Raw genomic sequence first — 60,911 nt, forward strand, 5'->3', positions numbered from 1 at the left:
TCTAGTGTTTTTATGACTTCAAAGTGACCCATAAGCCCTCCACAGTGTGTTTCCCTTACAAATACTTCACGTAAAGAGTAATTAGGGATACACAACTTATATTCCTTAAAGAAACCCATCTTGAATATTAAACCTCTCAAAACGACCCAACTTACAATCTGCAAAAATTTTGCCAAAATCAACATCATTAGCAAAAAGTCCCTTGATTTGATCAAAACCCATCAATTTAGAAGTCATAATAGTAACTAAGACATACCTTCTTAAAAGTGCATCAGCAACAACATTCTCTTTCTCTTGTTTGTAAGAAATTACATAAGGAAAAGTTTCAATAAATTCAACCCACTTAGCATGCCTCCAACTAAGCTTACCTTGACTCTTCAAGTACTTCAAGGATTCATGGTCAGTTTTAATGACAAACTCTCTTGGCCACAAGTAATGTTGTCATGTGGCTAAAGTCATTACCAAAGTATATAGCTCTTTGTCATAAGTGGAATAGTCAATGTGGCTCCACTCAACTTCTCACTAAAGTAGGCAATAGGTTTAGAATCTTGTATCAAAACAACACTTATTCCTTTGCCAGAAGCATCACATTCAATTTCAAAAAATTTAGAGAAATTAGGCAATTGTAACAAAGGAGTAGAACATAACTTTTCTTTCAACAAGTTAAAAGAATCATCTTGTTCTTTTCCCCATGTAAAAATCATTTTTAATAACTTCAATTAAAGGAGAAGAAATGGTGCTAAAGTCTTTCACAAACATCCTAAAAAAACTAGCAAGTCCATGAAAACTCCTAACTTTAGTTACACTCTTAGGTTTAGTTCATTCCTTTATTACTTTTATTTTCTCTTCATCAACCTCAACTCCTTTAGAACTAACTACAAAACCCAAGAAAATCAAACGATCCATATAAAAAGTACACTTTTTAAGATTAGCAAATACAATTTGCTTTCTAAGAACTTCAAAAACTAGTTTTAGGTATTCTACATGCTCCTCTAAAGTATTAGAAAAGATCAAGATATCATCAAAGTACACTACAACAAATTTTCCATGAAAATCCTTAAAGATATGATTCATTAATCTCATAAAAGTGCTAGGTGCATTAGTCAAGCCAAATGGCATAACTAACCACTCATAAAGCCCATATTTGGTCTTAAAAGCAGTTTTCCATTCATCTCTAGGATTCATTCTAATCTGATGGTAATCACTTTTTAGATCAATTTTAGAAACGATTTTGGATTGATGTAATTGATCCAACATGTCATCAAGACGAGGAATAGGATGGCGATACTTTACGGTTATCTTGTTGATTGCTCTACAATCCATGCACATCCTCCAAGTTCCATATTTTTTGGGTAGCAATAGGACAAGAATAGATCAAGGGCTCATGCTCTCTCTCACAAAGTCTTTCTCAAGTAACTCCTCAACTTGCCTTTGAAGCTCTTTTGTCTCTTTTGGATTACTCATATAAGAAAGCCTATTTGGGATTTATGATCCATGCACAAAATCAATTTGATGCTCAATGCCACGTAAAGGTGGCAATCCATTAGGAATATCTTCAAAAAATATATCTTCAAAACCATGCAAAAGAGAAGAAATACTACTTGGCAAAGAAGAAGTTAGTAACCCATAATTAATCAAAGCTTCTTTGTAAGTAAGTAGTATTATGGGCAACTGATAACTAGGAATTTTAATACATTTTATACTCCTTCTTGCTTAAGTTTTGATTAGAAATGTGTACAAAATAGTCCCAAAGGCTCACAAGTTGTGCTTGATTGCAGGTTTGATCAATAAGGTGACAAGATGTCAAAGATCAGCTTAAAAGGAGTGAAACTTGCACAAGTACCACGACAAGACAAATCTCAAGCAAAACAAGGCCAATGTGGCCGCACACCATTCTGTGCGGTTCGCACAAGTGAGGTTCAGAGAGTATACAACTCAGCCAAAACAGGCAATGGCATAGGATTTACTGTGGTCCGCATTGGAGTCACTGCGGCCGCACTCGATTTAGTGCGATCCACAGAACCAAGAATCAGAGAAGTGTCAGTTTGGAGTTTGAAGCCCAATGCGGTCCGCCCTCCATTTCATGCGGACCGCACTAAAAGCCACCGCGGCCGCACTTCATTCTGTACGGTCCGCATTGCCCGAGTTCAGAGAGCTAGATTTTAAGTTAAGAGCCTTAGTGCGGCCGCACGTAATTTTGTGCGGTCCGTACTAGCCCCGCAGGGGTATTTTTGTCCAGATTTTTTAGCTTAGTATAAATAGCTTCTTTTCCCATTTTTAGGTTATCAGATAATTTTTGTACTAAGCTGCCCTCGTGACTTCCATTTCTTTAGCTATTTTGGGCAATTTTAGCTTCATTTCTACATTGAATCTTCTAGTTTATCTTAGCAATTAATTAATATGAGTTTTTCTTCATCTATTTCTTTATTTTCTTCTCTAATTATGAGTAGTTAGACCCATAAGTTAGGGTTGTGGCTCAACCCTAGTATGGGTAATTGATAGGTCTTGTGTTTTGATGCTTGATTGTCTATGGGTGTTTGATATTTGGACTAATTTCATGTTTAATTTCTGAATTAGTGGTTGCAAACACTAGTTTGTGTTTAGTTGACTTTGGCTCTTCTTGAGGAAGAGAGTCTAAGTCTCTGAAATTGGTCCAACAAGGAATTTGGGTGTACTCAAGAGATTGATAGCCCCAATTAAAGGGTTAAAACTAGAAATAGTAATACCCGACTTGAACCTTGATTGCTTGTGCAAATTTGCATACCCAATTGGTCTTGAGAAAATCAATTCGGGGAAAATTACTCGAACCACCGAGAGGTGTAGAGTGGGTAGAATCGTTCAACGGTTATATCATAATCCCCAAATGTGACAATCATGTCTTAGACTCAAGTACCCGTCAATTGACCACCTAGGCGAAAGTCACTACCCTAGTGTCTTTTAACCATTTGAGCAATTCGCAATAGTGTACTCTTAGATTATTCTAGTTTAATTGTGCATTGTAGTTTATATAATTAGAAGTAAATCAAAACCCAAAAATGTTTAGAAGTACAATCTGGAACACATACACAACTCCACTTTAGATAGACACCCGACTCCAACTTCTAGCTCCCTGTGGAAATCGATCCCGACCTTAATCAGGTAAAAGCTACTTCGACCCTCTCTCGCTACTCAATAGTAGTGCAGGGTTGGCCTCGATCAACTTTTTGGTGTCGTTGCCGGGGAGCTAACGGTTTTGGTTATTTATCTAAATAATTTTGTGTATTGTTCTTCTTTCCTTCTTTGTTACTAATTTGTGTGTGTCACAACTTCAGGTACCAAATGGCAGCAAACAACACCAATGACCCTCTTGGAAATGTGATTGCGGGGGAGGAGGTAGATGACGTCGAAGATGATGAGGTGCCTCTTGTACCTCAAGGACAACGTAGAGGCCGCTAGGCCAATACTAATGCAAATGACAATATTCCAGACCCTCCTCTGCCACCTCCAAGAGTGGCTCCTAGAGTGCTTCCGAACCAAGGCTATGCAAGTGCTATTGTCCCACCCCGAATTCGGGCGGGCAATTTTTAAATAACCAATGTGATGCTGACTTTGCTAGAGCACCGTGGGTATTTCACGGGCGCTGCAATTCAAAATGCTTACAAACATCTCAAGGGGTTTGTGGATACATGTTGGGGGAGTAAGCAAACTAACGTGTCTGAGGATGCTCTCCGGTTGAGACTTTTGCCATTTTTACTTAGAGGGAAAGCACTTGATTGGCTTGAGCGACTTCCCAACCATTCCATCACTACTTGGGATGAGTTGGCGGATAAGTTCATTGCAAAAATTTTCTCACCGGGGCATATGGATGCATTGAGAGATGAGATCTTGGCGTTCAAGCAAGAGCCCACGGAACCTTTGCATGAGATTTGGGAGCGTTATAGAACAATAGTGAAGTAATGCCACAACAATGATATGACCGAGGTGATGATCCAATAGACTTTCTACCGGGGTATTAACACTACAAACTAGTGCATAGTGAACCAACTTGTTGGGGGCAACTTCATGAAAGTCTTATGATGAGGCTTGTGGCTTTCTTGACGAGATGGCTGACACTTCTTCCGCTTGGCAAAGTAGAGCCAATGTTCCCCAGGGTGACCCCACAATTATTCATTTGCACAAGGAATTGCATGATCATGGGCAGGCTATAGCTGAGGTTGACAACCACGATGAACCAACTAGCGAAGGCACAGTTGCAACAAGTTCAAAATCCTCGCCTAGTGAATCTATGGAGGGTGTCAATATTCTTGTCAACAAAAGAAGACAAAGCGGGCAACAAAACCAAGGGAATTCGGAGCAATTTGACAATGATTGTAGTGGATTCCAAAATGATGGTTATGACGAACAAAATGAGAAGGTGCAATATGTGAATAATTATCAAGGCCAAAGGGGCAATTCTTCCAACCAACAACAATGGAGACCCCAAGGCAACTGGGGCAATCAATAACAAGGCAATGGTAATTGGGGGAACAACAACCAAAACAACAACTGGGGCAATCTGAACAACAATCAAAACAACCAAGGAAATTGGAATGGTAATAACAACAATTGGGGTGGTAATAACAATCAAGGTGGATGGAACAATGGAAACTAAGGAAACAGGGGGCAAGGCTTTCAAAGGCCCCCAATGTACCAACAACCGACAATTCACCCCCATTTCCATCTCAAAGTCCTAGTTTTTCTAGCAATGATATGGGTATAATTGAAAGGATGTTCGAACAGATGATGAAGAAGAATGTGGAATCGGATGCTCAGTTGGCTTCCCACAACACCTCTATCAGAAACTTGGAGGTGCAGTTAGGACAAATCTCATGGTTTTTAAATACTCGCCCTAAGGGTGCTCTACCAAGTGATACGGTAGTGAACCCAAAGGGCGGAAACAATCATGTGATGGCGGTAACTACAAGGAGTGGACGAGGCGGTGATGTGAATGCCTCCAAACAAAAGCAAATATTTTGAGTGATGATGTTGAGTTGCAAGAAGATGAAGTTCCTTTGGTGGTTGAAAATGTGATTGATGAAAATGTGAATGAAGAAGTGAGGATTGATATTCAAGATGTCGAGGTGGAAACTCAAAATTATGTGAACCCGTCTAGGGAACAAATAATAGACATGCCGGAGCCGGTTGTGCCTAAAGCCAAGACTCCTTTTCCAAGTCCACCTCCACCTTATCCTCAAAGACTTGCGAAGCAGAAAAATGAGAATCAGTTTAAAAAGTTCATTGACATGATGAAGAGCTTATCCATCAATGTGCCTTTGGTGGAGGCTCTTGAACAAATGTCGGCCTATTCTAAATTCATGAAGGACTTGGTTACAAAGAAGCGTTCTATGTATTATGAAACTATAAAGATGACTCACCAAGTTAGTTATATAGTGCATTCAATGGCCCCGAAGCTTGAAGATCCCGGTGCTTTCACCATTCCTTGCACCATTGGGAGTGCGAATTTTGCTAAGGCTCTATGTGATTTGGGGCTAGTATCAATTGATGCTCTATTCCGTTTTCAAGACTTTGGGTATTGGGTAGCCGAGGCCGACTTCCATGAGATTACAAATGGCAGATAGAACGATGAAGAGATCATTGGGTATTATTGATGATGTGCTTGTCTGGGTGGAAAAATTTATCTTGCCAGGTGACTTTGTGATCTTTGATTGTGAGGTGTATTATGAAGTTCCTATCATTTTGGGGAGACCTTTCCTTGCTACGGGGAAGGCCTTAGTTGATGTGGAAGCAGGGGAACTCACCTTCCGGGTGGGTGATGAAAAAGTGATCTTTCATGTTTGCAAATCAATGAAGCAGCCCAACATTACGGAGGTGTCCTCTTTTGTGGACCTCGTCACAGCAGTAATAGTTGATGACACCAAGGCAATGATTAATGTGGAGGATCCATTGGAGGTCGTATTGCTGAATCTTGATGTCAATGATGATGAGGGCCGAGTGGAGTGCGTGAACGCTTTACATGGAATGGGCTCTTACTCTTATGAGCCTAGGAAATTATCTTTGGACTTTGAAAATAGGAAGACTCCACCAACAAAACCTTCAATTGAGGAGCCTCTAGTGTTAAGTTGAAACCACTGCCTCCACACATCAGGTATGAGTTCTTAGGCTCAAATTCTACTTTGCCAGTTATTCTTTCCTCTTTTCTTACTAACATGCAGGTTGATGCCATATTGGCGGTGCTTCAAAAGCAGAAAAAGGCAATTGGATGGACTTTAGCTGATATTAGGAAGATAAGCCTCGCATTCTGTATGCACAAGAATCTTTTGGAAGATGATGCAAAGCCCTCCTTGGAACATCAAAGGAGGTTGACAGAGGCAATGCAAGAAGTTGTGAAAAAGTAGGTGATCAAGTGGTTGGATGTCGGGGTTGTGTATCCCATCTCTGATAGCTCTTGGACTTCACCGGTGCAATGTGTACCGAAGAAGGATGGCATGATCGTGGTTGCAAATTCACAAAATAAGTTGATCCCTACCAGAACCGTCACCGGTTGGAGGGTATGCATGGATTACTGCAAGTTGAATAAAGTGACCCGCAAGGATCATTTTCCTTTGCCTTTTCTTGATCAGATATTAGACCGACTTGCTGGGAGTGCCTTTTACTATATCTTGGATGGGTATTCTGGGTACAACCAAATCTTGATTGCTCCGAAAGATCAGGAGAAGACCACATTCACTTATACATATAGCACCTTTGCTTTCTCTAGGATGCCTCTTGGGTTGTGTAATGCACCGGCTACATTTCAGTGGTGTATGATGGCAATTTTCACCGATATGGTGGAAGACATTTTGGAGGTGTTCATGGACGATTTTAGTGTTGTGGGGGACTCATTTGATGAGTGCTTGAAAAATCTTGATAGAGTTTTGGCCCGTTGTGAAGAAATCAATCTTGTTCTCAATTGGGAGAAATGCCACTTTATGGTGGAAGAGGGCATAGTTCTTGGGCATAAAATTTCAAAGCATGGGATTGAGCCAGACAAAGAAAAAATTGATGTGATTTCAAGGCTCCCTTCCCCTACATCTGTCAAGGGAGTTCGAAGTTTTCTAGGACATGCGGGGTTCTACCGAAGATTTATCAAAGACTTTTCAAAGGTAGTGTATCCCCTGTGCAAGTTGTTGGAAAAAGACGCTAAGTTCGTGTTTGATAAAAAATGTATGCAAGCCTTTGAACTTCTCAAGCATAAGTTGACCACCACTCCTATCATTACTGCACCTAATTGGAGCTTACCCTTTGAGCTCATGTGTGATGCGAGCGATGTTGCGATTGGGGCGGTTTTGGGTCAAACAGTGAACAAAATATTTCATCCGGTGTACTATGCGAGCAAGACAATGAATGATGCTCAAGTGAACTACACGGTGACCGAGAAAGAACTTTTGGCTATTGTATTCGCAATGGAAAATTTTCGGTCGTATCTCATGGGTGCTAAGGTTATTATTCATACCGACCATGCCGCACTCTCGTACTTGATGACGAAGAAGGATTCCAAAGCTAGACTGATACGATGAGTTTTGTTACTTCAAGAGTTTGATTTGGAGATTGTGGACCGGAATGGTAGTGAGAACCAAGTGGCGGACCATTTTCCCGCTTGGAGGAGGAGGGGAGGCCTCGTGATGGCCTAGAGATCAATGATTCATTTCCCGATGAACAACTCCTTTCGGTGTCGATGAATGGTATGCCATGGTTTGAAGATGTTTCTAATTTCCTTATGAATGGTATAATCCTGTATGAGCTCTCTTCTAACCAAAGGAAGAAGCTCAAGTGGGATAGTTTGGATTTCTATTGGGATGAGCCGTACTTGTTCAAGATTTGCACGGATGGTGTGATCCGAAGGAGTGTCCCGGAGGAAGAGCAATTGAGTATCTTGGAGGCTTGTCATTCCTCTCTCTATGGTGGCCATCATGGCAGGGCGAGGACGGCTTCCAAAGTTCTTAGTTGCGGGTTTTATTGTCCAACTTTGTATAAAGATGCAAGTGAACTTGTGAAGAGGTGTGACAAATGTCAAAGAGCGGGCAGAATTTCGAAGAAAGATGAGATGCCTCTCAATAACATCCTTGAGGTTGATATTTTTGATGTATGGGGCATTGAATTTATGGACCATTTTGTTAGCTCGTGTGGGAACACATATATTCTTGTGGCGGTGGACTATGTTTCAAAGTGGGTTGAAGTCGTGGCTTTGCCCAACAATGAGGCCCAAAGTATTGTTGCATTTCTCAAGAAGAACATCTTTACAAGGTTTGGTACTCATCGTGCAATCATAAGTGATCGAGGGTCTCATTTTTGCAATAGAGATTTTGACACTTTGCTTGCAAAGTATGGTGTCAATCACAAAGTTTCTACTCCCTATCATCCTCAAGTAAGTGGTCAAGTTGAAGTCTCTAACAGGGAAATCAAAAGCATATTGTCAAAAACGATCAATGCAAATAGGACCGATTGGTCAAAGAAGTTGGATAATGCTCTATGGGCTTATAGGACTGCTTACAAGTCTCAGATTGGTATGTCTCTGTATCGGTTGGTATTTGGGAAAGCTTGCCATCTACCAATTGTGTTAGAGCACAAGGCCATGTGGGCTTTGAGGAAGCTAAATCTTGAATGGGATGTTGCAGCCAATCATCGTGTGGAGCAGTTGAATGAACTTGATAAATTTTGATTCCATGACTACTCCAGTTCTTCCTTGTACAAGGACAAGATGAAGTACCTTCATGATAAATATGCTCGTAGCAAGGAGTTCAAAGTGGGTGATTTGGTTCTCTTGTTCAATTCTCGGTTACGTCTGTTTTCAGGAAAGCTTAAGTCAAAATGGAGTGGACCTTTTGAAGTGGTGTGTGTGACCCCGTTTGGTGCACTTGATTTAAAGAACAAATATGGGGAAGTTTTCAGAGCGAATGGGCATAGGGTCAAGCACTACTTGAGAAAAATTGATGACAGCCACGTGGTGGCGCTTCTTTACCTCAAATGATGTGATGGTAACCTGCGTTGTGCTACGACATTAAATCAGGCGCTTCTTGGGAGGCAACCCATGTGTTTTTCTTCATGTTTTTCTTTATTTTTCATTGTAGGATAGGATTTATTTTTGCACTGACCGGTTGTGAGATGTTACAGGATTGTGTTGATGCAGTGCAGGACACAGTGAAAAAATTATCAAGTCTCTGAAGTTTTCAATACGGACTGCACTACATTGTGTGCGGCCGCAAAGAACTCAGCGAGGAGGGCACAAAAATAAGTGCGGCCGCATTGCATTTTGTGCGGTCCGCGGTGGTCCACTGCGGCCGCTGTGCATTTAGTGCGGACCGTAGTGGCTGCCTTGGTCTGTACCTCATGACTTTAAGCAATGCAGACCGCATTGCCATTTTGTGCGGTCCGCATTGGGGTGGTAAGCTGGGCCCCAGGTCCTTTCCTATAAATAGGGTCTGAGGCCCTCTTTTTACACTTTTCGACCTTTTGCTCTCAAAACCGTAAAAAGATCATTGTTCATCACAAGAATTGCATGATTTTTTCTGTAAAATCTTGATTAATCATCAGCATCTCACATCTGGTAAACTTTTACTTCTTGTTAGTTGTTTAAGTTTATTATTTTCATTTAATTTTTGTCTTCTTAGCTTCCCTTCTATTCTTCCCGTACTTCATTTGATTTGGTAAAATTAGGTTAGTTAATTTCTTGATTAAAGTAGAATTAGGTAGTGAATAACACTAGGCAAACACATAGGAACCTTTCATAGGTGTAAAATTGGACTTAAAATCAAAATACATTGAACCCTAAGTAGTGCTGCTTCTGGGCACTCAGTGCGGACCACGGTCAATTCTGTGTGGTCCATTGCCCTTGTGCGGTCCGCAATAGAATTTTGTGTGGACCGCATTGCTGAAAGTCTTGAAACCTGATCATTGAGGACGGCGTCCGCATTGCATTTTGTGCGGTCCGCGGTGCCTCAATGAGGACCGAAATGCCATTTTGTGCGGTCCGCGGAGCAATTGTTCAGAGAGTGGGTAGTCTGAACCCCACCTCTGTGCGAACTGCATTGGCATTTTGTGCAGTCCACGCTGACCTCTATGCGGCCGTACTACATTTTATGCGGTTTGCACTGTGTAATATCTGCAACTGTCTGAAACCTTTTCTTTTCTGTAACTTTGATCTTAATTACTTCTACTGATATTAACAAGCCTAATGGATGTTGTTTGTAGATAATGGTGAAACAATGAGGCAAGGGTTCTAAACAAGCTGGTCGAGGTGAATCCTCCCGGGGAGGGAAATAAAAAATGATAAGACTGACTCCTCAAGCCTGGCAAAACATTAAAAACATGAGGAAGATCATTAAAGCTACAGATAGGGCCATTGACCAGTCTGGGAGTGAATACGAGCCCTCCAGGGATATATCTTCAGACTCAATCCTAGAGTACGTCCCTGACTGGCCGAAGAGAAATAGACTAAGAGACACTCCTCCACCTTCCCCCGTTACCCAAGCGTCAGTAAATGTATCTTCTGGGTCGTCTGAGTGCTCAGCTGAAGGCAGTAGGGATGAATACTCCACCTCTCCCACAGCTTCATTATCCGGAGAGGGTGCAGTATGAGAAGAAGAGGTAGTAGGAGAAGGGGGTGAGCCCCAGGTTGGCGGGGTAGAACAAACTAGAAACCCGGCGGTGTGGCAAGACCGTTTTGTGAGCGAGGTACCCTACCATAAATTCAAAGAATGGTGGCCTGTGAAGAAATTAATTCCGGAGAGAAGTTTTGTAGATAGAGACCTTTTGCCTCACAACCTCAATGTGAGAAGGCAGTTTAGAGAGAGAGTGGGTTGGGAGTATTTCTTAAACAACTGTGAGGATGCAAACGAGCACCTGGTCAAGGAATTCTACACCAATGTTGCCCACATCAAGAAGGGCACCAAAGCGACCAAGGTGCGCAATTTAAAATTGTTGGTCGATGGGAAAACCATAAATGACTACTTGGGGTTTGATGAGGAGGATGAGTCGTTGTATTTGGCGAAGATAGAATTAGGTGAGGAGGTCCGTCCCTGGTTGGCATAGTATCTAGAAATCCTAGGTACCACCCCCGATTGGTTGAATGCGGGCGTAACGATTTTGAGAATAAGTTTGAACTTCGAGACCAAGGGGTGGGAAACATTTGTATGCAGCAGATTGGACCCCACTACTCATGACAACTCCCTCCCTCTTCACCTGGCAGTTTTGGTAGCATCGATCATGACGAGGTACCTGATTAATGTCGGGAAGGTGATGTCTCGGGTAATTACATAGGTAGGCAGTGAAGGTGACAGAAACTACCCCTTCCCCAGCTTCTTAACCATGTACTTCACGGACTTAAAGGTAGAAAAGTGGTTGTTTGATATCAAAGTGAAATCAAAGTCCCCATTCTCATGGTACAACATGCAAGGGGATGACAACCCAAAAAGCAAGAATTTCAAGGGTGCAGACGATGATTCCCCGAGAATTTCAAGGCTCTCAAGGAGCTTGTTAAGGAGCACAAGAAGTTGAGGAAGATGCGGGCTTCCAAGGAGTCCGTGAAGGAGTTGAGGGTTGAGGTTGACAGGTTGAAGGCAGATCAGCTGCCTTTGGATTTATTGCTACAGAACCTTGTGCCTGCAGCCCATCCCAAGAGGAAGAGGATGATTCCCCGAGCAGACGATGCAGTCATCCAGTTGGCAAACCCACTGGAGACCTCCTCCAGTCAGCCATAGGATGCACCTCAGGAGCTTGTCCAAGTCCAGGCCTAGGTCCCAGCAGCAGAGCAGCAGGCTATAGGGAACCAATCTGAGTTTCCCGAGCATATTGAGGACCCAGGGACCACTCAGGAGCCCATGCAGACAGACAGGCCATAGGGAGTCTCTATATCCTTTTCCCTTTTATTTTTTGTTCTTATTTGGTTTAATTGGCATTGAGGACAATGCCAGCTTTCATTTGAGGGGGTAGGCCCTACATTGATTTGTTGGATGATTATATATATTTGACAGTTTTTATGTTTTCTTAATTTTTTTTCATCTTTGGTATGTATATAATTTTAGTACTTCATTACATTTTTCGTACTTTTGATTTTGGGTCTGTATATAAAGTTTATGTTACATTGTATATATTCATCCCCTCTATTGTATATTCGATTAAATCCCCTCTTGTAAATATTCATTTCACTTTCCGCATTTTTCTTTTCTGTAGCTTCTTATTCATGTTCGTAGCTTCTTGTTTTGAACATTTGCAATAAGTTTTTGGTTTTCTTAATGCCACGATTCTTTTCAAAGGTGGAGTTCGTGTGAACCGGGTGGCTTTCCCTAATGATGGATGGCATGATAGCCTTTTTAAGGGTTTGAGTCCGTTTTTCTTTTTGTTTTTAGTAGTTAGTGATAAGTGTGCCTCAAGCAAAGCTTCAGTTGGTCCTAGCACATTTGCCTTTGATCTCATGGTCAAAAATAAATTGTTGTGTTTAGGATGATGAAAGTCGTGACCTTGAGACTTTTGTGTTGACCAATAATCATCAAGTGGTTTTTTGGTACCACTGTGTGCTCAAATCTTATCTAAGGTTGTTGTGGTCCCCCGACTCTATGTCTATAGTGATCTCATAGCTTGTGTGGTGAGAAACTGCATTACAAGTCCAAGTCCCGAGCCATTGTCTAGAACTTACCCTGAATGTTTGTTGAGGCAAAATTCTAAGTAAATTTTGACTTGAGACATGATTATAGGCTCTCCTTGGTCTAAATGATAGCTTGAACACTTCCATAACTTACCAATGATAAGATCCCTAGTCAACCTTTTTGAGCCTTAGACCTTTTTCCTTCAAAGAACCATGATACAAACCTTTACCTGTTTTAAAAGATACCTTCTCTTGGCACCCGATCTTTCCTTTAGCACAAAGTATAAGTTTGGGGGGAGAGATGAGGATTGCAACAAAGTGGTAAAAAGGTACAAACATGAAGAAAAGGAAAGGCAATGAAAAAGAAAGAAAAGCAAAAAGACAAAAAGAATGTTCAATGTGTAAGAGAATAAGAAGGGATTCAAGAAAAAACAAAGAATGAAAGGTGTGTAAAGTTGAGAAAGGAGAAAAGAATTGAAATGAACAAAAAAGAGTGACAGTGTGTCTCTTTAAACCCTTAGAAAGAAGTTAAAAGACTCAAAAAGTCAAGTGAATGTATGCTAAAATGAAACTTAAGGGAAGATGGAACCTACTTAGACAAAACATTACCTACCCCGAACCAAAAGCCTTCACTATGTCCCCACAAAAGCCCTTTATGATCTTGAGTTGAATGAAGCTTACATTAGTGGTAACTCACATAAGGGGCAAGCATATGGTACTTGGAGCCGGACTTGTGACTTTTCCTTGAGAGAGATGAGTGATTTTCCATTAACTTCATTTTGAGTGCCATTATTCTAAAGGTGAGGTTTGCTTAGGGAGAGTTGAGGATGTGTGAGTTTGGGTTTCATAATGACCAAAGTAATAGAAAGAGTTCTTTGATGTGTTGAGTCAACTCTTGATAGCTCTTATGTCGCACTTAATCCATGGTGTTTAAAAGGGTAAATTTTGTTAATGATCCATTTGTATTGAGGGCAATTGTTAGTCCCAATTGAGGCTAGATGAGGTCACTTTAGGACAACTGAATTTTCTTGGATTTTCTTTTAAGGGATGGATCTTATTTTGTTTGCTTGAGGACAAGCAAAAGCTTAAGTTTGGGGGAGTTGATAACTAGGGATTTTGATACATTTTATACTCCTTCTTGCTTAAGTTTTGATTAGAAATGTGTACAAAATAGTTCCAAAGACTCACAAGTTGTGCTTGATTGCAGCAGGTTTGATCAACAAGGTGACAAGATGTCAAAGATTAGCTCAAAAAGGAGTGAAACTTGCACAAGTACCAAGACAAGACAAAGCTCAGGCAAAACAAGGCCAATGCGGCCGCACACCATTCTGTGCGGTCCGCACAAGTGAGGTTCAGAGAGTATGCAACTCAGGCAAAACAGGCAATGCAGCCACATGGGATTTATTGCGATCCGCATTAGAGTTACTACTGCCGCACTCAATTTAGTGCGGTCCGTAGAGCCAAGAATCAGAGAAGTGTTAGTTTGGAGTTTGAAGCTCAATGCGGTCCGCGCCCATTTCATGCGGACTGCACTAGAAGCCACCGCGGCCGCACTCCATTCTGTGCAGTCCGCATTGCCCGAGTTCAGAGAGCTAGATTTTAAGTCAAGAGCCTTAGTGCGGCCGCACGTGATTTTGTGTGATCCGCACTAGCCCTGCAGGGGTATTTTTGTCCAGATTTTTCAACTTAGTATAAATAGTTTCTTTTCTCATTTTTAGGTTATCAGATAGTTTTTGTACTGAGCTGTGCTCGTGACTTCCGTTTCTTTAGCTATTTTGGGCAATTTTGGCTTTATTTCAACATTGAATCTTCTAGTTTATCTTAGAAATTAATTAATATGAGTTTTTCTTCATCTATTTCTTTATTTTCTTCTCTAATTATGAGTAGCTAGACCCATAAGTTAGGGTTGTGGCTCAACCCTACTGTGAGTAATTGATGGGTCTTGTGTTTTGATGCTTGATTGTCCATGGATGTTTGATATTTGGACTAATTTCATGTTTAATTGCTAAATTAGTGGTTGCAAACATTAGTTTGTATTTAGTTGACTTTGGCTCTTCTTGAGGAAGAGAGTCTAAGTCTCTGAAATTGGTCCAACAAGGAATTGGGGCGTACTCAAGAGATTGATAGCCCCAATTAAAGGGTTAAACCTAGAGATAGTAATACCCGACTTGAACCTTGATTGCTTGTGCAAATTTGCATCCCAATTGATCTTGAAAAAGTCAATTCAGACAAAATCACTCGAACCACCGAGCGGTGTAGAGTGGGTAGAATCGTGCAACGGTTATATCATAATCCCCAAATGTGACAATCATGTCTTAGACTCAAGTACCAGTCAATTGACCATCTAGGCAAAAGTCATACTCTAGTGTCTTTTAACCACTTGAACAACTCGCAATAGTTTACTCTTAGATTATTGTAGTTTAATTATGCATTATAGTTTATATAATTAGAAGTAAATCAATACCCAAAAATGTTTAGAAGTGCAATCTGGAACACATGCACAACTCCACTTTAGACAGACACCCGACTCCAACTTCTAGCTCCCTATGGAAATCAATTCCGACCTTAATTAGGTAAAAGCTGCTTCGACTCTCTCTCGCTACTCAATAGTAGTGCAGGGTTGGCCTCGATCAGCAACCCCTATTTTCTTGCATTTAAACACTCTTTGGCTTTATATAGAAACTCTCTTTTTCCTTTCATTAGCCTCTTTCTCCTCACCAAGACTTTCTATTTTTTCACTCAAACCCTTTTTTATATCTTCTCTCAAATTGCTGCCCTCTCTCTCTTTCTCTCGACCATCTCTCTTTTTTCTAACTCTTGGCCTCATTTCTTTTCTTTTCCCTCAAGCTCACTTTTTATCCCTCCTCTTGGTTTTTCCATTGTTTCTCTTAATCTCTTCTTATCTTCAAATACTTGAGAAGGAGATAAAGGTGCAAGAGTAAATTTCCTGCTATTAAGCTCAAGAGAATATCTATTCTTCCTTCCATCATGAAAAACATTCCTATCATACTGCCAAGGATGACCCAGTAAGATATGACAAGCTTGCATAGGGATTATGTCATAAAGAATATCATCCTCATATCTACCAACATTGAATGAAATCATGCATTATTTGTTTACCTTTAGTTAACCACTATCATTTAGCCATTGGAGTCTATGGGGGGTAGGGTGTTTCATGCATATAATTCCTAGTTTTTCCACAAAGTATGAACTCACCACATTAGCACAACTACCACTATCAATGATCATAGAACACATTTTTCCCTTTATCCCATACCTAGTATGAAATATATTCTCCATTTGTTCTTTATCTTCACTCACACCTCTCTCCTTTTCCTCATATTTATTAATCTTGTATTCTCCACTCATAATCTTCCTAACAACCCCAATCATACCAGTATGAGGCAACTCTACATCGTCTTCATCACTCACATCTCCCTCTTCTTCTTTTCCCTCACTTTTTTCACTCTCATATCCCCCATCTTCTCTAAGAATGATGTTTCTTCTACTTGGACATTCATGCATCATATGTCCCCTTCCTTTACATTTATGACATTGAATAGAACTGGAAGGTGTAGAAGGTTTAGGGTTAAAGGTTTTACCTCTCTCGTTGTTCTCAAATTTGCCTTTACCCTTGTCTTCTTGAGGTTTAGAAGAACTATGCATCTCTTGATTCAGCCATGACTTCTTGGAGATGGTGTTTGACCGACCTTTACATGAGCTAGTTTGCTTTCTTTTATTTTGCTTTTCTACCTTTACAGACAAATCAGCTAACTCATCTATTGTTACATATTGTTGTAATTCTACTACATCAGCTATTTCCTTATTTAAACCATTTAAAAACCTAGCCATTCTAGCCTCTTCTTCCTCCATATAGTTAGCTTGGATCATAGCCATATCCATAGCCTTAAAGTATTCATCCACAAACATGGACCCTTGCTTCAATATTTGAAGATGTTGTTGTAGCTCTCTTTGAAAGTGTGATGGCACAAATCTCTTCCTCATCACCCTCTTCATCTCAGCCCAAGTAGCAATTAGTACTTGTCCTTCTTGCAATTTATCCCTAGAAAGCTTTTTCCACCAAATAGCAGCATAGTCAGAAAACTCAACAACAACAAGCTTACCTTCAGAGTAGTTGTGACAGTCAAAAGATGGCTTCAACTTTTCTCTCTCAATCAAGATATAAGTTTGGATCCTTTGTTCCCTTGAAAGATGGCATCTTCATCTTTATACTACTTATATTGTCATCTTCTACTCTACCTCTTTGTCCCCTCCTATCTCTTCTCACCCTATCAAAATCAATATCATTAAAGCCATCTATAGGGTTTTCTTGATTTACAATAGGAGCAAGGGGTACATTTCTCCTAGCTTGGGGCCTAACATTATTTCCCCTCCTAAGTTCCGCTATTGTATCATTTTGCTCAGAAATGGTGTCCCTCATTTCTTGAAATTGTAAATTCTACCTTTCGAATTGTTGATGCATGGATTGCAAGGTAAAATCATGTCTTGCTTTGATTTCGGTTTCTTGGAGAACCCTTTGTTCATCATCACTATCTGTACGCGACATCTTAAAAAAATAATTAAATTATATCCCACAAATTGGCTTTTCCCTCCATTGTTCTCACACACACTTACCTTTTTCCTCTCGAAATAACCTTTGAACAAAATACTTTGTAGATTTATAGTTAAACCCAACTCGTATGAAGTTCTTAGTAGTAAAATATAAATTTTTGGGGAATGAATGAAAAAAGAACCAAATCCTAGAATTAGTAGGCTCAGTTGAAACAAGACACGAACAAAAAGGAAAGGACTATATATTTAGATCAGAAAGAGAAAGAAAAATTGAAATTTTTTTCTTATCTTTGAAATCTAAGATCCCCTTCTTGTTTTCATTGTTAATTTTTGGAAACACATCAAATACAAAAGAAATTTCTTGGAGAGCAAGCAATTCTTTTCTTCTTTTTTTTAACTGATTTTTGGTTTTTATTAAATTTTTTTCAAGTTACTATTCACCATGCTACAGTAACGGTTTTTTTTTTTTGGCTCTTAGTATTCAAAAAATCCCAAGAATTATCAAGAACGAAATCTTGATAGAACCGCTCTGATATTACTTGATAACAGCAAAGTCGGGAATACAAACTAAAGTAAGAATTTAAGAAGTAAATGTGGAAGCAATAACAATAAGAAATTGAACGACTAGAATTAAAGTGCAGAAATAAAGGATATGGGGAAAATCAGGGAAAGAATTCCAAGAACTTCCAAGAACGCAAGTTCTATAGCCTTGACAAGATCCAAGCAACAACATTTTGATTTATTGAAGAAATCAAACGCTTTTACTTAAGAACAAATCAAAAATAATAGATTCGAATCTTGACCGCTTTACGAGTAACTTGAGACAATAATTAATAACTAGTATTAATTGCCTTCTAAGAATACCACAAACGAATCAATGATATCACAATAAAGAAGTTATCTTACTACCTTAAACTATGAACTAGTAAAGGTTGAAAGACAAATCTCAAAGCATAAGTAACAAAGGTTCAAAAGAACTCTCAAAGTATAATATTATTAATCAATAATGAAGTACCATAACGAATGAAAAGAACTCCTATTTATAGGAGTAAAAAGTCCTTAAAACTAGGTAGGGTGGCTGTCAAGGCAAACCCTAACTTGGAGGCTAAGCTAAATACTAGAAAACCTAATAAAAACTAATAAAAATAAGAGGGTGGGCGGCCAAATCCCTTTAGGGCAGATTTGGGCCTTAAAACTACTAGTTTGGGGCATTGGTTTGGACTTCAATTAGGCTCCTTTTGAAATACCCCCTTTTGGACCTCTTTTAAGCTCATTTTAAGCTCCTCTGGGTTCCCTTTTAGTGGACTTCAAGGGCTGATGTTGGGACCCAATCTACCTCCTCTTAGACTTTAATTTGGGCCACCAAATAATTATAAAACTTAAATAATTCATCTCCTTTGAGCTTTCTTTTCGCTTATGCATACTTATGCAGCAACTGATTTGCCACGTTTTTTAGGCTTATTATCTCGATGTTCCTTCTAGCTCTATCTATCCTCTCTCTCTCTCTCTTCCCCCTTCCCTTCGCTCTCTGTCTTTCCTACTTGTGTGTATCATCTAGCGTCTAGACTACGCAATCATTAAGAGGATGAAAAATAGGCAAAATAATTTTCATCATCTTCCTTTTGTGCTCTTTCGTTGCGCTTGGATTGGCTCTATTTCCTTCTCCATTGCTCATTACCATTGATTTGTCTGTTCAATGGCCAGCGTGTTGGGTTGGCAACCGATGATGGGGACTAGGGCTCTTTGTTTCTAGTTTGCGGTGTATTATTAATTGCTTTTTAACCGACGATTTACATGAGTCATAATATATCATACGGGGCTAGTCATGCCCGAGAACTGGCGAGCGAAGTGCAAATACTCAAAACGACTGGTCGGATCGTTACAGTACTATAATTCTTAATAGTTAAAAATTCGAAATAAAAAAATTATTTGCATAAAATATCGTCAAACAAAATATTGTTTGACTCCCTAAATAAATTATTTGCATAAAATATAGTCAAACAAAATATTGTTTGACTCCCTAAATAAAAGGTTCATTCTTTTTACAACAGAGGGAGTAATAGTATCAACAATCCACAAACACTTAGATGTGATTTCTCTAATGGCCTAGCATGGCGTGACAATATGTAAATTAAAGTAGAATACAAGTATTGGGCTAGTAGAGAAATGTGGAAAATGAGGAATTACTAAAGTAGACTATGATTGATCAAGTTGAATTATATAGTAAATAATTGATCTTAGAGGATTTTGCTTTAATACGCGATGTAAGCTTTTGAAAAAGATGTACCACTTTTAATTGGGAAACTTACACAAATATCTCAAATAAATTTGAACTTACCAAACCTCTAGCCATTAATCATAGATTTACTAAACTAGCCAACAAAAATTGAAAAACCAATAATAGGGTTCTTTCTCTCAAAGAATCACATGCAAAAATCACCTTCCATATTTTTAAGCGTGATTAGCAACACTAGATACAAGATGGAAAGGAAATTTTATGGATGAGATAGCAAATAAGATGATGAAATACAAAAAATATATACAATATTTCAAAAATCTAAACAAAAAGGAACTTTTTCAATGGGTATAGTTGAAATTCATTTGAAAATATATAGATAAGTCAATACAAAATTTGAAGATTGGAGGTGATTTGGACTAGTTTTGTATCAAAATTCGTAATTAAATTGAGTTTAAAAAAGTCTTATGTGCCACATGTATCAAACATGTATCACGCATGTATCTCACACACATGTATATATGGATATACATGTGATCACAATAGATACAAATATGATACATATGTGATACACAAATGATACACAGTGTGATACACATATCATTTTTTTCATGTTCAATTTTTACAGAATTTTCAATTCAAACCACCTCAAAACTTCACCAAATCATCCCAAAACTGAAATTCAAGCTCCTTAAGTTGTGCCCAATCTATTCTAATAACATCCACTCAAAACAAAGCAAAAATTTTGATATTTTTTTGCTACAAATAGCTAATTGGCTAATTTGACTAATATTAATAATATTTTATTAATTGGCCAATTTTTATAATGAATTACCTATAAATGGACAAAAAGATGAACCACTTTGAATTTGAATAAGTCCATAGCAAACTAGCTCTCTCAAGAACGTACCCAAATAATAATTTACATGTTTAAATTTTGGGGCTGACTTAATACAATCTATATTTATTTTGAAGGTATATTTTAGACAAGAGAGGTTGTTCTGATGATAAGCAACCTTCGCTTCACTGGATTGTTATTGTTATTGTTTTCGACTAGCAAAGAAAACCTGTAGTAGTAGCAAAGTTTACAGCCGAAGTTAAAGGGATAGGGTTACGAATTATCCATTCTCAATACACGTGGCGCCATTCAAATGGGACACCATATCTCTAGAAATATATCCAGTTGCCAACGTGTCATGTTGGAATCCATGCAAAAAGATTCAAAAATCCAAACGTATTCACAGTCAGATAATTTAGTAAACCACATAATTAATTAGATACAGACAGCTTTCCTAGTTTGGACAGAAAACTATGGCGTCTTTGGCAACTCTTACTGTAGTTCAGCCCACCACCACAATCAAGGGCCTAGCTGGTAGCTCCATTGCTGGAACAAAGCTTCATGTTAAATCATCTCGCCTCAATTTGAAGCCCTCTAAATCCAGGTAATCTACTAGCTATTAACGACCTCCAAATAAGGATCTCGGATTTTTAAGTCATTGAATACGGAGTGCCACATTTCCAAAACATTACAGTGTGTATTTAATTTAATTTTTTTCAATTTCCTTAGTTTCTTCGGGTGTTTACTTTTTTTATTTTTTGAGTCTCCTCGATGAAAATTCTACTTCCACCACCGGTTCAAACTATATGTACATATGAAAGAAAGAAGAAAAATTAAAATGTATGTATATAATAACTAGATCACAATCATTCTGAACTATTGATTCTAAATCATGGATTCGCCTTTGTTAAGGGTAGTTTTTGGTATGTCAACCCGGATTTAGTTTGGTTAAAGTGGCAAAGTTTAGAGATTGAATCAGTTCAGCTAATTAGGGTCTTAAGAAATGTCATTCTATTCATCTGAGGCGTTTAAGACAGATACTAAAGATTAAAGTGATGGACTAGCATGTTGTTGTTGTGCTTCTTTTTTGACTGATTATATGTTTGTGTAGGGCTGGTGCTGTGGTTGCAAAATATGGTGACAAGAGTGTATATTTTGACTTGGAGGATTTGGGCAACACCACTGGTCAGTGGGACTTGTATGGATCAGATGCACCTTCACCCTACAACTCCCTTCAGGTATTATTTGCCTTTCTTCCCGTATAAACATCCCACATTCTCTATTAAAATGTTCCATATTGATTTACTTCTCACATACTGAGTTATAACTGTCCCTCCTATTGCTTTTGTATTTTGTAGAGCAAGTTCTTTGAGACATTTGCTGCTCCTTTCACAAAGAGAGGTCTGTTGCTCAAGTTCTTGATTTTGGGAGGTGGCTCAACTCTCGCTTACTTCAGTTCAACTGCATCAGGGGATATCCTACCAATCAAGAAAGGGCCTCAACTTCCACCAAAGCTCGGGCCACGTGGCAAGATCTAATTGCTTTTCCATCCAAATTTCTTGACCTTCATTTCGTAATTGATGTACTATCTATCACAGCTTGTAAGTATAAATTGAAGCCTTTCTCAGACCTCTTTTCAACAAGTAAATCTTCTAGCAAATTTGATGCATTGCTTTCTGACTTTGTATGATATTTTATTCATCTTTAACTCAATGGTTCACCAATAAAGGAAATGCTACTGCAAATTATATGGACTCCAAATATGTATTACAGACTTTCTATCCAATAAATCTGAAGACCAAAGGCCATACAACTTAGGATAGGACTATTTGAAAAATGTCCAAAAATTCTCATTGTTCTTTAACGAGGTAACGTCTTGTACAGAGTAAATCACTTCAAAAGAAGTGCCACAGACCCAGTAGGTCTACTAACTTTTCCCTACTTACAAAAAGGAATGGCTTAGTTAAATCCTAGATGGTTGTGATCCATCTCAACATGTACATTGAGGCTGAGCTCTCACAGTTCAATGAGTTAATTAATATTCTGCAGTGCCATCAGTTAGTGGCGGGCTGTTGGACTTCTACACATACCTAAGTTCTCTAGGTAAGAAAATCTCTTGTTGGTGACTATGTTAGGAGGTTTGCATAGAAACTTCGGATCAACATCTTTAGTTGAGTCCTCCTTCAAATCTTTCTTTGTGTTGTTATCTTCTTGGTCCACTGTCCAACCAATGAAGTCCAATAGTGTTTTCCCTACTTCTTCTGTATCTGGTAGTGATCTCTTTACTTCTCCATTGGAAGGATTTTGGACCGTAGCATCTGATTGTAGAACGTCTTCAATTCGCGACATGATGGTGAATGCCCTGCTTTCTATTATTCTTGAATAACTTTCTAAAACAGCTTGCCCCAGATCCTGCAAAATCAAGAAAATTGTTTCATTATTTATGTAGAAGTCCAAGAACTAGATCCTCTATAATATTGAAGTTCTTTGTTTAGCCATGTGTAGCCAAAATAGAAACTATGAAACAAGACGAGGAACAACGAATAGAATATGGATAATCTCAAAAAATCTAGATTCTCTTGAATATGAAAATTTGAAAGTAAATGTTGCAACATGCAGCTTCTTACTCTGTTGTATTGGATTTTACTAATGTCTAATGTTGACTGAGGAATTCCAGGGAAACGCTGCTTAAGAATCAGCAGGACAAGCTCAGCTCTTTCTTCGAATATTTCTCTCTTCTCAAAGCTAACAGCTGAACCCCAGGCTGATTTCCCATCTTTAGCATTCATCTTTCTTCTCCAAATAACTACAGAAGCCTCAATCCTGTTCTTGAGATCTACAATTTTATGCTCCGAAGACAAGTCCATAGTTGTGAAGAAGTAATCCGGATCAAAGTACTCGTCAGTGATGCTTTTGTATATTGAATCTCCTAGGCTTGCTCTCCCTTTCTAAACACAGTAAGAGAAGAAATGTTATTCAAGATCACAAGCTTGAAGTAAGTTTAAAAAAGGATAATTATATTTTTGGGCCGCCCAAAAAAATAATAGCCGGCAAATGTATATGTTTTGCATATTAAGTATAAATATACATATAATATACATAATCAACAACAACAACAACAAACCCAGTGTAATCCTACAAGTGGGGTCTGGGGAGGGTGGTGTGTACGCCGACCTTACCTCTACCTTTAAGAAGGCAGAGAGGCTATTTCCGTAGACCATCAGCTCAATAATATACATAAGGGCAGCCCGATGCACTAAGCTCCTACTATGCGCGGGATCCGGGGAAGGACCGGACCACAGGGGTCTATAGTATGCAGGCTTACCTTGCATTTCTGCAAGAGGCTGTTTCAACGGCTTGAACCTGTGACCTCCTAGTCACATAGCAGCAACTTTACCAGATACGCCAAGGCTCCCCTTCGGCTCAATAATATATATAATCAGTGTATATGTTTGTTTACTTGGGCTACCTCCCGTAATTATTTTCAACAGCGGTGCTAAAATTCAAGGAAAAAAAAAAACTTAAAAAGAGTGAGATTCAGGATCTATTTCCTTTCTTATACCTTAGGTAGGGATTCTATATAACTTTCTGGGATCTCCATTTCTGACAGGACTTGTGCATTTATAGCCATGGCTGCTTTATGAACTTGATTTACTGAATCCTTCTGAAATTGCAGCCATTTCCTCATAGGATCAGATAAGCCGTTAGGAGGAACCTTAGGAGTCGGTATCCACCATTTGTCATCATTCCTGCTGTTTTTTCCATCCTCTGATTGATCATCTTTTGATACATAGGAGAACTCATTTTGATCCTTAAAGCTATCTAAGCAATCCTGTTGATTATTAAACAAGACATAAACATCAATGAGGAAACAATTCTACAATGACACAAGGAAAATGAAAAACAAAAGAACTTCATATTTCTTACAATAAGCATTGCATCTAGCTTGCGTAGTGCTGGTATGTTCATTTGAAGATCGGATCGCTGCTTTGTTACCATAACCTGTAAATAAATGAATGTATGATTCTTCTTGTTTTTAGGTAGATATATGGAATATACAACAAAGAGTTCGAGCGACAGAGGTATACCTCCATGTTTGTTCCATCTTTTGATTTTTGATTACAAGGAACAAATTCAACAATGTGATCTGTGACTGATAAAAGCCAACCAATTTCTTTTCTCCATTTGGCTTTTGTCTCGGCGGGCATTGGCTCTAATCTCTTCAGTTCTCCAAAAACGGAAGCTGCATTTTGTGAAAAAGAAAGAAAAATATAGAAAAAAAAGAATACTTATATACAAGAAATCTTCATATAATCTTTCTAAAAAATTAACATGCCAGACATTGATAAGAAAAGTTGAGTTTTTTTTCTCTGATCTTGTGAAATTCACAAGCAGTTGAATTAAGACTTTGTAGTTATACTCATCTGCCGTTAAAGTTTTGACCTCGTTAAGAAAAGTCTTGAGAAAATAGCCTCCGGTCATATGGTGATCGCCAACATTTGTCACAAAACCTGACAGATCACCAGGATTTTCCTAACGATCACCATAATTAAGGGAAATTTTGCAATCGCCATGAGCGCTTCCTAAAATTCTGGCCCGAGGCTATTTTCCCAAAAAAAAATTAACGAAGTCAAAATTTAAACGGTGGTCCTAAAATAGTCCATCTAGCGTAATTTCTTGAATATTTTTTGTTAATGAGGCCATTGAGTCAGATTACCTGCTAGGTTTGTGATTGAATTTGACAAAGCCAGCGCAGAAGAGACACCCTTTCCTCCACCAGACATATCCTCGCCAAGGAGCAACTTTGCAAACTTTTCCTTCATTAGCTCCATATCTAAAATAGAAGCCAAAGAGTTACATGTGTCAACAATGTGGTAAAAGCATATAATATGGACAAACCCCCAAAGGAGAAATGGAACATTTTGTTTGCTTTTGGCAGATCATGTTAAACGCTACAACAATAACAAACCCAGTGAAATCCTATAAGTAGGGTTTGGAAAGGATAATGCGTACTCAGATCTTATCCCTACCTTGGCTAGGTAGAGAGGCTATTTACGAAAGACCCTCGACTCGAGGGTAATCATATTAAATGCTACAGACATGTTAAAATATTTGAGGCTCTCAAACATTTCACCAGGTTTTGTCCATAACTTAAGGCCAAAAATGGAGACATAGAGGAAGGAGTGGCTAGAAATACAAATTCCTTTGAAAACCAGCCACAATCAATGACCTTAGGAGCTTTAACAATTAGCCAAGTTTTTCATATTTGTGTTTCCTGAAGAAAGAACAAAATCAAGAATCAAAAAGGAGAGGAAAATAATTTACCTGAAGGCTGGTTCTGTTGGGCACGAGGGCTAGACTCGACACCTGAATCATTAGCCATACGAGACTTGAAAGTCTCATTACGTTTAAGCGCCCTGCACCCAGCCATTGAATTGTTTTTCGTCTCAAGAATCATTCTTCATATTTGTCTGTCTTTAAATTTCACACATTCTATTAATAACATGACAGGGCAATAACTCTAGATCTCATTATCAACGTAGAGTGCTCGAACCAATGTTTTTCTTAATTAAGAAATGAAACTTGTGACCATTAACCAAGAAAAAGATATGGGGTTAGAGGTGAGGTGACAAACTGACAATGAAGGAAAAGTTGGTGCAGAGAAAGGGAGAAGAGGTGGAGGCAAAGTGTTTTTCCTTGATAGAGAATGGAAGGAAACTTTTTGGTGTTAATTCTTAGTTTTAGTGAATGGTTGGAACAACGTGGGGTGCATGTTTTTAAGAATGTTTGAGAATGATGGAGATAAGATGTCACCTCTGGTTTGACTAATTATGGATTTGCATTATATTCTTGCTTCTTATTGGCTTCCATTGGACAATGAATGGCTCAATTTTGCTTATTAAAAGTCAGGCCTCACAACTTAGTTAAAAGGTGTTCAAGATAAGTTCAAACGTGTCCAAGCATGAAGTTCCTCTAGTTGAAGAAAAAAAAATTCTAGTTGATAGGAAGATACCAAAAACTCGAGTCACAATTTCAACGAACCATAATTTTGTAGCACGTTATTATCCGATTTTTCGATAAAGAGTTACATATAGTTATAGGTCTAACTTAACGTGATAGTGTAAAAACTCTATATATTATTATAAACTTAACGGCAAAGGGGCAAATATACAATTATTTTAAATATACCCTTTGTTATATTTTTGGTCCAAATATATTCTTGTTGTAATACCATTGGTTCAAATATACCCCTCTTCTATTAGTTTGTCCAAGGTGAACGTTCAATCCCACGTGACAATGATATTTGATGAGGTGAATGTCACATGGTATGTCATCTCGATGCCCTTAATCCGTATATAAAAGACTAAAATTTGAAATACAATATTTTTCATGGTAGCAGTTAGGGGTGTACAAAAGAAACCGACAAACCGCACCAACCCGATAATCCGAGTCAAACCGAGAAAAAAAACCCGACTATGGTTTGGTTTGATTTGGTTTGGTGTTGGAAAAAAAAACCGACCATAATTGGTTTGGTTTGGTTTTAACTAAAGAAAGTCAAACCGAAACCAAACCAACTCGACATTTATATATATAGAAATTTTAGATATATTTAATATATAAATATACTTATTGTGATGTAATTTATAAATATTTCTTAAAAAATTTCATAATTTTATCTTTTAAGGTATTATTTCAAGATTGGACTTAGAACTTTTGACTGCTTAGCCATTAATATTAGTAAATTAAATAATGCAAACAAAAACCCAAACCAAAATCAAATCAATACTAATGCTAACAAAAGACATTCAATTTAATATTACGAACGGGAATGTATTGAATATCTCTTTTTTGTTTTGCAATAATTTAGATAAAAATGCATAACCTATTTTTATTTTTCTTTAGCGTTTAATCATGTAATTAATACTCACTTATTAGTCTATTTATTTTAGCATGACTCGGTACTTTTAGATTATGTTTATTTTTATTATGGCTTTTTAATTAGCAATATTTATATTACATAATTTTATTATCTTTATTGTTAAATATTTTAGGATAATGCCATGACACATATCATATTTTGTATTATTTTCTTGGAAAATACTTTATATAGTTGTATCTTACTAGGATTAAAGAAATATTTTGAGCATACGTTATATGTTTTGTTCTACGAAGATTTTACCGGGAAAAAAGAGCCCGAAAAAATCCGAATAACCCGAAAATCCGAGAAAACCCGAGAAAAACCAAGATTGAAAAATCCGAGATTTATTGGTTTGGTCTTTAGATTTAATAACCCGACACAATTGGTTTGGTTTGATAATTATAAAATCCGAACCAACCCGGCCTATGTACACTCCTAGTAGCGGTAATGGTGGCACTAGTGGTGGAGGAGAAGGAAATTTTAATGGTGAAAAAAAATAGAAGGGAGGGGTAAAATGGGTTAGGGGCGTTGAGGTGGCAAGCCATGTGGCATCCACCTCATCAAATGCCAGTGCCACATAAAAGTAGATGTCAACTTTGGATAAACTTAACAGAAAAAGGATATATTTGAACCAATAGTATAATAATAGAGGTATATTTGAATTCAAAGTATAACAAAAAATATATTTGAATCTTTTTTTATAGTACATGAATATATTTGACCGTTTACCGTGAACTTAAATATCATGTTGAACCAAATTTTTTTCCTTAACCGCGTTAATCAATTAGCTGCGCTAAGATCCTAAATTAGTTGCTACAGCAAACTCTTTCATTTAACAATTTTATAAGATGATTGCATACCACAACTTTTCTTATCTTCCTCGCATTTATTTTCTTTTCAATTTATTCATTCATTTCAAGTTCAACGCACTCAATCCACTTGGCAAGGTTGAGCATTTTTACCATTAAAAAATTATTTGCTCATACCAAGAGGGAATATAGACATTTTCATTGAAATATTTTATGATAGGAGTTACTAAACAGAAGGTATTTCAACGAAATCATTTGATAAATTCCATGAGAAAATCAAGTTATAAACCAAAACAATAGGCTGTCTAATATTTATCGCCAAGAGAAACTTTAAAAATTGACCAAAACTTGAGATCTGATACTTAGAGCCCGTTTGGACATAAGAAATTTTTTTCAAAAAATTTTCACTTTTTTTCGAAATCAGCGTTTGTTCATAAATTTTCCAATTTTCACTTGAAGATGCATTTTGAAAAATTTCGAAAATTTGAAAAACTCCAAAAAGTTATTTTTCGAATTTTTCACTCAAATCACTCACAAAACTTCAAAAACAACCCAAAATTATATTCATGTCCAAACACAACTCTAAATTTCAAATACCAGTTTCACTTGAAAAAAAAATTCTATCTTTTTTGGAATTTTACAATTCTTATGTCCAAACGCCCACTAAAAAATACAGAAAGTGCAAATTAGAACATGAATGCTTTGCTTAAGAATTGTATGCACAGATGTTGTCGAATCCTATATGCTGCCCTTCCTCGACTTTTTTAATCGTGTCTAATATGCCAACACCACCTGCACCAATAAATAAACTTAGTAACAGAAGCTGTCGACAAAAACAAATACGATCAGAACCATATTAACAGAGTGAATAATACTTGCCTAATGAGAGGGCGCTCACAAAGATTGTGAAGGCCAATACAAAGATAATGACAGATGCTCTGCCCACAATGCTAATTATTTTCCTTACAACATTCTGTCCTACAAAGGCCGCAATAGTGGTTACAGCAACAAAATATAGGGCTGCAAAAGAGAAACCAAAAATCAGTAAACAGTTTCATAAGGAGCTTTGAATGACGGACATGGAGGAGGACAATGTCATAACAAGAGGGGGTTGCACAGACGGTCAGCACCCCCACCTACAACCCCAGGGTTGTGGGTTCGAGTTACAAAAGAATAGCTCTAACAAAGGGGATCAAAGAGGAATTTGGGGGGGAGGGGGTTAATAAAAAAGAGCTTTGGATGTAATCAACTACACAACTAGGAACGTCCAATTTTTTTATGTTCCTGGAGGAAAATGTCATAACAAGGGTGGAGGAGGAAAATGTCATAACAAGAGTGGATTGCTCAGATGGTTTTCCATTTTTTTTATGTTCCTGCTCGTGCCCGGATAGAGAAGGGCACGACTCCCCCTCTCCCCGTTCTACCGTCCAAACAGGTCAGCATTCCCCCACCTACAACTTCAGGGTGTGAAAAGGAGCTTTGAATGTAATCAACTACACAACTAGGAATGTCCAACTAAAACATTCAAGTTTCTTCACTACCATATGGTATTGGAAAGCGTCTTAGTAGGTAATATTGTATGACGGACATGGAGGAGGAAAATGTCATAACAAAGGTTGCAGTGGCACTTGATACCTGCATTTACCAATATCATGAAATAAGCTTTATATCTTGGCAACAAAAAGCCAAACCAAAATGGAAAATGAGATGGATATGAAACCTGGGGAGGAATGCCTTGCTCTAGAAGCAATGGTCCCAAAATGAATCCTCCACCAAGACCAAGCAATCCACCAACTATACCAGCCAAAATGCCACAGCAACAGCAAAGAATCAACTGATGCACTTTCCAGATTATTACGGCATCTCTGCTTGACATGATAACCCTTGATCCATTGTACAAGCAAACTGCTTGATATACAGCAGCTCCTACAGCAACAGGAACCTGAAAAATCGGAATTATCTTAGTCAAAAGTTCTCTATTCATCGGAGAAGAGAAGGTCATAGGTCATTCGACATGGCCAGAACGCAGCATCATGCTACAAGTATCAATACCAATATAAGCCTAGACATGGAAGTACAATGCACATTAGTTTCTATAGCAAAAGATTGTTCATCAAATAAATAAAAGGCTTGCTAGTAAATAAGGTATAAAAGGAATTACAAAACATTGAGAAGCAGTGGAGCATACACACACAGACCTGTTAGCATTGCAATAACAACACATACCTGTAAGAGGTTTAAGATCCAATATGCCACGGAACAAGTTGATGAATAATTCTGTAAAAAAAATGACAGCTTTCCATCAAATGCGCTAATAAATGCAGGAAATCATAGAAGGCAATCCTAAATGTGTAAAGCCTCGGAAACAGGCAAAGAGATAAATGTAAGAACCTTGGATATATGCAGAACAAGGATAACGACCCAGACAGCAATAAGTGTGGTGATATCCTTCCAGTATACATTGTCAATAATTGGCATCTGGAAAAGCTCAACAAATTAGCACAAGAGGACATATTTTCAAAAAACAATCACTCTAAGCTCCCTTGTGCCACTTTAGCACACCCAATTTGACTACTGAAAAGATTAAAAACTGAAGTTTCATATGTTTTTCTCTTTGGAGAAAAATAAAGTTAGCTGCTCGGGAGGAGATGGGACTTAGATCTTATAATCTCTGGTTTATGCCATAGACCATTGAACAAATCCCTTCAAACTAAAGTTTAACTATATAGGTGATTTTGTATAAAGGTTGAAAGTTTGGATAAATGGCGTCGAGTACTTCACATCAATTTCAAACCAATACTAATCTGTAATTATGATTTTTCATGTAGGTGGAGAAGTAAACTGGAACAGACAAAAGAAAATTAAATTAAATCGGGACACAGGATAATCACCTCTGATGCCTTATAAACTTTTTTTTCAACTCTAGATCGATTATCTGGACCCTCAGGTAGAAGTTTGTATATTACTTCCTCACCATCAGCACCTGATTTCAGTTCATTAAACTAATTGGTCAAATACCATTACTGATATTCTACAAGATAAAGCAGATAATGAAGCAACTGACCACCAGATGCCAAGCGTCCAGCAACTTCCTGGATGTCAAAATAGATATGTGAACAAGGTATCAGAGAGACTCAATCTTCTATTCTACTCTACAAATCACAGGATAGAATAAGAGACAACCTCCTTTATTATCGTTTCTCTTTTCCACGTCTCAACACCTTTGGAAAATGCCTTAGTTGATGCCACTGCAAGTACCATAACCAATCAGAGTAATTCTCTTGATGACATGGGTAAGAATGAAGCTATAAACCTTGCGCTACCTATGAAAAGGATGATCAATAAGACTGTAAGCATCCACTCTGCAAAAAGTACGTTTAGAACAACTCCGATACTGATACCTAGCAACAACATTGGTTGGAAAAGAAGAGCTAGATTGTAATCAATAATAGACATGTCCATTGTTGGATGCCGCAGCTTTAAGTTGTAGTAGACAGTTGCACCCGCTGCACCAGTGATCATACCTTGCAAGAAAAACAGAACGCTCAAAGAAAGCACCAAAAAATGGAACTATGGTCCTAAGCTGCATGTAAATTTTCTCTAGTAAACTGAATGATGTAAGAATCAGCACAATATTGATTCACAAGTAGCCCTGGCTCTAGTAAAACTTGAATGACACACAAGGAATCAACAATATATTGATTCTAAAACCATCTAACATGCAATTGGAAGTAATATCTATCAAGAAGCTTCTCACCTCAAATTAAGTTTTGTAACAGATCTCCTGAAATACAAGAGCAGCATGGTAATTATGAACATTGGAGATCATAAACGGATTCTTACATTTCGATATTGCAGTTGATGTCTTTGGATCAAATCCGATAATTAAAGTAAGCATGGGAACAAAGATACCACCTCCCCCTACTCCTCCTGCACTCCCTAAAGCAGCAGCGAAGAATCCAATTATTGAACCAACAATTACTCTCCACCCAACTTGCAGTTCCTGAAATGCATACCAAACTTCAGTAGTAACATCTACTTTATGTTAATTTCACGTATCGGCACTGAATTTTATCACTATAACAGTAAAGTTAATCTTTGTCAAATTAAATAACTGAATTTTTTCCACTATAACAGTAAAATCACATAACTGAACTATGCGTGCATTGCTCAACAACAATAACAACGGCAACAAAAATCCCATAAGTGGGGTCCAAGGGGCAGAGAGGTGGTTTGCGATAGACCCTCAGCTCAAGCAGACGAAAATGACCAGAAGGTGAAAAACTCTTACAGTAAAGAATGACACTTTCAGCAAGTTCACCTCAATTTTGTTACTGTCATGTAATTGCATTAATATGGAATGTTTCTAAAATTCAAAGACGGAAACAGACTATGTTGAGTCCCACATCGGCTCAAAATGGGTAACTTGGACTCCTTATATTGTCTTCAACAATCCTCGCGCGCGAGCTAGTTTTTGGGTTGAGTTAGCCCCAAAGTCTATTTATTATCAGAGCCACGCTCATCTCATTATTTAGCCGATATTGGCCCCCCAATCTTTTGGGCCCCCCATCTTTATATTGTCTATGCCCCAGTTATCCAGGGGAGTTGTTGAGTCCCACATCGGCTCAAGATGGGTAACTTGGACTCCTTATATGGAGTTAGGCAATTCTCACCCCATGAGTTGAGTTAGGCCCAAGGTCCATTTATTTATAAGAATAGCTGGAACAAGGGAGAAATGGTGTTGAGGGAAGAAAGGGAAAGTGAACTTACTGGCCAAACATGATGGTAATGCATTTCAGCCTTTAGCCTCAGAATATTGAATAGGTTGAATACATAACCTGATTCAAAGTCATGAGTTGTTCCATTATTACTCAGAGTGATTCTATCTGAAATCTGCTCTGCAGACGCAAAAACATTGGAAGATAGAACGACAAAAACAATCACAGCAACCACAAATGTTGTTAAAGCCTTCAACTTTGATTCAGTTTGTGCCATCAATTAGTAAGTTCCCAACTTTGATTTTCCTTCTAATAACTGGCTCCCACACTTCTTTAGAAACATTAACTCAGTTAAACTGCAAGCAAGAAATCAAGATTATTTGCTCTTAACCAACTTTAAATATGCAAAGATAGCAACTTTGTGAAAAAGAAAAATTTCAAGATTCTTTACATTTACCAGCTTACATATGAAAAGGAAGTAACTTTGCGAAGAAGATAGATGAATAAGTTAATCTCAATTTTGGCTACTTAAATGACTCCCTTGTTTAGCTCCTTAATGATTATTTTCTCTTATCCATATTTTCTGTGTCTTAAAAGGACCCTTAATCATTTTGAAGAGCTGTTTCTACAAATCAATTAATACCAATAAATGCTGAGAGAATGAGACGTGTTTTTCTGCCAATGCCTACCTCTCTAAAGCCTAACATAGTAACATGGTCTTGTGGAAATGAGTGGCACTAAGATTATTGCGGTTTATTTGGAACATAGAATTTTATAACAAAAGTTAAGCACCACTAAAGGATGTGGTCCTCCCTTATTCAAAAGAGTCTCTAGTTAAGTCGTATGAAAAAATCTTTAGTTCCCTTATTCAAAAGAGTCTCGAGTTAAGTCGTATGAAAAAATCTTTAGTAGGGAGCGTTCCCCCTCCCGAATAGGGTCCAGTGGTGGATCTACATGTTGTTTTTTTGGGTGCTCAAGCACACATTATCTTTGACAAGATTTAGTAAATTTATATATGTAATTATAAAAATATTTAGATAAATATTGAGTTAGCACCCATTATTAAACTCATTTTTCCTTTTCTTTCAGAATTTTTATCAGCGAGCACCAAGGACTTTAAAATCCTGGATCCGCCATTGATATGGCCCTATCCGGTGCAAATCCGGATATAGTCGGACTCGGCTCCAATGCGAGTACCGAACATGAAAAACCAAAAAAAAAGTTAAGCACTTTTCCAATGTCAGTATCGAATTAGATGCATGGTCACTTAACTTGCTAAAATAACACTAATGGTGGTCCTCTTTTGCTTCTTTTATTTTCAATGGCTTAATTTGTCATCTTATCCTTTTAAGGGGTGCAGGCACCTTGCTTGAGTAGATTTTTTTTCGTAATCTGTATATATAAATAATAAATAAAATTAAATATAAATATAAAAAATAATACCACTTGCCAGTACGATAATTTATTTATTTGTTCACTTTTTCGAGTTAATACCATTTATAAAAATTCTTGCGTATGTCACTGTCCTTTTGCACCCCACAAATCATAATTGCTGCTACTAGTTGTACTTGTATTTACCACCATCAAGTGAGGTGGTTGATATCCTTAATTTCACAAGACATTCCTTTTGGATCTACCTACAGGCTACCACATCTTGAGGTGTTTGAGACATTTCTAAGATGAGTAGTTATTGAACCAGTATTATGAAGAAAAAAAGGAAAAAAAATTACTCCATTCCTTCACTTTTACTTGTCATGATTCAACTTTTTGAGAGTTAATTTAATTAATTTTTAAAGTTAAATTGCATTAAAGTTTCTTAATATTTTAAAATTAATATTTAACTATTCGGAAACTATACGAAAAGTACTACATATAATTTATAATTTTTCTCATATTAATATGGTAAAAAAAAAATATATATGTTAAATGCTGGTCAAAATTTATGTAGTTTGATTCTCAAAGACTAGAGTTCAAGAATATTTTAGCCCTTTTCGTTGGATTTATTAGTTTCTGACTCAATTGGACGTAGGGGTGGCAAAATGGTTCAAAGAAAACAGTTAATAACCCATATTATCCATCAAAAAATGAGTTGGATAATGAACTTTTTAAAAACGGATCAAATATGGATAAGAACCATATTATCCATTTCGAAAATGGATAACCAATGAGTAACCAATGGATAATCAATGGGTCTAACTTTTACATTTGTAAAGTCTCAAATTATGGGTTCCTCAAGTTAGGGAAACTAAGAATTCTCCCAAAAGTGATCATATGCAAGAAGTCATGGATAATATCATTACTCATATTATCCGCTAGTTAACCTATTTTTATCCGTATTAAATATGGGTTGAGTCGGATGATTTACCCGTTTTCAACCCGAACCATATCCGACTCGTCCCGCCCCGCCGGTTTGCTACTCCTAGTTGGACGTATAGAACAAATGACAACCCCAATTTAATTATGTTGTCCACCTTTAATTGAAACCAACTAACAACTGGATTGCCTCCCCAACGGTACTCGACTTAATTCTAAGACCAACCCTCTTCAATTTCTATCAAAAATTTGTTGTAACGTTGAGCCATCAGCATCAGCCCATTCTAACAATTTGAGATCATACGGCATTTTGACCCCACTTTCGAGATTCAGTTCTGATTATTCAGTTGATACCCCAGTTGGATTCGAGCGCGCTCACACACACAAGATAAATACATTTTTGGAAAGTACACTTTCAAAATCCACAACTTCTAAATTCTAAACGATTGTTGCGCCTGAATTTAATATATTCAAACAAGGGAGCGGCTCTGCTCCATTACTCTTTGCTCCAATAATCATCAATGCATCTTTAAATGGATGACACTTGCTTTCATAAGTATGAAAGGCTGAGATTCGTTTCTAACTTAATTCTCTTTTTTTGGTTGCATTCTATTAATGGTACTGCTGGAAAACAAAGAGCCTACCCTCCCAAAGCTTTTGTACTTATCTCCTTCCAAAGCTATTATCCCCTTCCAAGAAAGCATACAACATATCAAAGTGTGGCATTTGATAAAGCAAAAAAGCTGTTGAGTTTTTTTTTCTTCATTCACATTTAAAAATAAATATGGTTATTGTTTAATAGAATTAGACTTAGTTTGTTTACATGTAAAAAAAAAATCAATATTTGATGCTATGAATAAATAAAATAAAAAAAATCAGTGCACTATGCGCATATTTTGTCCTACACAAAGTAATTATCACAGTTGGTGAGGGGATTCACATATTAATAGTATGATTTTCTTGAAATAATATATCAAAATATTAACCACAAAAACAAAAATAATGTTTGACGAGTAAACAAATTTTGGAGTAGATCAAAGTATAGAGAATAAGTTACAAGGGAATTCCAGCCTTTCATACTTATAAGGGCACGTGTCATCCATCTAAGGATGCATTGATAATTACTGGAGCAAAGGTTAATGGAGCAGAGCAGCTCCCTTCAAACAATATACAGTTTCTTTGAATGAAGATAGGAATCTCCAAATATCTCACAATACCACCATTATTGAGTTAGTTGGCCAATAACGACTTCATAAACTTTGCAGTTTGCACTTCATAGTCAAATGCCAAATTCAAGGAAATTGGCAAAAATATAATATGGCAAATACTCAAACCTTGGCAGCTCACTACACTATAATATCAAAGATGAGGACCATTGCTGGTTTGCTGTTTTTCCACAGTAGTCCTCTAATGGTACACTTTTGAATAGGTTAGGCTTATCTAATTTAGCCCACAAAAATCTACTTCCTCCAACACATCTAAATAAACAAAGAGCAAATAACATATGTGAGAATGGAAAGAGGGGGCAGTTAGTATGGCAGGGAATAGGTTTGTCCGTAGCAACTCAAACATCTTGGTCACACCATCAGATTCCAGGAAACAAGACACCTTCCAAGAATAGAGCAGAGATCAAAGAACACTTTTTTTTCTGAGTATGACTACCAAACTTTACTTGTATGCCAAGCTGATTTCTTTTCCAGGCACTTCATAGGCATCTGAATTCATACTACAGGCTGAACTAATCATCTAAGCAAACATTAAGAACGGGTATAACCATATAAATATTGTACATCGCCAATCAAGCCAACTAGAGCAAAATAAAGAGACTCAGGCAGCATCTTCAGCAGCTTCACAGAAGGGCCAAGAGAAAAATTAAGCAACAGCAAGTGAATGATAAGGAAGAACGGGATCAGCAAAAGATTTACACACCCTCATTTCATTTCATACTGCAATGGATTTGGAATAAGCAATTTGAACAACCTCAAGGTAACATAATAAATGGACAGGCAGCTCAGACCCAACAAGCGATGGAAGTCCATAAAATGCTTCTTTATAAAAATGCCGAGTTGGAATACATACTTTGAAAACTTTAAGCACATCAATCTTTTCAATGGGCATTTTAAACCCCAGATAGAAGGTTCCCAAAATTTAACTTGCTCTAACACTTGAACTATCAAAATCAGGCTACCACTAATAGCCTCTCAACTCTCAAGTGACTGTCTTAAAGGCCTCAAGCAGAAACTGCTGCCTTCTTCCTTGGAGCTGCTTCAGTACCTGGACGGAAAAGAGTTTAAAGTTTATTATTATTGCACAGAAGTTAAGACAAAGATACTCTTGATCATCAATTGGCAATGCCTAAACCAACAACTTAGTCGAGCTAATAAAGGGAAGATCATTCTGAATTCCAGATACACATCTTTCAAGTTCAAGTAATACCTATTCAACCCAGAAAACCTTCTAGCATTCCGGTCGTGTTAAGGCATGATTTTGAGATATTTTTTACCTTGAAAATTATGTTTTAGATCATCTTCCAGCATTCAAATGGATACTAAAGCGAGTGACAGATGATACGCACTCATACCAGGTGGAACACAAAGTATTACTCCTATAATTTATTGAGTTGGAAAAGTACAAAAAAGCTCTAGTAGATATATCTTTTTTATGACCGAGAAATCCATATGGAGCAACCCTTAGGGCCAAACGAAGTATTCAAATCTCAGGGATAATTGATTGGGTTGAAAACAATATCTAAAATATTTAAGCATGATGTACATTTGCAACGTAAAACAACTTTTGCTAAGTGAAGGTTTAATAATCTTTCCCCATTTAATAGAGGAAAACATTCTTAAGAATACAAAGTAACCAATCACTGGAACAATCACTGGGAAAATGATTTCATAAATGTTGTAAAACAATTTCCACGATACAAAACACACACTTAATTCTAAGTGAAAACGTAAATTAAATCTGTAAAATGCAGAAACAGAAGAACTTCCACGCATAAAGGGTGTACCTTCTCTAAAATTGGTCTTGAACCTACGAGGAACATTACGAAGGTACCTCATGCGGCCAGTCCCAGTTGTCTTTCTGCGAATTGCCTTCACACTCCAGTTGTCTGGAAATCCATTCACACAAAACAAGTTCAATTCCCATCAGATGATTGATATATTGATAATTAATACTCCATTGAAAAGCGAAAAATAAAAAAGGGAAAAAAGAATTACATGTCCTTTTACGGGCAGCAGGGTAAGCACAAGCAGAGCAACGGCTCTTCTGAAGATGAAAGCTGCGCCGCCCACACCTCACACATAGTGTGTGTGTCTTGTTCCTCCTCTTACCAAAACTTCCTGTCCCCTTCCCCTATTGTACAACAATCCACATTACCTTTTGTAGACTTACAAAAATATATGCCCATTTATGTAAAATTTGAACCATTTTTTGCTTTGTTCATGTCATCGTTTCATTTTCTCGTATCGTTCCAATTGTATAAAATGTCAACATATAAGTTCATGGGAAAAAATATGAGGAAATAATAGGATGGAGATTAAGAGAAGCTAAGGGGTTTAGCTTTACTTACCATTGCACTGGAGCTGCAGAGACCCAAGCCACCACCTCCTCAGCTCTTTCGACTGAGACCTGCGGCGATCTAGGTAGTGCTTATAGTTGGTTGTTAACAAAGGAAGAAAGATTTTAGGGTTGTGACTTGTGCGTGCAATGATGATGGGATTGAATTGGGCTGAAAGTAATTGGGCCAAATTAGCATTTTGGGTGGGCGAAGTGCACAAATTCGGAGGGGCATTTGCATCTATACTCGCTTTTTGTGTCACGTTTTAACTTGTGCCCGCTTTGTAAAAAAAATTACAAACGTACCCGCTTTTTTGCATAATTTCAGCATACAGGGCTGAAGTAACAAAGGCAATCACGCAAAACTTCAGCATTCTAGTAGTCGGGCCTGAAGTTCAGCTCTAGAACTGAAGTTTTTTTTTGTAACTGTCGAACTTCAGCTCTAGAGCTGAAGTTTTTGTTTGTAACTGGCGAACTTCAGCTCTAGAGCTGAAATTTTTATTTGTAAGCTTCAGCTCTAGAGCTGAAGTTTTTGTTTTGTAACTGTCAAACTTCAGCTCTAGAGCTGAAATTTTTATTTGTAACTGGCTTTTTGTTTGTAAGTTTCAGCTCTAGAACTGAAGTTTTTGTTTTGTAACTGTCGAACTTCAGCTCTAGAGCTAAAGTTTTTGTTTGTAACTGGCAGTTTTTGTTTGTAACTGGCGAACTTCAGCTCTAGTGCTGAAGTTTTTGTTTTTGTAACTGACTGAAGTTTTTGTTTTGTAACTGTCGAACTTCAGCTCTAGAGCCGAAGTTATTTGGAAGCTAGCTTTAGAATAGGATCTGCTCAAATAAGCTGGGGATATATCCATCAAATAACTTGCAAAATCTTAGCACTGGGTTCAAGAATTTTTATGTGCTAACATACTTAATTTAGCTTTACAAGAAACAACTTTCACCTTAATAATATTTATCAAAACAACCCCAAAAAAGAAGTAAATAAATGCAAATTAATCATCCCTGATTGTGAGAACAAATAATGAGCTTCGTAATACGATTAAAATGCAAAGACGTTGTCACTTAACAATGGTATCTTGATAGTTTCCACTCACTAAAGGAACTATGGAAAATAATTTCTTTTTTAATCATATAAAGGTACAAAAGAAAGTTTTAACTTCTATGCACCAACAGTTTAAAAGAAGTTTTACCTAAAAAATAATCTGCATCAACAACAAAAGAAGAAAATGAAGGAGGAGAAGGAGGAGGAGAAAGAGGGCTGAAGTTATTTAAAAAGTGGTACAAGTTAAAAGTTTTTTAAAAAATGAGTATAGGTTAAATGGGGGCGACCAAATAGGGCGCCCCGTGCAATTTTTACAAGTACAGTGCATTTGCATCTATACCCGCTTCTTGGGTTACGTTTTAATTTGTGTCCGCTTTGCAAAAAAAATTGCAAGTGTAACTACTTTTTCGCGTAACTTCAGCATACGGGGCTGAAGTAGCAAAGGCAATCAGGTAAAACTTCAGCATTCTAGTAGACGGGCCTGAAGTAGCAAGCGTGCTGAACCAAGCGTGCTGAAGTTTATGTTTGTAATTGCTGAACTTAAGCATAGTAGCTGAAGTTTTATTTTCTATTTGCGGAAGTTTTTGTTTGTAATTGCTGAACTTAAGCATAGTAACTGAAGTTTTGTTCTTTATTTGCTGAAGTTTTTGTTTATAATTGCACTAAATAAGCTGAAGTTTTTTTGTCCTGGATTCATTAGTTTGTCATTAAGCTTTTTCAAAAACTTCAGCAGAAGATGCTGAAGTTATTTAGTTCATTTATAAAAACTTCAGGATTAAATAAGCTGAAGTATTTTTGTCCTAGATAAGCTTTTTCAAAAATTTCAGCAGAAGATGCTGAAGTTATTTAGTTCATTTGTTTGTAAAAATTTCAGCACTATATAAGCTGAAGTTTTTGAAAAAGCTTTCTAACATATTAGATAAATATCAGATTGCCAACAGTATCTAAATCATAAATTTTGGAAATAATACGTGAAAAGAACAGAATTATCAGGAAAAGAATCACTAAGTGTGACCTTAACTTCCCGTACATGAAAATATTCACAAATTATTGTCTACTAACTTACGTAATTATTTATAATTTGTTTTTAAATAATCTGATAAACATACTTATGGCAATCATCCTATGAACTGAAGTTTCATAGCAGCACCAACAATAGCAGAAGAAAGAAGAAGAAGAAGAAGAAGAAGAAGAAGAAGAAGAAGAAGAAAACGAAGGAGCAGAAGGAGGAGGAAAAAGGGGGTTGAAGTTGTTTCAAAAGTGGGTACAAATTAAAACTTTTAAAAAAATGGGTATAGGTTAAATGAGGACGACCATATAGGGCGCCCCGTGCAATTTTTACCACAAATAGCCACTTGAAGTATTAGTCGAGATTTACAAATATTTAAATTTTAGCCACATTAGAATCAAACTTCAGCCTCTTGATATGAAGTTTCAGATTTCATTCCCGCGTTTGAAGTTTGAATGGTAGTTCGAACGTAAGTCCTTCGGGTTTGAAGTTAGCCCGGACAATTTAAAACTTTAAAGCAGCTACGGGTTAAAGTTCGAAAACAGCTACCAAAAAGTATGAAGTTGAGAAATAGGCAAGTCTAATATCAAACCTCAGGTCCGACGTTTGTTCTCATACGGCTAAGTAGTTGTGTATGATTTAACTTTAAGTTCAAAATAATAATCATTGCAGATCAATATGTAAAATCGAATTTTATGTTGCAAGAAAGGAGGAGTGCATTGGTACTGCAAGGATCTTCACCAACAATAAGTTCAAATACGAATCACAAACATTCGGAATCTACAATTAAGTGCATGTTCCAATCTCCCAAAACTCTCAACTCTTTGTCCTTCCTCATTCAGGCCACTCTATTCACAAATTATCCTAAAAAGTAAAACATAAAAGAGAAAATATTTTTTCCTTTCTAAATTAGATTATTTTTAAGCATATGATTTCTAGAATGAGATTCTAAAAAAATACATCAACCACATATGTATTTTTTCTCTCATACTAAATTTATATTAAATCATATAAACAACGGTGGGGCCACTTTAATTTTTTTAAAGTATATATACTATGTATTGACTCCCCTTGACTTCTTCGTAGGGTTGCTTATTTATATTTTGACACCTATAGTAAAAATTATGGTTGTGTCACTTCATATAAACTTACCATTGTATACGGTTAAAATAGGGCTTGCCCGATTTTGCCATTTAATCGAGAGCAGGGAATCACGTCGAGGGTTAGTCTCGTAATGGATCGGGTCGGAGCACGAAGATAAGGTATCGAGTTCGAGAATCGAGGTGCTCGTCAAGATCGAGACCAACAGCGGACGAGATCATATATGACAGACTTCGAACGAAGCGTAATAACGGAAAGGCGAGATATCCGTAACCGGTAGAAGATCACGGCAAAAATCTTGTAACAGATCAAATCAAGGGTGGTTGTTCAAGCTAATCATGGGATTTACTTTTGTAATTAGAGTTATATCATAATTAGGCTTCCTCTACTATATAAAGAGGAGTCATCATCATTTGTAAGACCATTATATTGACACACATTAGAGCAATACAGTACCCTTTACAGTTACTCTTTAATTTACATATTCGTGCCCATCAGTTATTTTGTTTCTTAACTATTTTTGACATCGATTAGTTCGAGGATACCAAGCTCAAGGGCTGAATCACGTTCCAAGACTGATTTGCTTTATTTATTATCAACTTCTATCACTAATCTTTGCATTTATCAATTGGTATTAGGTGAAATCATGCATCCTTAAAATCACATTATAAGTATAATTGTTATCCAAATTTTAGGGTAAATAGTTTGGCACCCACCGTGGGGTTAAGGATAATAGTGATTGCTTAGTATTAATCCTCATAACACACACTCCTTTTACGCTTGTTCTTGTAAGTGGTTTTTATTTCGGGAATCAACATGTCAAATTCTCAAGTAGCACCCACACATACGGACAACAGTCTTGGTCTTCAGAGCGAGAACGATAATGTAGCCGCCCCAGGAAACAGAGTGTCTCCAGTCAACCCCGATGGACCACAAGTCGTTAACCCAATTGACGTAGGTTCCCATGTTGCCATTAATGGAAATTTGGGTGTCGATACCGAAAATAACGTTCGCAGAGATGTTCGAGCAACCGATCAGAATGCACAGAGTGGTGAAGAAGGTGGAATTAGCCTTCGAATGATATTTGAGACGTTGCAGACTCAGCAAGCTGTGATAGCGCAACTGCAAAATCAGAATCGAGCACTAAGCAAAATTGAGCTCGATCTATCACAGGAAGTTATTCACAGGGTTGAGCCTATACCGGAGAAACCGAACGACAATGGATCGAGAATTAACCCCTCCATCATGAATATGCTTGAGGAACTCACTAAACTGATCAAATCAGGACAAAAGATAATCAAGGCTAATGATAAGAAGGTAGAGATGTACAACTCACGGGTTGATCAAATACCGAGGGCACCCCCGATTCTAAAGGGTTTAGATTCGAAAAGGTTCGTACAGAATCCATTCCCACCAAGTGCGGCTCCGAAGCCCATTCCAAATAAGCTATGCATGCCAGAAATTCCCAAATACAATGGAACCGCTGATCATAATGAGCACGTCACTTCTTATACATGCGCAATAAAAGGAAATGACTTGGAAGAAGATGAAATTGAATCTGTTCTATTGAATAAGTTTGGTGAGGCTTTATCGAAGGGGGCGATGATATGGTACCATAATTTGCCACCCAATTCCATCGATTCCTTCACCATGCTTGCTGATTCGTTCGCAAAGGCACACACCGGAGCAATAAAGGTCACAACTAGGAAATCAGACCTCGTCAAAGTGAGACAAAGGGACAATGAAATGCTAAGGGAATTCATATCTCGATTCTAGATGGAACGCATAGACTTACAGCCGGTCACCGATGATTGGGTTGTTCAAGCCTTCACTCAAGGTTTGAACAAGCGAAGTTCGGTAGCATCATGATAGCTAAAGCAGAATTTGATTGAATATTTAGTTGTGACTTGGGCCAATGTACATAATCGGTACAAGTCAAAGATCAAAGTCGAGGATGATCAGTTAGGAGCCCCTTCTGGTTCCGCTTACCCAAATAGATCTGAAGGTAGAATTCAAAGGGACATCGATAGAGAGCCCTGATCAAATAGAGATCAGTACAAACCTTACAACGTTGATCATAGAAATAACGGACTCGGACGTAATCCCATTCGGAATGATTGAGGACAAAACTCCTGAGGGCGCTTGAGTAAGAGTGGCTTCGATAAACATGTCAAGCCTAAGGAGGCGCCACAGTTATCAAAGTACAACTTTAGCATCGCTACATCAGGTATTGTATCAACCAATAGGCGAATCAAAGATGCTAGGTGGTCCAAACCCCTATAGTCCGATCCAGATCAAAGAAACCCTACCCAAATATGCAAATACCATGGAACCCATGGTCACAAAACCAAAGAGTGTAGGTAATTAAGGGAGAAGGTAGCTCGTTTATTCAACGAAGTTCATCTTCGAGAGTTCTTGAGTGGCCAAGCTAAAAATCATTTCAGAGATAGGGATGCAAATTGGAAAAACGAATAGGAGGAACAACAATATGTGATTCATATGATCGTTGGTGGGGTTGATACCTTATCTTTCAATCACAGGGGACCTGGTACTACTTACCAGAAGATACCTTATCTTTTAACGATGAGGATGCAGAAGGGATCGAACACCCTTATAATGACGCACTGGTAATATCTATCCTTATGAATAAAATTCAAGTTAAACGTGTGTTGGTTGATCCAGGTAGCTCGGCGAATATTATTCGATCAAGGGTCGTAGAGCAACTCGACCTCCAAGATCAAATCGTGCTCGCAACTTGAGTACTGAACGACTTCAACATGATGAGTGAAACCACCAAAGGGGAAATCATTTGCTAGTAAATGTGGTCGGAACTATCCAGGAAACGAACCATGTAATCGAAGGTGATATGAGATACAATGCACTGCTCATAAGACCTTGGATTCATAATATGAGGGCAGTTTCTTCAACGCTTCATCAAGTCTTGAAATTCCCAACACCGGAAGGGATCAAAACAGTGTACGGCGAACAACCCGCAACCAAAGAGATGTTTGCAATCGATGAGGTAATACCAGTATCTGCACTATTGTCAATGAAGGGATCATAGTCGAAGGGAAAGCAGAAAGTCAAATAGCAACCACAATCGTCGACCTCGACTAGACCGGAGCAATAGGAAACTTTCGAGGATGATAATTATATGATACCTCGAACATTCGTAATCCCCGATGATACTGATGCCATGAAGTCAATGGTTGAAGAGCTAGAACAAGTCGTATTGATCGAGCATCTGCCTGATCGAAAGGTCTACCTAGGCATGAGTTTAATCCTCGAGCAAAAAACTTATTAAATTCCTTATTAAAAATATGTATTGTTTTTTTTTGTCCCACCTTGACATGACAGGGATCCCACCGGAGATTACCACTCATCGATTGGGCTTGGACCCAAAGTTTAGACTAGTAAAGCAAAAGAGAAGGCCACAATTCGAGGTTAAGAATGCATTCATCAAGGATGAGGTAACCAAACTTCTCGAAATAGGGTCCATTTGGGAGGTAAAATATCCAGAATGGCTAGCAAATATAGTCGTAGTCCCAAACTTAGAATGTGCATAAACTACAAAGACTTAAATAAATCATGCCCTAAAGAATCCTTTCCTTTGCCAAATATCGATCGCGTGATCGATGCCATAACCGGCCACAAGATACTCAGCTTTCTCGATGCCTACTCCAGGTACAATCAAATACAAATAAACCTGCAAAATCGGGAAGAGACTTCGTTCATTAATAAGTACGGTACTTATTGCTATAACGTAATGTCGTTTGGGCTAAAAAATGCTGGTGCTACTTATCAACACCTAGAAAACCGAATGTTTGAAGAACAAATAAGTAAATCAATGGAGGTTTAAATTGAAGACATGCTAGTTAAGTCCCTGCGAGAAGACCATTTGACACATTTGCAGGAAACCTTCAACATATTGAGAAAATACAACATGAAGCTCAACCCTGAGAAATGTGCATTCGGGGTCGTTTCGGGCAAGTCCTCGGCTTTATGGTGTCAGATTGGGGAATCAAGATCAACCACAATAAAATCAAGGAAATTGAAGACATCATAGCTGTCACACCTCCTTTTTACATACCCGCGTGGGTGCAAGGGAGTTTTTCCAATTAAAGGACAATCGAAACGGGATTGGTTTATTTATTCAGAGTCGCCACTTGGGAGATTTGGGGTGTCCCAAGTCACCAATTTTAATCCCGAATCGAGGAAACAAATGACTCCATATTACAGTCTGCGTACCAGAAATCCGGATAAGGAATTCTGTTAACCCGGGAGAAGGTGTTAGGCATTCCCGAGTTCCGTGGTTCTAGCACGGTCGCTCAACTGTCATATTCGGCTTATTTATCTGATTTTATACAAATGTGAACTTATGTGCAAATTTTATCTTTTAACCGCTTTCATAATTATTATTATTATTAAAAATGTGAACATCGCTTAAAACATGTCTTTGGACTGCGTCACATGAAATGCACCCACAATCCGGAACATAGTTTATTCGACGTTTTGGGATTTTGGATTTGGGTCGCGTGAAATGCACCCCCGAGTTTAAGAAGATAGATTATTAAAGGCGCGCCTAAAACAACTAGCGTCTTGTTATTTTGGGGAAGGTCGTACAAATTCGCTAAACGACACATCCCGAATTCTAAATACTTTAATATATACATACATTTAGAGGGCCCCGCAGCTTTGTACATTTTTGTTTGTCGAGGCTCGTCTCATTCTTATTTTTAAAAGAAATTTGCAACGTCATGGACACGCATCTCAAACCACGTCACAATCAATGTACCCGTGATTAGAAACACATCTCGAATCCGTCGAGATTTGGATTTGGGTCACATAAATGTGCACCCGAATTTAAGAAGGTAAAATTATTAAATACGCGCTTAAAGAGGCTATCACATTATTATTCCGGGAGGGTCGTGAGATTTGCTAAATGACCCACCTTGGAAACTGAATGCTTCGATATATACATTTAACGAGGGCCCCGCAGCTTGTGCGTTTTTTATTTGTCGAGGCTCATCTCGTCCTTATTTTAAAAGGATATCCTATAGCAACTACGTTTCTTGTCGCGTTTGTCTCTACTAATTGAAAACAGAGATAGTCCAAGTTAATTACATGCTTGCAGGTTTATTTATAGCAGGATTCAAAATGCTTTTACAGAATAAGAAAACGTGACTACACACACGGACAACTGATCGAACATTATGGGCCCAAGTCCAGCTCATGCGGGATGGGCCAGACTTGGGCCACTGTTTATCCGATGCGGGCCTGCTTGGTCTGTTTCGACCCGGGCTCGACCTTCATGAGGTTGAGGAACGCAGACTTGTACTGTTTGCTTTTAAAGTAGTGGTTTGCCAATTACAAGGAGGCAATTTATCAAAAGGAGCTGAAATCAACTAACATAGATAGTTTGATGCAGTTAAGGCTATGCCGAACACAATTAGATGATGTCTAAGCTACAACCTACTGCATTGGGAATACTTTTATTTATCAGCATACTTATACAAACTAACATTCAACTACACTTCATCGATATCTATTAGGCATGCAGGCTACTTCCAGTATCTAAACAGGGATGAAAATTATTATACATTACATGATATTCAATATAGCAATCTATGTATAAAAAACATTCTTCAGGTCTTCTCTTTTGTATTCATGCTCAACTTTCAAATTACATTGACAGTGTATTAGTCGTGTACCTGGTATAGAGAACAAAAGAAGAAGGAAAATGATCAGTTGAGTGGTACACAGCAAGCACAACAGCAGCAGATAAACAGCACAACACAGCAACAACCAAAACAGCCACAATGATGAAGCTCAACAAGTGATCGAGCAATGAACAGACAATCCCAGAAAACAGAGTAGAGAGATAGCAGGAAGCCCAGGATATCGAATGTAACAGCAATAGAAATCCAATAACCACAAAAAGCTCGGCAAACAACCAACAGCAAACAACAAAGACAGCTTGACCACCTTGAACTCTTACACAGTTTTCAGACAATACTCATTCACAGTATTCTGAAATTTGTTTCTGTTTTTTCCTTTTCAGTTTTCTTACTCACAGAATCTCTCTGAAGACTAAAGAATGTCCAACCCCTTTTATGTTCTGAAACAACCTATTTATAAGCTGAATGCAAGACCCTAAGGGCTGCCTAAAAAACTTTACAGCCTCAGTGACTGCCCATCCCCTTTATTTCCCATGCCTAAGCATCTTCTTGATGCCAGCCATTTTGTTCCCCACGCCTGGCTTATTCCTTTTGTTCAAGAGTTATGGGTTCATTTAAGTATTCATTTTAATTCCCATGCTCTTATGTCTTGTTCCCCATTGGCATTAATTTAATCCTAATTCAGTACCCTACTTGTCAGCTCACTTAAACTAAGCTTTTCTGTTCTTTTCAAACCCCAGACTACCCCTGTTAATCCTTGGTTATTACTGTCCTAAACCATTGCAGCATCAGGGCCTTTTGAACTTCTGAAAGTTCAAATTCAAGACTGCTCTAGCCTGGTTCTTTTAATTGTTTACAATGCAGTTACAAACTACTCTCAAACAATGTCAGACAATCAATTAACAACAATAGGTTCGTTTACTTACGTGAAGTTGTATGAATTAGAATATTTGACCCTTCAGTTATAGGAAACTAATCGACGACGTTTATCAAGTCGACTATACTAATTATAACCAGATATAACAAATCGATTAAATAAACAATACGTACGGGGTCCTGAATAACTTCAGCTAACTTTGCACAATACTAGGAGGCCATACGAATTATTTATATGACGACTAATCTAATCGAACATGTATGTCACAGAATACATTCAAAACACACATAGAAAACCAACGACCCAATAAAAGGCCTTACAAAGACGGAAGAAATTGGAATGAAAAATACCAGAAATACCAAATAATCACAACAGAACATGCTAACAAACTCAATTAGCACTCGAATAAAACAGAAAGGAAAAGAAAAACTTACTGAAAATGTTCAAACAAAGTCGACCCAAGTCTGACTCATCTTTGACCATTTGAGGCCGAACAAACTTTAATCGGGGTGTTCTCAACCGAGAACACCTTGATTAAGGTCTATTAGACCTCAAACCCCTGTTAAGACTGGCCGGATTCCTCAGGTTCTTGTGTTCTAAGGTTTGGATTCTCAGATTTGAGATTCTAGGAGTTGTGGGTAGATTCGGACCAAACCAAGCTTGGTTTGGTCATGAGGGAGGTCAGGGGATTGTCTAGTGTGAATCTGGGGTGGTTTGGTATAGATCGAGTCTTGTCTCGAATCTTCAAATGAAGATTCAAGAAGGTGGGAGGGGATTCGAGGCTAGGGGGTAACAGATTTGGGTTCGGGGTGGTGAGATGCATCAGGGGTGTTAAGGGGGTGGTCACCGGCGTTCATGTCGCCGGGTTCTGGTGAAAGGGAAGCCATGGCGGCTGCTAGGGTTTCGGGGGGGTTCAGGGTTTGGTGAAGAAGACGAGTGAAGGGGGTTCGGATAGGGGGCGTGGGGTATGATGGAAGGCTTATATACGATCTAGGGGTTTAGATCCTGGCCGTCGGATCATGTGAGATCAAGGGCCAGGATCTATTCATTAAAGGGGGACGACGTCGTTTGAGGGTGATGGTGGGTGAGACCGGGTAAAGCTGGATCGGCTCAAGATTTGACGGGTTTAAGGGAAAGCCTGGGTCCGTTGGATCAATGGGGTTGGACGGCTTAGATCATCTCGCTTGAAACGGCGTCGTTTGGGTAAATGAGCAGTCTGATCAAGACCGTCCGTTTGAATCAGATCAACGGTTCCAACAGGGATACTGATACGATGTCGTTTGGGGTCCTGCTGGGGCAGCCTGGGTTGGTCTTGGTCTTGCATTGGCTTTGGGCCTCATTTGGGGCCCAATCCGATTTCTTCACTTTTTTTTTTCTGATTTTAAAATACAACTAAATTAAAATGAATTTAAAACACCCATTAATCAACACCTAAACAATTATCACACACATATTAAAATTTTAAAAATGGTTAAAATCACAGCCTAGAATAAAAGCTGCATATTTTTTTATGAATTTTCTTTTAATGACCGAATTATGGTTTGATTACCATGACAGACATACTTTGTATTTTGATCGATAAGATTAAATGCAAAATGGACCAAACCACAAATGGCTAACAGCACATGTCACGAAAAATTGAAAAATTGTACAACGAGGTCATTTGTCACTATTTTTTGTTTTCTTTTGGAGTGATTGTCCGTGAAGCAAAAATCACGTGCTTACAATAGTCGTGGACAGCGTTAAGGTCGTACAAAGATTAACAGGGAGGATAGTTGCATTAGGCCGGTTCATCTCGAGGTCTTCAGATCGAAGTCATAGGTTCTTCTCACTGGTAAAAAAGAAGAACAACTTGGACCCCGGAATACCAACAAGCATTGAAAGAGTTAAAGCGGTATCTTTCAAGCCCCCCATTGCTTCATACTCTGAAGCGGACGAGCAACTCTACTTATATTTGGCAGTCTCAGAAGTTGCGGTAAGTGGTATCCTAGTTCGAAAAGAGCAAGGTACACAGTTTCCTGTTTACTATGTTAGCCGAACTTTAGGTGAAATCGAAACCCCATACCCGCACTTAGAAAAATTAGCATTTTCTCTAATAAACGCCTCTAGGAAATTAAAACCATATTTTCAATGTCACCCAATTTGTGTTATAACCATCTACCCCCTCGCAATATTTTGCACAAGCCCGAATGCTCGAGCCGATTGGCCGTCAAAATTAGCGGGTACGACATTGAGTATAACCCCTAAATGACCATCCAATCTCAAATCTTGGCAAACTTCGTGGTCGACTTCACGCCAGCCCTCGTACCCGAGGTCAAAAGGGAACTATTACTAAAATCGGGTACATCTTCGGGGGTGTGGATCGATGGCGCTTCAAATATGAAGGGGTTCGGGCTAGGTATCATTTTGAAACCACCCACAAAAAATACAATTAGACAGTCTACCAGAACTTCGAAATTAACTAACAATGAGACCATGATTGCAGGTCTCGAGCTAGCTAATATCTTGGGAGCAAAGGTTATCGAGGCCAAGTGTGACTCCTAACTTGTGGTAACTCAGGTCAATAGAACTTTCGAGGTTCTAGAAGATCGGATGCAGAGGTACTTAGACAAATTGCACGTGTCTCTACATCGATTTAGAGAATGGACGCTACATTGCGATTATCGGTGTTACGCCCCGCAATATTACGATAATATTACGTCCTGCACTATTATATTACAATGATGTTATGCCTTACAGTATTACATTACAGTGATGTCACACTTCGCAGTATTATGTTACGATGATGTTGCACCCTGTAGTATTGTACATTGGTACTCGATTGAGTAAGGTACCGGGTGCCCGTCGTGGCCCATCGGTTTGGGTCGTGACACTTGGAACAAAATAGCGAGGTCGATGCCCTTAAAAATTTGGGGTCATCGATCGAAGATGATGAACTTAACTCGGGGACTGTCGTACAACTCCCAAGGTCAGTGATCGAAGAAGGGCACACCGAAATAAAACCCACGAGCGTAACTTGGGATTGGAGGAATAAATATATCGAGTATCTAAAGCGGGAAGCTTTTATCGGACCCTAAGGAATCGAAGACGTTGCGAACTAAGGTTGCACAATTCACATTGGTCGAAGATAGAACATTATATAGAAGGATGTTTGATGGACCGTTGGCAATATGTTTGGGTCCGAGAGATACAGACTATGTTCTAGAGAAATTCACGAGGGTACTTGTGAAAACCATTCCGGCGCCGAATCACTGGTTCACAAAATCATCAGAGCGGGATACTATTGGATCAATATGGAAAAAGACACTAAGGTTTCATTCGAAAATGTGACAAGTGCCAAAGATATACGCCGATGATCCACCAACCCGGAGAGCAACTTTATTCAGTCTTATCCCTATGTAGATTCATGAAATGGGGGATTGATATCATCAGTCCTCTACTATCGGCCCTAGGTAAAGCTAAATTCATTTTATTTATGACTAACTATTTCTCTAAGTAGGTAGAAGCACAAGCTTTCGAGAAAGTCAGAGAAAAAGAAGTTATAGACTTCATCTATGATCACATCATATGCTGATTCGGGATTCCTGCCGAGATAGTATGCGATAATGAAAAATAGTTTATCGGCAGCAAATAACAAAGTTTCTCGAGAATCATAAAATAAAAAGGATATTATCAACGTTGTATCATCCTAGTGGGAATGGGCAGGCCGAATCAACAAATAAGACTATCATTCAAAATCTAAAGAAAAGATTGAACGACGCTAAAGGGAAATGGAGAGAAATTTTGCCTGAAGTACTTTGGGCGTATTGAACAACATTAAAATCTAGTACGACGGCAACACCGTTCTCATTAGTATGTGGCGCCGAAGCTCTGATCCCGATAGAGGTCGGGGAACCCAGCGACGGGTTTCGATACACAATAGAAGAGTTGAATCACGAGGATATGAACACAAGACTCGAATTGCTAGATGAAAAACGGAAAGTCGCCCTTGTCAGAATGGAAACACAGAAGCAGTATATCGAAATATACTACAACTGAAGAGCCAATCTTCGCCATTTTTGAATCGGGGACTTAGTTCTAAGAAAAGGCACCCTCAACACTTGAGACCTAAACAAAGGGAAACTCAACATAAATTGGGAAGGACCATTTCAGGTCCTCGAAGTCATCGGAAAGGGATCTTACAAACTTGGCACGATGAACGGCAAACAATTGCCAAATAATTGGAACATATCACTCCTCAAACGATATTATTGCTAAGGCATGACTCTCTCCTTTTTTTCATTTGTATTTGATACTAACTTATTGCAAGTGTTCGATCGAAGACATCGAGAAATTCCAACACAAAGACCTCCGGTTTTGAAGCGCGCATTGCACTCTTTTTCCCTTAGATTGGTTTTTTGTCTCAAATGGATTTTTCCAGCGAGGTTTTTAACAAGGCAACAATTATTTGTTCTACCTGGGGACAATTCAACAGTATTTGAGGCTTCTTTACAACCGATCTCGAATAGTGGGGGGCATCACCCCCGGATATTATGTGCTCAAGAAAAATACTTCGTATCAACAAGTCTCAATAGGTAAAATTTTGTAAAGGGCCAAATGGTCAAATGAACTGTGTCCTCGTAGATTACTCGAGCCACAATAGCAAAACATGTACGCATGAATGATCTATTGAAAGAAGTATTTTTTTTTCCTTACCAAATGTTCCATGCCTTAGTGAAATTTCTACTTTACAATTTCTACTTTACTTATGATCTATTGCGGAAACTGGCTCAAGCACCAATAGTAACTAAAGCTCGAGCTATCAACCCCATACTCGGGGACTACCATCCAAAAATTGACATGTTTGAAACTTCGAATTATTAAACTTTGAGACCATAAAACCTTGAAAAGGCAATCCGATTTTATAGGCCACGACTACCCCACTCGCGGACCGACACTTCGAACAAGTTTGAAGTATAATCGAGAAACAAGCCCAAAGGGAAAATCTCAAATTAAAGGCTACGGCCAAACTAGCACGGTTTGGAGATGTCCGAATTCCGTAATGAAACATGCCTTCAAATATCTTCATAAAACCGGTTAAAAAAGGCTACCCTCGGCAAGATTACAAAATTACAAAGGGTTTCGATAACATCAACCCTCAAAACTGTCACGGGGTACCAAACTATTCGAACTCCCGAACAGGCTTATGTTAAGGCATAACAAAGTAAAGGGTTTCGATAACACTAAACCCCGAAAACCCTAACAGATTTAGTGCTAAGGTGCAAACAAATTCTTATGATTAACCTTTTATGTCGAAAAGGGAGAAAAGTCATTCCTTTTAAGGCCATATCGGGCTAATTCAAGAGCCTAAGGGCCATTTCTAAGTTTGAGAAATCATCCTCACTCAACTAAAACCTAAGGGTCGTCCTATTTCGAGTTCGAGCAGATACTCACTCGATTATAAGGACTACACTAGTTCAATTTCGATCAAACTGCCCAAGCCTCATGAAAAATTTGAAGACATGGTCAAAACGGAATTTGTACGGGGCAGAAATTGAAATGAAAACAAACATATACAAAAAATTCAAAAAAAAGAAAAAATTCTAAGCACCTAATCCTCCCCGGGAGCCTCTTCTTCATCTTCACCACCCTCAGAACCACTCATGCTCCTAGAATCATCATTGTCAGAAGAGAGTAATGCTTTAGCTTCAGCCTCAAGCTCTTTTGCACTCTTGATCTCGACAGCAAGGTTAAAACCATGAGCATCAATCTCCTCGAGAGTCTCTCTCTGAGACTGCCATTTGGCATGCTCGACAACATAGAATGCTCGAGCCTGAGCAATATCGGAAATTTCTTTTGCTCGAGCTTGAGGGGCCTTGGCATCGGATCGGTAGACAGTCGCGATTGTCTCAGCATTTACTTTAGCCATCTCAACCTCAAATTTGGCTTTTGCTAGTTCGGTGACCAACCGAGCCTCAAGCTCCTTTATTTTATTGGCATGAGCTAAGCTTTCATCGTTCATGCTTTATAGGTGATGTTCGGCCAATGACAGTTGGGCTCGAGCAGTCTCTTTTTCTGAGGCAAGGTGATCCATATTTTGTTTCCACTCCAAAGTCTCCTTCCTCATCATATTGGCCTCTTCATGGAGCTGTTCGATCTTCTCGGCCTTTTGCTGAACCTACAAGATCAAAGTATTAGTCGTTATCCCTGAACTGATATATCACATTTCTAATAAGTTTTCATTACCTGCTCAATCAGGTGAGTTTGTTCTTTATGGGCTATGGCCAATTCGGCTCGGAGGACCTTGATCTCCTCTTTTTTGCCCACTAAGAAGTTTGAGGACATATCTCTCTTTCGAGAGCCTCTTCAGATCGGCCTCACACCGGTTCAGCTCTGCCCGGGATTTAGAAAACACTTCCCGATGAAGCATCAAGGCCTATGAAGAAAGAAAGGAAATCAGGCAAGAGAAAACAAAGGCAAAATTAGTATTGGTAAAGGGAGCTAAGGCTTACCTGACTCAGGAGTCGATGAGCCTCATCGAATATACTCGATGCATCACCCATATCGAAAGCATCTTCAACTACCGTGAAGCAACCGTGAAAAAGGTCCTCCCCTTTGTGAGTCATTCCCACATCGGGGGTATCCATGGCCTGGGCCTCATGAATTTGCCCCTCAAAAAATGTGAGGGGCGGCAAATCATCAACGTTTATTACCCCAAGCAAGTCACTTGGGGCGTTCTTTTCGTTTTGAAGGGTCTTGGAACCGGCCTATTCAGGCAAATCCGCCGATTGCTCATCACATGGGAGACATCTTCAACCTCCAAGGACTCGGGGACTTTGCTCGGGACACCCTCCGAGATCCCTTCAGTCTGAGGCTGAACCTCTTTGATCATCACTAACTCAGCGGCCTTCGGGGCCCCTATTTGTTCGAGCTACTAGCTCGAAGTCAGCATATTCATTTTCCTCTTCTTCCTCCCTTAGATGCTGAGCAACATCAATGGGTAGGGCGATGGTGTCCTTTTTTGACCTGCGAGCCTTGCTCTTCTTGGGCTTTGGAGTATCGGAGGGCGAGACCCTTTTCCTCTTCCTATCCCTCATCGGCTTCGGGGCCTCATTCTCCCCAAATGGGGGCCTCACGACATCAATTTCTCTGAGGCCTGTATAAAAAGAAATCAAGTGAATGAGCAAGGAAACATTTCAAAAAAGACCATCAAATACATGAAAAGAAGCTTACCATAATTTTTGGCCTCACATCGGCCCCTTGCCAAATCACACAACGAGCGCTCGGTATATGAAGAGGTCGATGACAGTTTACGAACCTATCCCTCAAGGTTTGAAATTGCACTAGGCACCCAAGAAACTGCTGCATCATAGGAAGGAATATCGATGAGAAAAAGCAAAGGAAACACGACAGTAAATGGAGGCCATGAGTGGGGTTTGTACTTACGCTTCATGTTCCATTTCTCGGGGAATGACATCTTCTTGGCCGAGATTATGTCGGAAGTCCTTACTCGGACGAACTGGCCCATCCATCCTCAATCCTTGTCCTCGTTTATGCTCGAGAACAATACCTTGGTAGCCCGACGCTAAAGCCTTATTAACATGCCTCGATAGAAACTAGGGTTGTACATTTTTATGAGATGGTCGAGGGTGAAAGGCATCCCTTCGACCTTGCTCACAAAGAATCAGAGCAGAATAACGATCCGCCAAAATAAGGGATGGATTTGACCTAGGGTTACTTGGTATTGGCGACAAAAGTCGATTATGATGGGATCGACAGGGCCCGACGTGAAAGGGTAAGTGTAAACACTTAGAAACTCTTTCACATAGGTAGTGATGTCCTCTTTAGGGTCGGAATCACCACCTCATTATCTCCCCAATTGCAATCTCTCTTCACCTGATCGAAGTCGTCCTCAGCTATCAAGCATATATATCTCGACATTGGCTTACATCGACCAGGGACTAACGAAGTTTTCTTGACTTTGAAGTTAGAAGTAAATCACACCCCAAGGAACACACTCCTCGAGGCGTGGCTCCACCAGCGTTTTATCATCGGTCGGTATGATGAAGAAGCTTTTTCCTTTTAAGGAACGATTGTAGATGTTTTTTCCATTATTATACGGATTCAGAGAAAGAAGAAGATGAGATTTGTTGTTTTGAGAAAAGGTTAGCAACAAGATTTGAAGAACTTGCAGAATTGGAAAACTTGAAGGAAGTAGAGTGCTTTGAAGATTAAAGAAAGTTTTGAAAGTAAAGTTTGAGAAAATTATGAGGAAGACCTATTTATAATATTTGATATGACAGTTCAAAGACACTGGTGACCGACCATCAACTATCACTCATTAATGATTTTGAGAACTGTACCGACGTGACGCTTCGATCGCTTCGGTTTCTTATGTCACAAGGGTGACGTCATAACTGGTTGAGGTATAAAATCGAAGGCTCAATTTGTTTCTTCTCATTACACTCCAAATAAATGATGGGAATATCTGTATACGGTTAAAATAGGGCTTGCTCGATTTTGCCATTTAATCGAGACTAGGGAATCACGTCGAGGGTCACTCTCGTAATGGATCAGGTCAGAGCACGAAGATAAGGTATCGAGTTCGAGAATCGAGGTGCTAATCAAGATCGAGGCCAACAACGGACGATACCATATATGACGACTTCGAATGAAACGCAATAATGGAAAGGCGAGATATCCGTAATCAGTCAAAGATCACAGCGAAAATCTCGGAACAGATCAAATCAAGGACAGTTGTTTAGGCTAATCATGGGGATTTACTTCTGTAATTAGAGTTATACCATAATTAGAATTCCTCTACTATATAAAGAGGAGTCCCCATCATTTGTAAGACCCTTACATTGACACGCATCAGAGCAATACAGTACTCTATACAGTTACTCTTTAATTTACATATTCTTGTCCATCATTTATTTTGTTTCTTAACTATTTTTGACATCGATTAGTTCGAGGATACCAAGTTCGAGGGTTGAATCACGTTCCAAGACTGGTTTGCTTTATTTTATTATCAACTTCTATCACTAATCTTTGCATTTATCAATTGGTATTAGGTGAAATCATGTATCCTTAAAACCATATTATAAGTTTAATTGTTATCCAGATTTTAGGGTAAACAGTTTAGCACCCACAGTGGGGCTGAGGATAATAGTGATTGCTTAGTATTAATCCTCACAACACACACTACTTTTACGCTTGTTCTCGTAAGTGTTTTTGATTTCACGAATCAACATGTCAAATTCTCAAGTAGCACCCACGCATAAAGACAATGACCTTGGTCTTCAGGGCGAGAATGACAATGTAGCCGCCCTGGGAAACGGAATGCCTCCAGTCAACCCCGATGGACCACAAGTCGTTAACCCAATTGACGTTGGTTCCCATGTTGCCATTAATGGAAATATGGGTGTCAATCCCGAGAGTAGCGTTCGCAGAGATGTTCGGGCAGCCGATCAGAATGCACAGAGTGGTGAAGAAGGCAGAATTAGCCTTCGAATGATATTTGAGATGTTGTAGACTCAGTAAACTGCGATAGCGCAACTGCAAAATCAGAATCGAGCACTAAGCAGAATTGAGCTCATTACATCACAAGAAGTTATTCACAAGTTTGAATCTATACCAGAGAAATCGAACGATAATTGATCGAGAACTGACCCCACCATCATGAAGATACTCGAGGAGCTCACTAAATGGGTAGAATCAGGAGAAAAGAAAATCGAGGTTAATGATTAAAAGGTAGAGACTTACAACTCATGGGTTGATCAAATACCGGGGGCACCCTCGATTCTAAACGTTTTAGTTTCGAAAAAGTTCGTACAGAAATCGTTCCCACTAAGTGTGGCTTCGAAGCCCATTCCAAAGAAGTTACGCATGCCAGAAATTCCCAAATACAATGGAACCACTGATACTAATGAGCACGTCACTTCTTATACATGCGCAACAAAAGGAAATGATTTGGAAGATGATGAAATTGAATCTGTTCTATTGAATAAGTTTGGAGAAACTTTATTAAAGGGGGCGATGATATGGTACCACAATTTGCTACCTAATTCCATCGATTCCTTCGCCATGCTTGCTGATTCGTTCGTAAAGGCACACACCGGAGCAATAAAGGTCGCAACTAGGAAATTAGACCTCTTTAAAGTGAGACAAAGGGACAATGAAATGCTAAGGGAATTCATATCTTGTTCCAGATGGAACGCATGGACCTACCATCGGTCACCGATTGTTGGGTTGTCCAAGCCTTCACTCAAAGTTTGAACGAGCAAAATTCGGTAGCATCGCAATAACTAAAGCGGAATTTGATTGAATATCTAGTTGTGACTTTGACCAATGTACATAATCGATACTAGTCGAAGATCAGAGTCGAGGATGATCCGTTAGCAGCCCCTTCTGGTTCCGCTTACCTAAATAGATCCGAAGGTAGAATTCAAAAGAACATCGATAGAGAGCCCCGATCAAACAAAGATCGGTACCAACCTTACAATGCTGATTGTAGAAATAACGGACTAGGACGTAATCCTGTTTGGAATAATCGAGGACAAAACTCTCGAGGGCTCATGAGTAAGAGTCACTTCGATAAACATGTCGATCCTAAGGAAGTGCTAGATTTTATCAGAATACAACTTCAACGTTGATGCATCAGGTATTGTATTAACCATTAGACGAATCAAAGATACTAGGTGGCCCAGACCCCTACTGTCCGATCCGACTCAAAAATACCCTAATCAAATATGTAAATACCATAGAACCCATGGTCACAAAACCGAAGACTGCATGCAATTAAGGGAAGAGGTAGCTCATTTATTCGATGAAGTTCTTCTTCTTCTTCGAGAGTTCTTGAGTGACCGAGCTAAAAATCATTTTAGAGAGGGATGCAAACAGGAAAAACAAACAAAAGGAATCACAACACGTGATTCATATGATCGGTGAGATCGATATTTCTTAGGGCCCGATATTTAAACGCACCAAAGTTACAATCACAAGGGAAAATCGAACGCGGGAGTACTTACCAGAAGATACCTTATCTTTCAATGATGAGGATGCGAAGGGATCAAACACCCTTACAACGACGCACTGGTAATATCTATCCTTATGAATAAAATTCAAGTTAAACGTGTGTTGGTTGATCTACGTAGCTCGACAAATATTATTCGATCAAGGGTCGTAGAGCAACTCGCCCTCCATGATCAAATCGTACCCGCAGCTCGAGTACTCAATGACTTCAACATGGTGAGTGAAACCACCAAAGGGGAAATCATGTTGCTAGTAAACGTGGCTGAAACTACCCAAGAAACGAAGTTCCATGTAATTTAAGGTGATATGAGATACAACACGCTACTCAGAAGACCTTGGATTCATAATATAAATGTAGTTCCTTCAACGCTTTATCAAGTCTTGAAATTTCAAACACCGGAAGGGATCAAAATAGTATACGACAAACCACCCGCAACCAAATATATGTTTGCAATCGATGAGGTAATACCAGTATCAGCACTATCATCAACGAAGGGACTAGAGTCGAAGGGAAAGCAGGAAGTCAAATAGCAACCATAGTCGCTGGCCTCGACCAGATCGGATCAATAGGAAACTTTCGAGGATGATGATTATATGATACCTCGAACCTTCGTAATCCCCGATGATTCTAATGCCACGAAGTCAACGATTGAAGAGTTGGAACAAGTTGTACTGATCGAGCATCTGCCGGATCGAAAGGTATACCTAGGCACGGGTTTCACCCTCGAGCTCAGGGAAAAACTTATTAAATTGCTTATGAACAATACGGATTGTTTTGCTTGGTCCCACATTGACATGACAGGGATCCCACTAGAGATTACCATTCATCGATTAAGCTTGGACCCAAAGTTTAGATTGGTAAAGCAAAAGAGAAGGCCACAATCCGAGGTTAAGCATGCATTCATCAAGGATGAAGTAACCAAACTTCTCGAAATAGGGTCCGTTTGGGAGGTAAAATATCCTGAATGGCTAGCAAATATGGTTGTAGTCCCTAAAAAAGGGAATAAACTTAGAATGTGCGTAGACTACAAAGACTTAAACAAAGCATGCCCTAAAGATTCCTTTCCTTTGCCAAATATCGATCGCATGATCGATGCCATGACCGGCCACAAGATCTTCAGTTTTCTAGATGCCTACTTCGGGTACAATCTAATACAAATGAACCCGGAAGATCAGGAAAAGACTTCGTTCATTAATAAGTACGGTACTTATTGCTATAACGTAATGTCGTTTAGGCTAAAAAATGCTGGTGCTACTTATCAACGCCTAGTAAACCGAATGTTTGAAGAAAAAATAAGTAAATCAACGGAGGCTTATGTTGATGACATGCTAGTTAAGTCCCTGCGAGAAGACCATTTGACACATTTGCAGGAAACCTTCAACGTATTGAGAAAATACAACATGAAGCTCAACCTTGAGAAATGTTCATTCAGGGTCATTTTGGGCAAGTTCCTCGGCTTTATGGTATCAAATCGGGGAATCGAGATCAATCCCAATAAAATCAAGGCAATCGAAGACATCACAGTCGTAGACAACATTAAGGTCGTACAAGGATTAACATGGCGGATAGCCGCCCTAGGCCGGTTCATCTCGAGGTTTTCGGATCGAAGTCACAAGTTTTTCTCAC

At 38.6% G+C, this 60,911-nt stretch overlaps 4 protein-coding genes across 13 annotated transcripts; 1 reads left to right on the forward strand and 3 right to left on the reverse strand.

Moving 5' to 3' along the window:
* Nucleotides 1–20,619: 20,619 nt before the first annotated feature.
* LOC107821676 (photosystem I reaction center subunit VI-1, chloroplastic) lies at nt 20,620–21,904 on the forward strand. The gene is made up of 3 exons (XM_016648107.2): nt 20,620–20,848; nt 21,356–21,482; nt 21,603–21,904. The coding sequence occupies exons 1-3, from the start codon at nt 20,718–20,720 to the stop codon at nt 21,780–21,782; spliced, it is 438 nt and encodes a 145-aa protein (XP_016503593.1). The 5' UTR covers nt 20,620–20,717; the 3' UTR covers nt 21,783–21,904.
* LOC107821675 (rop guanine nucleotide exchange factor 12) lies at nt 21,601–26,028 on the reverse strand. Its single transcript, XM_016648106.2, has 7 exons — nt 25,570–26,028; nt 24,962–25,078; nt 24,333–24,487; nt 24,172–24,246; nt 23,807–24,076; nt 22,872–23,192; nt 21,601–22,656 (listed from the first exon to the last, which is right to left on the reverse strand). Exons 1-7 carry the CDS (start codon nt 25,700–25,702, stop codon nt 22,303–22,305), a joined length of 1,425 nt encoding a protein of 474 aa, XP_016503592.1. The 5' UTR covers nt 25,703–26,028; the 3' UTR covers nt 21,601–22,302.
* Nucleotides 26,029–28,559: 2,531 nt separating this feature from the next.
* LOC107821677 (sulfite exporter TauE/SafE family protein 3) lies at nt 28,560–33,455 on the reverse strand. Of its 10 annotated transcripts, XM_075218941.1 has the most exons (14): nt 33,142–33,206; nt 32,923–33,046; nt 32,743–32,810; nt 31,816–31,975; nt 31,296–31,496; nt 31,156–31,220; nt 31,037–31,064; nt 30,864–30,955; nt 30,364–30,450; nt 30,199–30,249; nt 29,693–29,914; nt 29,514–29,607; nt 28,852–28,992; nt 28,560–28,764 (listed from the first exon to the last, which is right to left on the reverse strand). In XM_075218941.1, exons 3-14 carry the CDS (start codon nt 32,764–32,766, stop codon nt 28,679–28,681), a joined length of 1,251 nt encoding a protein of 416 aa, XP_075075042.1. In that variant the 5' UTR covers nt 32,767–32,810; nt 32,923–33,046; nt 33,142–33,206; the 3' UTR covers nt 28,560–28,678. The 10 variants fall into 10 exon arrangements, 9 of the variants coding, with proteins under 9 accessions (XP_075075042.1, XP_016503597.1, XP_016503599.1 ...); XM_016648111.2 differs by lacking the exon at nt 33,142–33,206 and adding an exon at nt 33,380–33,455 and having other exon boundaries at nt 32,743–33,046; XM_016648113.2 differs by lacking the exons at nt 32,923–33,046; nt 33,142–33,206 and adding an exon at nt 33,380–33,445.
* Nucleotides 33,456–37,033: 3,578 nt separating this feature from the next.
* LOC107821679 (large ribosomal subunit protein eL37x) lies at nt 37,034–38,720 on the reverse strand. Its single transcript, XM_016648115.2, has 4 exons — nt 38,581–38,720; nt 38,228–38,363; nt 38,017–38,118; nt 37,034–37,277 (listed from the first exon to the last, which is right to left on the reverse strand). The coding sequence occupies exons 1-4, from the start codon at nt 38,581–38,583 to the stop codon at nt 37,234–37,236; spliced, it is 285 nt and encodes a 94-aa protein (XP_016503601.1). The 5' UTR covers nt 38,584–38,720; the 3' UTR covers nt 37,034–37,233.
* Between the last annotated feature and the right edge of the window lie 22,191 nt (nt 38,721–60,911).

The sequence above is a fragment of the Nicotiana tabacum genome, chromosome 8 (genome assembly GCF_000715075.1).
Source record: "Nicotiana tabacum cultivar K326 chromosome 8, ASM71507v2, whole genome shotgun sequence".
Taxonomy (NCBI): Eukaryota; Viridiplantae; Streptophyta; class Magnoliopsida; order Solanales; family Solanaceae; genus Nicotiana; species Nicotiana tabacum.

Excerpts from the sequence above, each read along its gene's own strand:
- LOC107821676 (XM_016648107.2), top strand. The coding sequence starts at position 20,718 with ATGGCGTCTTTGGCAACTCTTACTGTAGTTCAGCCCACCACCACAATC. Across the intron at positions 20,849-21,355 it reads TTGAAGCCCTCTAAATCCAG|GGCTGGTGCTGTGGTTGCAA; the intron begins GTAATCTACTAG and ends ATGTTTGTGTAG. Across the intron at positions 21,483-21,602 it reads CACCCTACAACTCCCTTCAG|AGCAAGTTCTTTGAGACATT; the intron begins GTATTATTTGCC and ends TGTATTTTGTAG.
- LOC107821675 (XM_016648106.2), bottom strand. The coding sequence starts at position 25,702 with ATGATTCTTGAGACGAAAAACAATTCAATGGCTGGGTGCAGGGCGCTT. Across the intron at positions 25,079-25,569 it reads CCAACAGAACCAGCCTTCAG|ATATGGAGCTAATGAAGGAA; the intron begins GTAAATTATTTT and ends CTTCTATTTTAG. Across the intron at positions 24,488-24,961 it reads TTCAATCACAAACCTAGCAG|CTTCCGTTTTTGGAGAACTG; the intron begins GTAATCTGACTC and ends CACAAAATGCAG.
- LOC107821677 (XM_016648111.2), bottom strand. The coding sequence starts at position 32,967 with ATGGCACAAACTGAATCAAAGTTGAAGGCTTTAACAACATTTGTGGTT. Across the intron at positions 31,976-32,742 it reads ATTACCATCATGTTTGGCCA|GAACTGCAAGTTGGGTGGAG; the intron begins GTAAGTTCACTT and ends TATGCATTTCAG. Across the intron at positions 30,250-30,363 it reads TTGTTCTGCATATATCCAAG|AATTATTCATCAACTTGTTC; the intron begins GTTCTTACATTT and ends TTTTTTTTACAG.
- LOC107821679 (XM_016648115.2), bottom strand. Across the intron at positions 38,119-38,227 it reads TGCTGCCCGTAAAAGGACAT|ACAACTGGAGTGTGAAGGCA; the intron begins GTAATTCTTTTT and ends ATGGATTTCCAG. Across the intron at positions 37,278-38,016 it reads CAAGACCAATTTTAGAGAAG|GTACTGAAGCAGCTCCAAGG; the intron begins GTACACCCTTTA and ends TTTTCCGTCCAG.